Source organism: Chionomys nivalis, chromosome 8, assembly GCF_950005125.1.
Source record: "Chionomys nivalis chromosome 8, mChiNiv1.1, whole genome shotgun sequence".
NCBI lineage: Eukaryota > Metazoa > Chordata > Mammalia > Rodentia > Cricetidae > Chionomys > Chionomys nivalis.
The window spans coordinates 31,660,230-31,732,318 of record NC_080093.1 but is presented as its reverse complement, the minus strand read 5'-3'; positions in this window follow the sequence as shown (position 1 = coordinate 31,732,318).

Sequence of the window (72,089 nt, the reverse complement as noted above, 5' to 3'; positions counted from 1 at the left end):
TGTGGGCCCAAGGGAGGAGTGGATTTGCTTTTGAGCCAAAGCAGGGTCTAGGTGTCTGTTGCAGGCTGAGGAGACAGAAGAGGGCTTCTGAAGGGAAGTGGCTTTGATGACATCCTGATTAATGCAGAGCAGCTACAGCAGAAAGGCAACGGGATTTCCATGTGGGGGGTACTTCAGAAGACCCACGGTCAGAACACCCACCCTTCTGCCTCCACGAGTTGTGCCATCCAATGGTTAAAAGTTCAGCCTCTGGAAAGTTGCCAGATTCAAAGCCTAGCTCCACTGCTGGCCAGATGTGGGCCCTTATCTCAATTATACCACCTGTTTCACTGAGGCAGTGCCTAGGGACCTAGTCCATGAACTCATGGAAAGGACCAGTGAGTGCACACGTCAGATTCCTATTCCAGGTAAGCTGTTCTTAGTGCAGGAGCCCAGTTAGTTAGTTTCATTGGGGGACCCACTCCCCGATGGACTGCCAACAACTTCATGCAGATGGGCGGTATGAGTGCCAAGAGAATCTTTTCCTCTGTATTGTACAGCTGGGAAGAGGAAAGGCTAGGACTTAAACCGAGTTCTGCATGCCATCATCCTGTCTGTTTCCAAGTCCTGCCTGCCACCATCTCTCTACCAGCATCCTGTCTGTTTCCAAGTCCTGCCTGCCACCATCTCTCTACCAGCATCCTGTCTGTTTCCAAGTCCTGCCTGCCACCATCTCTCTACCAGCATCCTGTCTGTTTCCAAGTCCTGCCTGCCACCATCTCTCTACCAGCCTGCCACCTTCTTTGTGGTTAAAATGTGTGTGTTGTTCTGGATGCAATAGAGGCGCCACTATAGCTCCATTCTGTTTCCCACCCTCTGGCGGAAACAAGAAATTTCCCTGTAGAAAATCGTATTGCTGCGCTACCTGCTTGGATGCTGGCATGATGCCTCTCAATCATGCCCCCCTCCCCAGCAAGCAGGTTGAGAGTCAAGCAGATGCTAGTCTTGCTTGTTTTTCACAAGGACTTTTTCTACCTTCAAGGTGCTTACATTTCACCAATTCCTCAAGTAGTAGTAATCATAAAAAAAAAAAAAAAAGAAACCTCCCATCTTTTACTGAACACCTACAAGTATGCCGAACACCCTCCTGTGCACTAAGCAGGTTGTGGGCAGTACTTGATTGAATTTTCATAGCAAGAGATGCTAGCCTACTTCTACAGTAGTTGGAGCAAGGACAGAAGAAGGAATCTGCTTCTTCCGACTCTTACAACTGATCAATAGAGCGTTAGAACTCGACCCCAGGTCTATGTGAGTTCACTATCCTATTTTTCCCTAACTCATGACATTTGTTCCCTTAGAATGTTTGTGAAATAGGAGATTGTGGTGATTTGAAAGAAAATGACTCCCGAAGGGAGTGATTCTATTGAGGAGGTGTGGATTAGAGTGGCCTTGTTGGAGGCAGTGTGTTATGGGGAGGGTGGGATTTGGGGTCTCCTATGTTCAAACTACTCTTGGTGACACAGACCACTTCCTGTTGCCTTCAAGTTGAGCTGTAGGACTCTCAGCTCTGTCTCCAGCACCATGTCTGCCTGCACGCCACCATGATGTACTATGAAGATAACGGACTAAATTTCTGAAAAGGTAAGCAGCTCCGTTAAATATTTTTCCTTTATAAAAGTTGCTGTGGTCATGGTTTCTCTTCGCAACAATAGAAACCCTAACTAAAACAAAGATTAAGGATTTGCGTGTTGAAACCATCATTAAGACCTCAGAGTTCATTTCAAATTACAAGATTGTTTCTTAGAGTAGAATCTTATCTTTTTGAGAAAGACAAAAGGAGGCTGGTGAGATGGCTCAGAGGATAAGAGCACTGGCTGTTCTTCCAGAGGTCCTGAGTTCAATTCCCAGCAATCACATGGTGGCTCACAACCATCTGTAACGAGATCAGGTGTCCTCTTCTGGCCCACAGGGATACGTGCAGGCAGAATATTGTGTATAAAATAAATAAATAAATCTTTAAAAAAAGAGAGAGAGAGAAAAAGACAAAAGGACAGCACACGGTAGACTCTCAGTATCCATCTGAGTCACCAAAGGTCCCAAGTACTGCTTTCACCCTCCTGTATACACTTTTCATCTTCCCTCCTGACCACTGATGAGAAACTGAGGCATGAGTTAAGAAAATGTAAAATGCTTCTGACCCCAATCGACTCTTGATGAGTGATATTCAAATGTGTATAGAAATATATAATTCACACCTGTGTAAAAGCTTGCCACTGACATTGGTGTGATGTTACATGACCAACCAAAAGGGAAATTAAAGTATGTCAGGAGAAAAGGCGACACACTTAGGAGTTTAAGTGCTTTCTCTAAGACAGACGGTATATTCTACTGGGTAACAGTCTCATACATTATAGGGAAAGTGTGCCAGTGGCTAACAGTATAGGATTTTACGTTCTTTTTGATGCTCTGGATCATCCTCAACTCCACAATCTATGCTGACAGAGCAGGAGTTATCTAGAAGTTTCCTAGCTAGCTCAGTAAAAGGAAAGAGAGCTTCTGTGATCTCATACTATGGCTTAAATGCTGACCTAGAAGCACATATTTTTCCTAGAAACTCATTGGCCATAGAAAGCCATGTGGTTTCTCCCCTCCAAGAATGACAGGAAGTGCCTGAAGTAGAACACAGGAAGAAGCTAGTTGTGAAGGTTTGAAAGAAAATGACTCCATAAGCTCAGAGGGAGTGGCACTTTCAGAAGGTGTAGCTTTGCTGGAGTAGTGTGCCTGTGTTGGAGGAAGTGTGTCACTGGGGATGGGCTTTGAGGTCTCAGATGCTCAAGCCTGGGCAGTGTGTCATGGTCTCTTCCTGCTGCCTGTGGATCCAAATGTAGAAATCTCAGCTCCTGCTCCAACACCATGTCTGCCTGCATGCTGCCATGCTTCCCACTATGATGATAACGGACTAAACCCAAACTGTAAGCTGGCTCCAGTTAAATGTTTTCCTTTATAAGAGTTGCCATCATCATGGTGTCTCTTCCCAGCAATAAAGCCCCTGCTAAGATACTAGTGAAGAGTACTAAGGACCACTGGTTGCCTGGGTGCACTGCCCCATCACTGCTTGGATGTGTGAACCCTGAACTGAACCATAAAAGCTCATGTCCTAAAATTAAGTGAACAATGATGTCTAAAATACAGAGGACATTGAAGAAATCACAACCAGTGCTCATACTCAGGCAGCCCATGGCACATTATGCTTTGAACAGAATACCAGAGGTATGAAAACATTTCATTCACTGTTACATATTTTGCAGGGATTCAGACATATATCTGTATATTTTAATTACCTATTATAATTTACAGAGGAATTCATAGTCTTCCAGATAATTGAAAAGTCAAGTTGCCCTTGTGTCTGTTACTTGCACACTGGAGTTGTTTTTAGAGCCACAATGATTTGGGCCATGGCGGCGGATTCCTCAATCCATTCTAAGGGTACCCTGCTTATTTTATGATTTCTTGATGGGAACTGGAGAACTGAAATGAAATCTAGAACGTGAATAAACCAATGACGTGTGAAACTATGCTTTATCTTGACACCAGGCCTCCAATGAATTCGTTAAGGTTGGGCAAAACTTTGAGCAGCTGAAAAGACCAATTTCACATGCTGATGCCTCTGAACATTCATCTAAAAATGAAGAAATGATGAAAATATTTTTTTGCAGTAAGCATTGAGCTTTTCAAAAATTACCAGAATGGACACATTTGTGTCAATTTGAAATAGAAGAGTGAGTCAGGAAGTAGTGACTCATGTTTTTAATCCCAGTACTCATGAGGCAGAGACATGCAGATCTCTGTGAGTTTGAGGCCAGCCTGGTCTACAGAGCTCCAGGACAGCCAAAGGTACAAAGAGAAATCCTATCTAAAAAAAAAACAAAACAAAAAGAATGAAAGATTTCTCCCTACGTGGCTTTAATTTACAGGGCAACACAAGCAGTATGACCATAGTAGAATAGAGATCAGAATTCTCTGATGTGCCCTCAGCAACTCTATTCACTTCACTCAGTGGCAGCCTGAATGGTCTCCAGAATCATCTCCATATTTATTTGAAGCTCATTACTTCAATGGGAATATAAAAGGAAACCACTTAGAGATGCTGCTGCCAGACTATGAGACCCTTTAGGTAAGACTTTGCCTCGTTGAACTTTTATTATCTTAGCTTTTTGACTCCATTTTCTGCACACAGGAACACTTACTGTCAAATGAATATAGGAATGCAGAAGGAGGTAATCATGACACCATGGCCACCTCTGCACTGACAATGGGATGTGAAACTTGAGCAATCTGTGGTGCAGCATGTCTGGGGCTCTGGCGATGAATAGAAGCCAGAGACCAGTGCATGTGGAAAATACAGCCCCATGGACAGGAGAGAGTGTGGTCAGTGAAGACTTTGCCCCATGCACATATGACTGAGGCAAAGATCCCTTTCACCCCTACCTGCCCCAACACTTCAGTTAGTCCCTATCATGGCAGCCCTGTACACAAGCAACTTCTACCTGGATATCTTGACAGATGAATCAGGATCAGTCAATAGGGTTGGGTAATCACCTATTGATCCTACAAAGGTAGACTATGAAATATAATAGCTACTGACTACTGAATATTGACTAGTATACACTTTTACTCACTTCAGAGTTGAATCATGGATGTGACAATAGAAAGCTACTATGTATTCCTCAATACCCCACAACTCCATCTTTTAAAGTGAAATGCTTCCCAGTTTAAAATCCTGTATTTCAGCCTGACAGAATATTACTAACTGAAACAGGGGGTGAGGGCGGGAACTTGTGGTCATGCTGCACTTTGTTCCCATACTTAGGGTGTGTCCAAAATTTTACCTGAACATTCAAAAGCAATCTGTCATTTTTCCTCTTTATAGTTTTTTATATAGCTTTTGTTTTTATTTTTTATTTTTAGATGAGACAGGGTTTCTCTGTGTAGCCCTAGACATCCTGGAACTTGCTTTGTAGACTAGGCTGGCCTAGAACTCAGAGTTTTGCTTGCCTCTGCCTCCCAAGTGTTGGGATTAAAGGAGTGCACCATTATCTCCTGGATAAAGTTTTTTAAGTGTGTGTGTCCATGTGCAAGTGCATTTGCATGTGTGTATGTGTGTGTGTGTGCATATTCACTGAAGTGTTAACTTATTTAATCTTAATCAATAAAAACCAGGAGTCAGATAGTGGGGTAAAAACCTAGAAGATAAGAGAACCAGCAACAGTCACCAGTTGCTTCTTTCCTCTCTTGTGTTTAAGTCCAAAAAAGGACTGAACACCTGTCTACACCCCACCTTGTCACTTGATGTCCCACCTCCTAAATTCTGGGATTAAAAGCATGAGCCATGAGTGCTGGGATTAAAGGCATGAGCCACGAATGCTGGAGCTAAAGGTGTGTGCTACCACGGCTCAATTTCTATGACTAGCACTGCCCTCTGATCTCCAGGCAAGCTTTATTTGTCAGAACACAAACAAAATATCAAACAACATTCCCCCTTTTTGTCTAGATGAAAAGTGAAGTTTTCAACTCACATAGAAAAACTATATACAATAAGTACAATAACTATATAAAATTATACGCAGGCAGTAATCATTTTAACAATGTCTAGTCCATTTGCATTTAACAAATTCAGAGAAAATTCTTCACTATCTATGCTGTCTTGGTGAGTCCAAAATGTTTCTATCCTAACTTGTATTACCAACCCAAAACTATCTTTTATGTCTCTCAACATTATACAATTTACATCTCTTTTGTGAGTTTCTTTTCTCAATTTGTTAACAAGGAAAACTCTATCTAGTCTTCAACTCCATCAGATATCTGAGAAGGAAGTACTATTACCTGAGTAAGCAGGAAGTACAAGCAAGGAAATTCCAAATAAATGTGAGAAATGATTGTAGTGATATTTTGTTTAGGTTTTAACAAATAAAGCTTGCCTGAAGATGAAAGTGCAGGGTTAAACCACTAGAGCCCGGGAGTTGTGGCGCACACCTTTAATCCCAGGACTCAGGAGACAGAGGCAGAGGGATCTCTGTGAGTTCAAAGCCACCCTGGTCTACACAAGACTGAATCTGTCTAAAAGAGAAACAGCTCACACAAATGTGATCCCAGCACTTGGGGTCATATGTCTTTAATCCCAGCACTATGGAGGTGGAGACAGGAGTGATATGGATGGGTGGAGAGAGGAATATAAGGCAGAAAGAGACAGAAGCTGAGAGCAGTCTGAGGTTTGGTGGAGACAGATGGAGATGGAGTCTGGAGATGCAGTCTGAGTTCAGGATCATCCCTCTGAGCATTGGTAAAGGTAAAAAAAAAAAATCTCTAGTCGCTGGGCTCTCTGCTTCTCTTATTTTCAGCATTAATACCTATATCTGACTCTGGGTTTTTCTTATTAAGACCAACTAGATGTTACATCTGGCACCCAACTTTTGGGGTGTGAATTCACATAGGCCAGAGCTACACACAGTTGGAGTCACTATCCTACTAGTTAGGTTTTCCTTGCTTCTCTTCTGGTGGGCTTTGGACCCCTTCTCAGGCTCCTGCCAAACTAGGTAGCTGCATTGAAATCCAATTAGGCTTTAGCTGTTTTAGGCAGAAGCAGGCACTCTCACATCTTCAGCAGCAGCAGCAGCAGATTTGGTGAGAAAATTGAGAATTCTTAAGGAGAGGAATAAATTAAAAGAAATAGTTTTTTTCCCATGGTAAAAAATGGGAAATACTATTTTGATAAACTTAGGTCTCTGTATGATTACATAATGCTTGCTTTAAAATGGATCAATTAAATGAAGGTAGAGCCAGCAGGTCTAGGGTAGGTAAGCCTGGTGGTATCTGGAGCCCACCCAGGTATCTTTGGAGTTTGGGTGGCAGCTGGAGATTGCTGTAGAGAGGATGCATATGAAAAATCCCAAACTCATTCAGAGAATTTGGGGAAGAAATGGAAAGCCAGTCATCCATATTGTGACCCTGCCACGTACAGTTCTCACTGAGTGTAGCTCTGGCGGGTACCAGTGCATCTGCAGGATATTCAGAAAGCCAACAGTGGTTCCCTAACTCAAAGTGAACAAAAAGGGACTGTTTTAATTTTGTGCAAATCAACTATTTCATTTCAAGTTCTCTTTATGCCAATATAACATAGGCTGAATCATAGAGTATTTTGGGTAATTCATCATTTGGGGGGTTTTAAAAAGTGGAAGTATGAAAGGAAGGTGCATATTATCATCAGACTCTTTGCTTTAACATATGGGACTTGGTCTCCTTGTTGGTTTTTGGGGGACTCTGTGGATCTGGGCATAGCAACTTCAAAAACAAGGTTGGTTTTCTCAACTACACAGGATTTTCTTGATCACATGTAAGTAATTTACAAACCATGGTAGTGGTTTTATTCTTGCCTGTTGGGATTAACACTGATATGTCCACATTCTATGGCTGGCCCCTGGGAGTCTTAAGAGTAATATGAATAACAAAGGCCTTTGCAGAAGTGACTGAATCCAGCCCTGAGATAGAGAAGTTATCCCAGAACATCTAGGAGACCCACTGCTGTCAGCACAGCCCTTAGAATGGAAGACAGGAGGTGGACAGAGTCTGGAAATGGTGTAAGGACCAAAGCAGACATCATAATGGGTGGGGGTGGAGGGCACAAGCCAAGGAAAACCAAACAGCACCCAGCAGAACAGAGAAATACAGACTCCCCTTAAGAGTACCCAGCAAATGGCCCTGCTATAGCTTGATAAAGCCTTTAACCCTGCAGAACTGTATTCTAAAACTTTAGTCCTGTAAAAGCGTTTAATCTCCTGGGACTTGACTCTGTCAGTCATTCCAGACATGTGGCTTCTGGTATCCCAAAGACTTCTAGGATGGTACCTGTGCGGTAAGTAGACAGAGAGGCCACAGGAGATGATGTGTATTTTCTCACTCAAGACCATCCCAGCTCAGCAGATGAGAAGAACGGCAGAGCTGGCCGAACTTCAGTCTAGAAGCTGCACACACCACCCTGGGGTTGGTGAAGCAATAGTGAGTTTCTTGGCAAGGAAACATTTGCTATCTGCCTGCCTCTTAGGAGTACATGAGGGCAGCCAAGCTGTCTCTGAGGTAGAAAATATCTCATTGTATGGTAAACTTCCGATGAGGTGGAAAATATCACATTTAACCCTGACTCAGTAGGCTATTTTGAAACTGGCTGCACTTTGTTAGCTGAGTGGCTCAAAGCCAATTACTTGACCTTTGAGAAATGGAAAAAGATCAATGTCTACTTAAACGATATCCTAGTGATCCAGTGAGATAATGCAGGCCAAAGGCTCAACATACTATACAAGCCTTCACACCGGGTACATACACTTAGAGATACAAAAGAGACAGAGACTAGCTAAAGAATCTTAGTCATTTGCATTTCCCGCTTCCTCGGATTTCAGAGAAATGAGGGTTTACTGGAATCTGCCTCAGTTTGCTTTCGTCCCAGGCACTGGCCTCTGCCTCTCAGGTCCCTTCCAGCTCTGCCATCCTGTAATTCTCAATGTCAGCATGAACGATCTGACGATGGCACCATTAATTCTCTCGTGGCAGATAGATAGAGACTGCAGGCCCAGGAAGGCGGCTGGTGTTGATCAGGAATGAAGGATGGTGCGGGCTGCTCTAGACCTCTGTGGGAGGGTTTTCTTCATGTGCTCTTTATTCATTTATTCATTATGCATATAATCAGGTGAATATTGCCTGCGCCACGGGCTGGCGTAGACACTGGCAAAGAGGAGCAAAGGTGACTGAGGATAAAGAGAGTTATGAGGATGAATCAAACAAGTTTCGTGACGGCAGGGATTTTTCATCAGGTGGAAGTCCTAGACACACAACCAATCGCAGCCCTCATACCCCTCAGCCTCCCACTCCTGGAGTCTTTAGGGAGGGCATGGACATTTCTATCCACATCAAGAAACTGCTTCCCCAGAAAACATCTCCTTGCAAAACCATCCCACATCTTATTTGTGTGTGTGTGTGTGTGTGTGTGTGTGTGTGTGTGTGTGTGTGTGTGTAGGGGGCAGGGCTCATGTGAGAACATTCTATTATCTCTCCCTGCCATTCTAGGGCTACTGGCTTCTGCTCTCACCTGGAGGGACTCTGACAGCCTCCCTGGACACAGCTGGCAATTTGTGTGATAGGACTAGGAGGAAGACAGGTTAAAAGTGGAAGTCATTTGTAGAGATGCCCTTTCCCATCTCCTGGTTCCATGAACATCCTTTTCTCTCTCCCCTCTGCCCATGCCGCTCTGCAGGCAAACCCTTCCCCCCAGTCGTCCTAAACCCCAGCTTCCTGGGAACTTTAGTCCTCACCACAGGTGCCTTCCATGGTATTTTCCCAAAAAAGCATCCCAGAATCTATCTACACACAGATCCATATATGCATACGAAAATAATTAAGGTAAAAAGAGGCCATGAATCCGAAGGAGAGCGGGAGGGTCTACAGGAGGCTTTGGAGGGAGGAGAGGGAAGAAAAAACACTGCAATTAAATTATAATCTCAAAACCAAACGAAAATGGAAAAGAAAAAAAAAAAAGGAGGGGCTGGGTCTCACATGTGAAACTGTCAGTATAAAATAGAATAAACAAAGTCCATCAAACTCCTTCCACCTTATCCCCTAAAGCGCCAGCACACATCTGTCATCTCTTATGTGAGGACGCCGGGCAGACATCAGCCTCACGAGCCAGCAGTGTGGTGACAAGATGATGTCCTACTGCCAGTGCCAGCAGGTTGGGGGAGGGGCGGCACCTCCACTCTGGTAGCAACAAGCCGACCCTGCAGCAGCCACCCAGATTGAGCCAGAGCAAGTGCCCCCCACTCCTGTGTCAGGAGTCTCTGTTTCCGAACACCAGGCCTGTCCCAGCTGTCACTCCAGGAGGCTGTCCTGGAGACAGCCTGACAGAACACGGGGAGGCTCGGGTCGGCGCTCTTGAGATGTGGTAAGAGGGATCTGTGCAAACCTAGGTGGGTTTCCCCAGGAGCTACATAAACAGAAGAGAACAGTGGTGGTATGGGCTTGGTTGTGCTGCGACCTGGATGCCTATGATTGGCCTACAGTGGGTATAGGTGGGGTTCACACTTCTTTTGTAGTCTCTTGGGGGCTCCCAGGAGACTTCTAGAGCTTCTTAGTCTGCAGCTTCCTCTGAGCACATAGATATGTTTCTTAACGAGCTGGTTTCCCAGACAGCCCCCAGCCCCAAGTCACCTTCCGTAACCGTCTCCAAGTGTCTGCACTCCAAGCAGTTACAACCACTGTTTTCTTCGCCTGGGAAGTAAAGGGCTTCTAGTCATCTCCGACAAATGACAGCAGGGTATTTTGAGAGCTGTATGTCTTTAGGGCTGAGTCATGAATCAACCTATAGAACAGGTTGCAACTGACTACATACTTCACTATCCTGACAAAAACAAAGCAAATAAAGTTATACCAAAAAAAAAAAAAATACAAGTTTCTTTGTATGTTTAACTGATCTGATTGTCCTTCTTCCCACCATGTTTCCAAGCTCTGCTAGATAGCAAGGCAAGGCATAGGGAGCTGGACAAAACTTGACAGTTACCAGTGTCTCCACAAGAAAACAATTCTTTTTAATCTGTCTCCATAAGAAAATATTTCTTTTTTTAAAAAATTTAAACTCTTAAACAGACAACTGTCCAAGGCACCGGCAACTGTAGACCTGGCGTGAGTATCTATCTGTACTGATGTGCCCTCAGGATTGATGTCTTTGAGAACGACCCTGTTTGTCCTCATCATGGATGGTCTTTCTCCGTGACTTTCGCGCCCTTGGTGTGTTTCCAAGTGGGCTGGCCATCCTTTAAGATCCCCATGACGACTCACCAGCCTATGCAGCAAGCTTCTGAGTCTGGCCTCACCTTCAAGGGTCAGCAGAGTCAAGGGAGTTTCCCTTGGGCAACTTGTTCTCACAGTTTCTGTCTCCTAGGGCAGACCCATCTGCTGACAGGTGTCTCCTTGTGACCAGTCCTTACTGCTCACCAGGTCACTACTGAGGAAAGGGCCATTCTCAAAGAGCACAGCTGCAAACAGAGGTTCTAGTGAAGGCAGGGGAACACAACTTTAGTTCTGGGGTCACTCAAGATTCTCCCCAAAGATGAACATCAGCAACTCATCCATATCTTTAAAACTGGATTTCTCCTGGCCTCTAATTTTTTCCTATGTTTTTTAAACTTAAAGAGGTCAAATTTCTCCATCTTTCCTGTGTGACCAAGACTTCATCCACATCAACTCTTGAGTGGATTTTCCCACTCACAGTTCACAGAACTCCTAGGAACCAGGGAAATGCCCCAGATTCTAATATATTGCTAGGAGCTTAAGGAATTCAGAAATTCATTTTGTCTACCAAAGCCTGGCTTGACAAATTATTAATTTGCTAATGATACAAAAATCCTCTTATCTGGTGAAAGATGAGAAATAACTCTATTGATGGGATTGGGTTCCATCTCTTCCTGGAGTTCTTAAAGCCAGTGACCCAGGATGACAACCATTCTAGGAGATGTAATACTCCTGGAATTTATTTTAAATTATTCTCCCCACACGCACACATGTTGCAAATGAATTCAATTTTTAAAATAAATAATGATAATATTAGAGTCCTAGGGGATTGAAAAATAGACAGAAACTCACTTTATTACTCTGACACTGGATTTAATGTTTTCTTGAGTCTATTTCCCCTACACTTGTGGTTTTGACATTTTTTCTAAAGATAGGCTTTGTGTCACTGTTTCTCATATGAAGCTAATACACATTTTAAAATTTGCTACACTGTGGGTTTTCAGGTAAAGCAGCTCTACCGAGTCTCATAGCTACCCTTCAGGTGAGCACAATTAGCAGAAAGAATCTACACACTGGTCCTAGCTCCTGATGGAACAGCTATGTGACTTAGCAGGCACTCTGCCCTTACAGACTTCTGATTGCTACACTGGAAGTGTGATCCCCAACTGGGGTCTGCAGCCTGTGTGCTGACCTGAACGAGGTACTTGTGCGTGCACTGAACTCCTAGAGTCACCATCTTAGCTGACTGGAGTGTGTCATTCCCTGACTCCACTTCCAGGACACCTCCTGGAAATCTCACCGGTTCTCCTCGTTCCCCACCATCCTTGGCTCCTTCTGTCTCTGCTGACCTTCCTCCTGTTTCATACAGCCCTCTGCGTGCAACCAGCTGCCAACTTCCCACACAGCATAATAATGAACTCTTAGAAAAGACCGACTCTTTTTATGTCTCTATTCCCGAAACCTAGGACAGCATTTTGTGAGAGTAGAGATCCTAGTGTGTGTAAATTAGCTATTTTATGTAATCAGTGGTAGTCACTTTTTGTATACATGGAAGTCCTGAGTATGTAGCCCAGCATTCTGAGAGCAGGCAAGTATTTAAAACTTAATTCAAATATTCACCCAGAGAACACTGGGGCCTTTAAAAGTTCATGGCTCAAGGATGAAGGGGATTTTACATAAACTTCCTTTTCCAGAGAGAGTCAACCTTGCTTTGCCTAGACAAATACTCTATTTTTCACACTCAGTAGAACAGTGTGAGCCAAAATAAGCAACCAAGAGAAGGTCAGCTGATGGGTAAGACAGGATAACATCTCAGCCTCTCCAGGTTATTGGTCCAAAGTCTGAGAATAGTAAAAAGCAGGGAAGAACAGAAAACCCATGACGATGAGGCATCAGGAGGAAAGCAGAGGCGAAGGGAGGCAAGGGTAGCAGAGTCCGTGCATTTGTGAATAGAAAAGTAACCTGAGAAACTTCAAGCAGCCCAGAAACATATCGTCTCCTACCTCCCACTATTTTGCTTAGGAGGATGGCTATGAATGAGAAGCCAGTTGTAGCTCACACCGTAGGAGACTGGGGACTTTTCAGGGTTCGTAGCATCTTGAGTTATCACTTCACTGTAAACTGGCTGTGTATCTTAGCAACCTGGCCATCCACCACACATAATTACTAATAGAGCTGTCCTCAGGAGGACTCGACCCTGAGATCCTTAGAGACACAGTGATTTCCTTTCCCCTTCAGCAAACTATTGCTTCCAGAGCAAAGAATAACGGTGGGTTTATGCTTCATGGTTCAGAGTGTTTACTGTCCTCAGAGTGATAGATGGGAATGGCGAGAGCAGAACTGCATGCCTCTTTACCAGAGTGAGCCATAGTCAGGGCCTAGATCAGTGGTGCTCAAACTGTAATGTGCATATAACCATCCAGGAATCTTGCTAGGATCTGAGTCCTGACTCAGTAGGTTTGGGGCAGGGACCACAGTGATAAAATTGCAACAAGGTCCCAGGTAGTTCTTTTTTTTTTTTAAAAAAAATATATTTATTTATTTATTTATTTATTTATTTATTATACAATATTCTGTCTGCTTGTATGCCTGAGGGCCAGAAGAGGGCGCCAGACCTCATTACAGATGGTTGTGAGCCACCATGTGGTTGCTGGGAATTGAACTCAGGACCTTTGGAAGAGCAGGCAATGCTCTTAACCACTGAGCCATCTCTCCAGCCCTCCCAGGTAGTTCTTATGCTACTTGTTGGACCACGACCCATGAATGAGTGGTAAGACAACCATCCCTCCTCACAGGGGAAATGGGTGGCAATGTGACAGATATTGTGACTGCTTTGAGCCTAGCTGATGATGTCATGGTGTTCTTCTTATGTACAATTCAGTCTTCTGTCGACTTGGCCCGTCTTTCTTAACACAATTCAGTGAGACCAGGTTTGAGGAAATCTGTAAGCACAGTGTCTTCGGTCTCAGTGACACACGGAAGCCAAGACAGGTGCTGCTGAGAGTCACCCACATGGCGCACAGAATGGATGAGCTCACCAAGCAATCAAATTTCCAAAAGACTTTCCCTTATGGCCCAATTTATATCTCCATGAAGAGCAAGGGAAAGGAGTAACTTTCCTAGACTCAACCCTACTTCTTTGACGGATGAACTCTGGGAAAAAAAAGGGGGGGGGAGAAGCATGCAAAACTTGAGGATTTGTGCAAAGTTCACTTGACTAGCAGAGCAGATGCAAGCAAAAAGAATGTTTTAGAATGTTTATATTTAGGCTCTGCCCAAGGGGAGTTCTTTTTATCACCTGGATATGCCACTTCAATTTGATAAACAGCAGGAGATGAGAGACTGGCATTGAAAAATGCGTAAAACCCTGCACAATGCTTCAATTAACGGGCACAATGGATTGCTATAAAAACGGAGCTTTATTTTCAGCCCTATTGTGCTCATTTTACCCCATTCCACAAACACACACTTGAGTCTCTATTACACAGTAGCGCTGTGCTGGTTGCTGAGTGCGCACACAGTGCCATAAAATAGCACCTCTCCTTGGGAAGTATTCGGCGCATCTGGGAGACAGACAAGCACAGAGTTGGTGTCTGTGCAGCACAAACCAGGGAGGAAGGCGAGGTCACCTCACCCATCCTGGAATGGGGAACACAGAGCAGAAAAACACAGCTCACTCTAGAAGTTTGAGTGGGAATCAGTCAGTGTGTTTAGCTTCCCGGTGTTAGGGCAAAGCACCCAAGAGAGGCAATTTTGAAGGCAGAAAGGTTTGTTTTGCCCATAGTTTCAGTCCAGGGTCACTTAGTGCTATCATTAGGAGCCTGTTAGCAAGACAGATTGTCATGGGCAGGAGTGCATCAGATCAAGGATGCTCACACTCTGGCAGCTGGAAAGCAAACAGGAAGAGAGGAAAGATCCTGGGACAAAGCACACCCTTCAAGAGCCTACCCCAATAACCTACTTCTTCCAATTAAGCCTCGCTCTCTAGAGCTTCTACGACCTCTCGATAGCCCTCAAAACTAAGAATCTACACCCCCACCCCGATTAAGTCTGAGGCCCTGTGATCCTGCCATCTCCCAGAGACCACACCATCTTGTTTTTCTCTCTTCTAGACACATAATATAATTGTACCTTGTCAGGTTCGTTGATTTCACCTGTCATTCAGTAATTTGGTTACCTTATTCCATCTAAACCACTCTCACAGTGAACTGACCTCTCATATGCCCCTTTGGGGCCGCTGACCAAGGACAATCAGTCAGAGCATGTAGTTTCTACAGTCACTTCCATGGTCTGACGAAGTACATGACTGCAGAGTTTTCCAAGCCCATCCTGAAGAGGCCCAGAAGAAGGCTTTTGGAGCAATTTGGAGCCCTCACCCCCATCTTTCACTGTAATGGCACAAAGACCAGGTCGGATGAAGGAAGACAACAAGATTGAGTGACTGAGCCTGATGGGTAGCAAATCTCATCAGAGCTCATCGTGGACTACTGTCCAGGTGGCAGTGGGTCACCCTTGACAGTTTGTCATTCCTGTGCCGCAATGCTGCTTTCCGGTATTCTCACACCGTCCTGAATTCAAAGAAATATCAATACGTGGCCTTTGGAGTGTATTTTGTTTTCTGAGAAACTTGGGCTCCCATAATTGGTTTCTAAAGTGGTTCAAGAAAACAGACTTCCAATAGAATTTGCTTGCTTATTTATCAGAAGGCAAGAAGAGTATGATAGTTGTCAGTAACCATGGACATACCACAGGATCACAGGTAGTTGAGTTTTTACCTGTAGGCTGACTAAACAAAGCCACGCACAGAAGACAAGTTGTTTGGAGGTCAAATAGCTGATGTGTTTTATTAGTATACATTTCACTAAAATGGGTGTGAAAATAGGCCTGATACAGAAAGAGAGAAGCCTTGGAGAATAGAATGTGAACGTTCCTAGGTGTGGGCCTACAGGTGTTAACACACCTCACGTTTATTTGCCACTCCTTCATTTGCTAGAGAACAGCCTAACCTGCCTAGTTACACTATAATGATTCCATGCCTTAACATGATGGGCTTAAATGTCTTCAAAGATGGAGTTATTACTGTCAGTATCCTTCTCACTGCTTCAAGGCCAATAAATAGAGTCAGGAGTCAGCTCAGCTCGAGGAAGAAAGTACAAAGTCTTCTTAGGGTTAAAAGATAGTCCACATGCCAAAGAAATGACTGTGCCTGGCTGTTATTCAGAAGGCCCAAATGAACAGGAGGCACAAGAATAGATGCTGGAGGTCTTAGAGTATGGAGGGATGGGTGTCACCTGAAGCAACGTATGAAGGGAGACCCTCCCTCTGAGCAGAGCTGTCAGGAGCAGGCCCATCATCACAATGATGGAAAGGAATCTTGGAGGTAAAGATATGTAGATCTGATAGTTATGGGCAGGAAGAGACTGAAAAGAGCAAGACTGGAAATCAATGGTTAAGGGGACTCTGTAAAAGTATGTCATGGAGCTATAGGAAAGATCACAGATTATATTCATCTCTTGCTTTTATGTTAATGCCCATCAAAAATAAAAAAATAAACCAATGGAAATGAGCGGAGTGGAGGGATGGCTCAACAGCCAAGAATACACGATGATCTTACAGAACCTAGGTTTGATTTCCAGCACACGCGTCAACTAAAACAAACCTTTAATATGTATCAACTGAGAAATCTACCAACAGTCAGAATGGCATATGCTGTCCACGGCCATTAGCTTTTATGGGTTGTCCTGGTGTTTCTACTATGGATCAAGCAATACAGTGACATGTAGCAGAAATGGAAGCTTTACAAACGTACTATATGTTTACTCTCCCGCTAAGGATTATGTAGCTACTGCTGAAAGCCATCTGTGACCACACTGTGCCCTCAATATAGCACTACCCTTGGGAGATCACCCAGACACTCTGCAATAGCCTGGAGCCCTTTCACTTTGGAGAGGGTGATGACTTGGCCTGCTTATTCACAGTGTCTCTGCCATCTGTGCGTTGGGCATACAGAACGCTTCATCCACTGGCTTAATGCTCTGCATAACACTACCTTGGATCGATGTACATTATTTATGGCAAAAGAGATGAAAATTGATTCATAATTACAGGCTTCACTGCTTTCATCATGAACTCCATCATCCTGAACTTTTGGGAGTCCTTTGCCACTTCTCAATTTGGATGAATGTTATCCCATAAAACAGGAGTCAGCAAACTATGACCTGTGGTCCAGATTTAGCCTGCTGCATGTTTTGGAAGATGTAGTCTTACTGGAGCAGAGCCATGCACGATTATTTAAGCAAGGAGCATGTTTGCTTGGGTACTATCATGGTAGGTCTGAGCAGCTGTGAAGGAAACTATGACTCAGAAACCCTACATGTCACCAACATTGCCTTATGGAAAAACTGTCAGGGCCCTGATATAGGATATGGTCTCTTATTTGCCAAGGGTTTGCCAAGAGAACTGAGCAACACAATAAAAAGTCAAGATGGGTTCATCTCCAAGAGGGAAGAAATTGACCAATGAGATACAGGAAGTGAAGGGCGAGAAGTGGGGGAGCCAGGAGAGGGTAGAAAGAGGAGGGGAGAGAGAAAGAGAGGGTGGAAAGGGAAAAGAGAGAGAGAGAGAGAGAGAGAGAGAGAGAGAGAGAGAGAGAGAGAGAGAGAGCACTCCTGTCTGTTCTCCTTGGAACATGCTCTACTTTGTGGATTTCTTTTCTTAAAAAAAATGTTTTGTTGTTATTTTGTAGGACTGGGAATTGAACCCACAACCTCACAGATGTTTTGACAAACATCCTGCTGTATCTGTATCTTCTGCCCCCTAAATCAGTGATTTCATGAGAACAACTACAAGAGCTGCTTTAAAGCTTTTATCTGGGTCTTCTCTCATTGGGTCAACTTAGAACTGGCATCTGCCTTTTACTTGAGAATAACTTTACCTCGCCCTTTGTTTACTGAGTTTTTAAGATTTTTACTCAGAGTATTTTGTGTGTGAGCCTCATTTGCAGTGAAATCTGAGTCTTATTAAAATCTTCAAAAGCAGCTTTCTCTTTCTGTTTCTTGAGCAGGTCATGAGCCTGTCCTGCCATCTGAGCACAGGTTCGATGCGATCCAGCTTTCAGTCTTGGCTCTTTGGATGTGTGTCTCCTAGTAGGGCTTGGGAAGCAATATATGTGGCTGCTTCCATCTTAAGGCTGGTGCAGGTCATAGTGTGCTCTGCACATGCGCATTTGGAGTGAGTCTGGGAATTGTATTGAATCAGATAAGAATCTGGGAAATCTTTTTATTCTCTCTTCTGGGCGAATACCATTGGCTCCAGACAGCATCGTTCTCCATTCTTCTAGCCACAAGCATGGGCTTTCCATGTTGGCTTTCACAGAGAAACAAGGGATAAAAAGAGAAAGGAAAATGACCAGAATTTCCTCCATGTTCTATGTACAGCACGTGCCGATTTTTCTCATCCTTCTCCATTCAGAAAGATAGATTTATCTCAAGCTTTGTATATTCATTGCGCTGCAGAAGTGCCTCTGTAATTGACCTTGAAGCAGGTCCAAGGGGAAAAGAGAATGCAATTCTAACGACTAGTCCTCACCACATGTCTGCTGCCAGTCTGCTGCCAGAAAGCTGGAATTTTCCCTTGAGTTTTATAGCATATGCCTGCTGAAGTTTCCCCATGTGGCTTGGTCTTCAGTCAAAGTTCACAGATAGTTTGGGGAGACAGACAAAACTCTGAGAGACTCCATCATCCCTTAAGATGTCTCCTCTCAATCTGACTGTTAATATTTTCTTCTCAGAGTCAGAAAGACCCTCCCCCCTCAGTACCAGGAGGAAGGCACAGAAATCTAGCAGAACAATGCATAGACTGGCAAGGACAATCTAGAAACTCATTCAAGTCACTGAAGTAGGATTTCCAACTTAATTGGTGTCCACATGAAAGACTAGTGAGGACCTAAAACGGACAACCAAACTTCACTTGAAACAACCTTGTCGGAAGTACCAAGGGGTGACTGAGGGAAGAGATTCCCGAAGGCTGTCAGGTGAGCCTGGGGCGTGAAATTATGATCCTCGGCTATCATCAGAGACCGTAGATGGAGCGGTCATTTACAATGCCTGATGAGTAGATGCTCTCCTCCAACCACTAGCTCCTCCTTGGAAGATCTTGACTTCTTTATAAAAATGATTGTAATTATCTAGCTTATGTCTATGGATGTCTGTGGACCACATGTATGCCTGGTGCCTACAGGGGCCAGAGGATTGTATTAAATCCCTTTTGGATGGTTGTAAGCTGCCATGTGGGTGTTGGAAATCAAGTCCAGGTCCTCTGGAAGATCAGTCTATGCCCTTTACCACTGAGCCATCCCTCCAACTCCAAGTTTGAACTCTTTATCCAACTCTCTACCTGAGGAGGCCATGGCAAAAGGGAGGCTCTACTGCACTCAGGAACTGGTATTTGTGCCATAGCTGTGATTATGTCTGGCCTCAGCCTGTAGTCTCTTTAATGCCTATTGCAAAGGACAAGGGGAAATGAGGAGCCAGGGCAAAGAGGCAAAAGGCGTGTGCTCTGGAGGAAGAAGCCCTGGGCTGTGGTTGTTTACAGCTGAGGAAGACTTGGGTGTGCTCTGCCTGAGCCCTGACTGCATTGGCTGCAGAGCAGGAGAATGGCCCTGGTGGGGAAGGGTTCTGAGATGAATGAGGTCCGTGCATATATCATGCCGTGCATATATTGCGCCCTGTGCCTCCCCAAAGCCCTTCCCCCAGGCTCTAATGAGACTTCAATTATAGATTATCTTATTTGAAAGGGAGATTTATATCTGCAAATGTTAATTAAACTATGTTTATGAAGTATTGCCTAGTAAACATTCCTGATCTCCTATACTGAAGATAAGAGTGATTAACAACAGCATGCATTATTTATGAATAATGCAATGTGCATTTCAAAAAGTTTTGAAATTCACTCTTTACAAGTAGGCTTTCCTTCCCTGTCTCCACTTTATTATGTAAACTATTACTATAATCATCTTTTACATAGGAGTATTCTAAATGAAAAAGCCTGGAATTAATGTTTATTTTCATGCGGTTTTCTCTTCGTGTCGTTCAGCTTTTAAAGCCGTCATAACGTTGATTCATCTTTCTTCCTCCCGGGCACAGAGATAAACATAAACAGGTCCCTAGTAATTCTTGGCTGTACTAATTAATGGCGGATGACTCGTGAGTAATTATTTCTCTATTCAATTCCACTTCTAATGTAAGTAGGGGAGGAGAAGTTGAAGCAAGACATGCGCATTTCGTATGTCGTCTGAACTGCAGTCACGTAGAAGTCTTTGATTTCTAGGTAGAGCTGTTAATTCATGCTAAGATCTAACCACAGGAAAACTCAGCCACGATGATAACTCCACTGCCTTCCACTTCAGTAGCTGGAGGTTTACAATAGGGAGCGCGCAGCAGTGTGAGGCGGGTGAACAAGGGGTCGTTTATCATTATTTATAGCCTCCAGGTTTTCTTTCTTTTATGATGACATACTGTCAAGAAAGATATTTGTGAGAGTTTGCTGAGCAGACTGGGAACATTGGCCATCAATGAGGCTTCTCATTAGGTGGGCAATCCAGAGACGGGAGAAGCAGGAGCTCATGAATATTCATGAGTACCTTGGTACCTTATCTTGTATATTCCTGGCCATAGAACTCTGGGAGGGGCAGGCAGTAAGTGATGTCCATTGAGGGCTGAATTCGGGTCCAGAACTTTACATTCTCACAACGACCCATTAGGTTCAGCTACCTTACATTTTAGAAGTGAGGCTTCAGGGGTTCAGTGTCCTCCCCATGGCCACACAGCTACTCAAAGTAGAAACGGAATTGACAGGCACTTAGTCTAACTTCAAAACCTGAACTTGAATGTTTCCTTTGGTTTATATTTGAGTTTTTTTTCTTATGATAGAAATGAAAAAATGCTGATGGCAAAAAAGTAAATCAATGCAGAAAATTTTGCAAAACAAGTATTTATCTGTTTAATTTTTGAATAGGTAATATATTCCCATACCTCAAAAAGCAAAGTTGGCTTTTGAACGGTAACCATGGTTATTAATTTACCGTGACTCCCCCTGGAGGGCTTTTATACACACGAGGATTTATTTCTCCTTTTTATACTGATGCCAGCCAATCCACATCCCCTGACAGCTTGCTTTCCCCCATTTAACCATACGGTGGAAACCTTTGCAATCAGAGCCTCAAGAACTTTTCATTCATTTTAATACCTACATCGTATTTTATTTCATTAATTTCCAAGATCAAAATCTACAACTTATTGAATAGCTCTTGCTTGATAAAGATTTGGCTTGCTTTCAAATTTTGGCTCTTTGAGACAGGCTGGGTTAAGTCCTCCCGCAGACAGTGACTCTTTACCTCCAACAACCAGTACATCTGTGGGCTGTGTTGTTGAGCAGGAACCTGTGCCCTTAGCACATACAGCCCTTGGTCTCCATGGGCATGTGCCAGCTTTTTCTGTCATTGGCAAAGCTTGTGAACCCTTGTTTCTCTGGGTCTCTGCCAAATACATTTGGTTTGATTTTATTTTACCATACATTTGGAGTTTTGCCAATCTAATAATACATCGAAAGTCTGAGGTAGTTTGAATTACCTCTCTTTTTTTAAAAGAATGAAAGAGATTGGGCATCGTTTAATATGTATAAGAAACAGTCCTTTCCAGCACAGATCTGTTCACACCCTTTGTTCATTCCCCTTCCCGAACCAGGGAGCAAGATGGCTGTGATTTGACCTACACGTAGCCTTCTCTAGTTTGTCGCTTCTCTTGATATATCATGCTGTCCTCACAGATCTCTCTCTCCTCTCCTCTCCTCTCCTCTCCTCTCCTCTCCTCTCCTCTCCTCTCCTCTCCTCTCCTCTCCTCCCCTCCCCTCCCCTCCCCTCCCCTCCCCTCCCCTCCCCTCTCCTTTTCTCCCCTCCTCTATGTGTGTGTGTGTTTCTTCATCCAGTCCTCTGTAGATAAACATCCAGGCTGATTCATTTCCCAGCTACAGTGAAGAAAAGCAGGGATAAATATGATCTGCAAGTATCTCTGTGTTGGGTACAGAAACCTCTGAGCATATTTCCAAGAGTGGTATGGCAGGGTCATATGATTGTTCTGCTCGAGTTTATTAAGAATCTTCCATACTGATTTTCATAATGGGTGCCCAAGTTTACACTCTCACCAGCAGCAAGTAAGAGCTCCTCTTTCCCCAAGATCTTAGCACCATTTGGTGTCATTTGTATTCTTGATAACAGCCATTCTGACTGTGGCTATAAAAAATTTTAAAGTAGTTTTAACTTGCACTTCCCTTATATCTAAAGATGTAAAACACATTTTCCCCCAAAAACCAACTTTAATGAAAAAAACCTGTTATAATAGAATACTTATTAAAACTGTAAATGAGGTGGTGGGTGGTACACACCTTTAGTCCTAGCACTTGGGAGGCAGAGGCAGGCAGAGCTCTGTGAGTTCGAGGTCAGCCTGGTCTACAGAGTGAGTTCCAGGACAGCCAAGGCTACACAGTGAAACTCTGTCTCAAAACAAAAGTATATAAAGTTCTTTAATAGATCAAATTGATCTGTGTCAATAGAAGTTGGATATATTGCCTCTGGGTGATCCCTGCTAAAGAAGAGACAAGTAGGAGTCTGTGGGAGCACTGAAATATCCAAGAACTTGATCATGGGAATATTTATTAGACCTATTCACTGGGATAAACCCTTGAGAGTTGTACACATTACTTCAGATAAATTATACCTTTACAGACTATACAAACATTTCCTAGGATAAATATTTTGGGAACACATATCTTTGTGCACAGTTCTTCGCTAGTGTCTCTGCATATATAAATGAAAGACAGGACAGTATGGTGGGAAAGTGAGCTGATCCTCAGGTCAGGTTTCATTGACAAAAATTCTCGTTCTGAAAATTACAAGCTGTCCAAATGACATCCAGATCAACTCAAATTTTATTACTGCCAATCTCAACACCAAAATGGGAATGATAATAATATCTACCTAGTACGAATTAAAGAAATTTAACTGCCCTGATGTATGTAAAACACTGGGCAGTGTTGCCTGCATATTTTGAATTGATACATGTCATAAAAGCTCTTAATGGAAAGGTTATTTTAGCTTACATTTCAATTGTCAGTTTTTAGAGCACTTTAAAAATATTTACTGGCATTTGTGTTTCATCTTTTGAGAACTATGTGCTCAGTTCATTAGTCCATTTAGGAATAGACAGCTTTATTAGTTAGGTCTTTAAGTGTTACAGTTCTTTCTACATTTTAGTTATTACCCTCTTATCTGAAGTATTGTTATTCTCCCATTCCTAGGTCATATGTTCACTTTTTGGCTGGCTTCTTTTGCTACATAGAAAGAAACCTTTAAGTTCTGTGTCATCCCATTTGTCAATTCTTGAGGTTCTAGTCTGAGAGATGCTGTCTATGCCTACATCTTGGAGTTGTTTTGCTTTTCTCAAGTGGTTTCAATGTTTTGCATTTTAAATTGAGATCTGTGATCCATTTTAAATTGATGTTTGGGCAGAATGAGGGCTATAAATTGAATTTCACTCTCCTCTAACTGGCTATCTAATGTTGCCTTCATCATTTAATGAATAGGTTTACTCTGTGTGTACTTCTGACACTACGTGCGTTTATTTCTGTGCCTTCCATTATGTTCCATAGACTTCCATGTCCATTTGTGTGTCAGCACCATGCTGTTTTTGTCACTAGGGCTCTACAGTATACTTTGAGATCAAGTATTGCATTATCTTCATCAGTGTTCTTTCTGTTTGAGATTCCTCGCCTATTTCTGTCTTTTTTTCTTCCATCTGGGCTTTAGGCCTGTTTTCTCTAATTTTGTGAATAATTTCATTGAATATTTGATGGAGAATGTATTGAATCTTCAGATTATTTCTGGTAATATTTTCACAATATTGTTTGTGAGAATCCAGGAGTACAGCAGATCATTTTAATGTCCAAGGTGTCTTTCCATTTCTCCATTCAATATCTTACTGCTTTTATTGTAGAGGTCTTAACCTCCATGGTTAGGTTTATTCTAAGTTTTTTTTTTTAATGACTGTGAATGGCTTGTTTTTCCTAATTTCTTTCTTATTAAACTTATTATTGACATACAGAAAAACTGTTGGTTGCTGTACGTTGATTTTGTATTCCAAAATTTTCCCGAAAGTATTTATTAGATTTCAATGTTTTCTGATGGAATATGTAGAGTCTAATAAATATAGAATCTTGTCATCCACAAGCAAAGATGATTAAACTACTTTCTTACAGATATCCCTTTTCTATCTTTCTATTGTCCTGTTGCCCTAGCTAACATGTCAGACACTATATTGAGTAAGAGAGAGAAGGACATGTTTGTTTTATTCTAATTCTAGAGTAAATGCTCAAAATTTTTCTGTTTAGTATAATGCGACCATAAGTCTATCATAGATAGTCTTCATTCTATAGGGGCATGTGCCAACTATTCCTAATTTCTCTGAAATTTTATTATAAGGAAGGTTTTGAACTTTATCAAATGCCTTTTCTGCATCTATTAAGATGATCATCTGATTTATCCTAAGTCTATTTATTTGGTGTATTACATTTACTAATCTGTATCTGTTGAACCAAACTTGCATCTCTGGGATGCAGTTCACTTATCCCAGTTTATTATATTCTTAATGCACTCTTGAATTCATTTTTGCAAATATTTTTGTTGAGAGTTTTTACATCTATGTTCATCAAAAAAAATGATCCATAGTTTTATTTCTTTGTTGGAACTTGATCTGGTGTTTGGCACGAGGGGAATACTTGTTTCATTGAATGAATTTAGTGGTAATCATTTCCTTTTTATTTTATAGAAAATTTTGAGAAGTCTTGGTATTATGTTTTTAAAAGTTTCTAGAAATTAGTTGAATGTGGTGGTACACGCTTTTAATTCCAGTACTCAAGAGGCAGAGTCAGGCATAGTTCTGTGAGTTCAAGGCCAGTCTGGTCTACACAGTAAGTAGGTCAGTTAGAGACTCTGTCTCAAAGAAAGAAAGAAAGAAAGAAAGAAAGAAAGAAAGAAAGAAAGAAAGAAAGAAAGAAAGAGAGAGAGAGAAAGAGAGAGAAAGAGAGAAAGAAATAAAGAAAAGTTAAGTTTGCAGAAATTGATATTAGTTTGTGGAGAATCTATTCTTGCTTTAATTTTGGGGCCTGTTATGGGTCTGTTTAAATTGTTTAGATCTTTGGGGTTCAATTCTGATAGATCATGTGTATGATGGCTGGCTATTCTTGGTTGTCAATTTAACTACATCTAGAGTTAATTAAAATACAATTCCTGGCAGTTACTTCTCCTGTTCCCTGGTACGGCCACCACATCCATGGGTAGTGATCCTATTCCCTCTAGCCTTGGAGTTAGGACTTCTCTCTCTTTTTCTCCTGTCTTGGTTAGAACTTGTAGTGCAATATCAAATTTCATTTCTGGTTTTGCTTTGAAGATTTAGGGCTTCTCACTAAGAATATCACTAGTCTTGGGGGTGATGACTAAAGTATTTCATCTCATGATAAACCTTACCCAACAATATTTTACTGCCTTTTTTTTTTTAAAAAAAAAGTAATTTTAAAATTTTATTTTTGTTTCAAATTTTGAATTTTGTTTGCTGGTATTGTTCAACACCTTTTTGTGGTTATAGAATGTGAAACAAGGGACTTTGTCCTCAGCGTGTCCTCAGCATGTCCTCTCATGTCCTCAGTGTGTCCTCAGCGTGTTCTCATATGTCCTCAGCATGTCCTCAGCGTGTCCTCACATGTCCTCTCATGTCCTCAGTGTGTCCTCAGCATGTCCTCTCAAGTCCTCAGCGTGTCCTCAGCATGTCCTCTCAAGTCCTCAGCGTGTCCTCAGTATGTCCTCTCATGTCCTCAGCATGTCCTCTCATGTCCTCTGCGTGTCCTCAGTGTGTTCTCAGCATGTCTTCAGCATGCTTTGTGGAATTCTTCCAGCTATGTGATATGCATGGACCTCATAATTTTATTGGCTGTATAATACTTCATTATTTTCATGTAGCTAATTGGTTTATCTATTTTCCTATGACTGATATTCACTGTTTCCTCTTATCTCCCCCCACTATAGACAAATCTGTAGTAATCCTTCTGAAAAGTGCAGTTTTCTATGATTCGTCCTTTTATTTCCAAAAGCTGCATTCCCAGGGAAGGGAATGCTGAGTCAAAGGTTTTACGCGATTGTGTTTTAATAGCCACTTTACTAGAGTTCTCCATCTCAGAGCTGGAGCTGCGCCTCACAAGGGCTCTTTGACTCAAGCTAGTTAAACTGCAGCAGTGCTCAAATCACAACCAAAAATAAAGCAGACCATTTGGGCAGTAGTTTCAGAGCAAGACTCTGTCATGTCTTACCTCATGGACCAAGGCAAACAAGAAAGAGTCGTCACCACACAGGGTGCTGAGTCCCTGGGGCTTTAAGACTCAAGTAGATTGTAGTCCCGGCAGACTTGGAGAAGCTCTTTTGCCATTTTGTGCATCCATTTGTTCATCTTGGAAAGGGTGAGGAAACAAGGTGTCCAAGTCCAGAATGCTGGCAGCCCAAGGCGATGCTTCTGGAACCATGCATGTGAGCTTCCTTGACACTTCTATTTGACATTATCAAGCTACTGTGGTTTGGATATAAAATGATGTCAAAAGCTAATGTGTTGAAGGCTTGGCCCACAGCTGGCGGCACCATTGAAAAGCAACAAAACCCCAGAGCCTTGAGCTTCCTCATTAATGTATGGAGGAATTCTGAGTTAATGCATTGTCTGTTAGGAGGTGGGACCTGGCTGGAGGAAGCACGCCATTGGACACAAGGGCCTTTGAAGGATTGAGCTGGTCCCTAGAGTTTTATTCCTCTTCTTCTGAACCACACAGGATACGCAGCCTCCCCTGCTACCACTCCCACTGCCATGATGGTCTGCTTTTTCAGAGGCCCAACAGCAATGGAGCCAGCCAAACTGAACTCCTGGAACCATTAGCCAAAGTCAAGTTTCCATCTTTTATGTCGCTTTTTGTGGCGAACTCCCTGACCAGCAGGAAAAGACGACCACCAGACGAGGATTCTTCCCAAATCACGCTTTATTGGAGCCTCTTGGTTGAAGGGAGAGCGGAAGCGAGGGGCCCCGAGTGCCAAGCAGCGGCTGCTTATATAGGGGGTAAGGGAACGAGTCGTGCCTGGATTGGCCGATGCACACCTGCCAATGCTCCTGGCCACGGGATTGGCCCTAAGCACATCATCGTCACTGCACATGCAAGAGGCACGGTTCCACTGCATTGCCTAATATGGAGCTGTCCACCAAGCGAGGCCGGGGCCAAGTGCCATCTTGTAATGGCGGCCACTTGAATCGGCTCCCAGCAGCTCCCCCTTTTTATTTTTCTCTGTAGGCCAGTGAGAAGGTCTTACTCCCGTTCAGGTCCTCACCTCATGATGCGAGGACCGATCAAAGGAGGCCCAAAACTCCTGGTACTCCTTCTCCCGTGCAATGGAATAAACTCCTGGGAGGTGCAAAGGCAGTACTCAGAGTAAAAATGCATACCTTCCTCAGTGCAATTGAGAATTTCTCCCTGAGAGTGCAAAGGCTATGCAAGGAACAAACTTACTGGCCTTTTAACCATACTTGGGGTGAATCGCCATTCTCCAAAGCGGCTAACACTTGTAGAACCGCAACCTTATCTCGAGATGTTTGAGCTCGGAGGCGGCATATTAGCCAAAGGCAGACTATACATTCTCCTATGTAGCATGCAAAAAACATTCCTGATATCCGAAAACCTTTTGTTGCAGCCTCTAGTGAAATTAGCGGGGGCCCATTGAGGCCCAGAATAGCCTGTACCATTACTCACTTTGCACTTATTAGTGGTATTGGTAGCACAACTAAAGTTGCTCTGTCCAGCCTGCCCTCCCTGAAGTAACACAAAAAGAGGAGAGATCAGAGCAACTGCCATTAACCCTGCAGAGGAGCCATTTATTATAGGGTATTAGCAGATTTTAAGAAGGTTCCATTGAACCAAAAAGCCTGTAACATGGGGAGGCCCAAATCCTTGTTGGTAATAAAAAAGCGGGGGAAAACCACAGCATTGTGGTGAACAGGAATCGGCTTAGGGAAGGCAGACAGTATTCTCCATCTCTGCTCCGCCCGAATATGGATTGTCATCGCCACCATCATCAGGAACAGCAGCGGCGTCATCTTTTACCGGATCATGGCCTTCCTCCATTGGTTGGGGAGCAATCGAATCATCCTTAATGGTTCTTGTCAATCGGCACGGAACCCAGTGAGGCACCTCTTGACCCTGTGGGAAAACACAAATAGCTCCCCTGGATCTTTTGATGACAGGATCCGGGCCATACCATTTGTTATCCAACACATCCTTCCACATGACGGCCTCTCCTTTATCTTCAAGGGTCATTGCAGCATGCCGATCAGCAGCTGTCCTGCCCCGGCCGTCAACTATCAAAAAGGTAAAAGTAAAGAGTGCCAGTGCAACTCTGTTCCTGGGGTAAGCTATCTCCACTATTCCCCCTTTCTGTTTCTGTAGGAGTTTTTTTTAAGGCTTTTATTTGTTTTTTTTTAATAATTTTTTGGTCTTGGGGATTGTAGGGTATGTCAGTGGAATGTTTTACCTGAAGCTGTGTACAGAAGGCTCGGAAACCTTTTGAGGAATAAGTAGGGCCGTTGTCAGTTTTAAGGTGGGTGGGTTTGTTTTAAGCCACCCAGGCCTCTAGGCAGTGGGTTTTGACATGGGTGACCTTTTTGTTTGTCAATGGAGTGGCAAATATGATTCCCGAATAGGTATTGACAGAAACATGAAGATATTTAAGTTTTTTAAATTTAGGAATATGGGTTACATTTATTTGTCATAACGCATTTGGATGCAAGCCTCGGGGATTAACTCCTATGTGAGGAGGATGAAAGAAGGTGACACAAGAGGAACAGGCTTTTACAATGTCTCTTGCATTACTTCGAGACAGGGCAAATTTTTTGTGAAGGGTATCAGCAGGTACATGATAAAGATTATGAAACTTTTGAGCGAGCTGTAATGGGTCAGTTGTAATTAGAGCCATGGCTCTAGTAGCTTGATCAGCTTTGGCATTATTTTTTGACATAAAGCCAGGTAATAAGGTATGTGCCCTAATATGACCAATATAAAACGGATTATTTTTTTGTAAGATGTAATGTTGAATTTGTAGCAAAATATTAGATATTGGGCTTGCCTGGCGAACCGAGGCAACTATCTCAAGCAAAGAGACAGCATTAACCATATATTGAGAATCTGAGAACAAATTAAAAGGCTCCTGGAATCTCTTAAAAACTTTTAACATCATTAGACATTTTGTGGCCTGGGGGGTGTCGGGCTGGCAGTTGAAAACCTCCGGTGGTTGATTACCCATTACCATAGCATCTTTTTCTGATTTGGACCCATTAGTAAATATAGTCAAGGCTCCCGCTATTGGTCTTAGGGAGGTTATTTGCGGGAAATAGATCAAGTTATTTTTTTACAAAACTTAGGATGGGATGTTTAGGGAGATGATTATCTATGATATTTGGAAAAGCGTAGACCAAAAGGGCCCAATCGTCCATGGTGGCAGCCAAAGTTTCCACCTGATCCTTGGTATAGGGTATAATTAATTTGCCAGGAATTTTTGTGAAGGAGGACAAGCAAAACCTTATGTCATTTAGAGTCTGAACAGCCACCAAGTTGGGGTAATACTTAAGTGTTTTTGTCCCAATGGAATTGTCATGCAACCATTATAAGGGCCCTGTTTGTCATAGGACCCCTGTGGGTGAATTTCTCGTCTTTAAGATGTACAAGAGAATAGGTAAGGAGGGATCATATTGATGTAATTGAGCCTGGGATAGGGCTCTTGTAAGGAGTGTATGGCTGCAGGTGTCAAGGAGCGAGGGGAAGTTATTTTAGAATTACCCTCCAGGATGGAAAACAAAGGCAACAGCTTGGACCAAGGTATGTGAAGATACCCCCGGATCCAGTTAATATCCCCAAGCAATTGTTGAAAATCATTAAGAGTTTTTAAATGCTGAGTCCGTATAAGAACTTTCTGGGGACGAATGGCATCGGGAGAAATAATAGATTTTAAGAATTTTGTTGTTGTAGAACTTTGTACCTTGTTAGGGGCTATGGTTAACCCATATGTCTTTAAGGTTTGAACTGTTTTTTGAAAAGTATTTTTAAGCATCCGTTGGGACGCTGTTGTTAATAAGATATTATTCATGTAATGAATAATTTTAACAGAAGGGTATTGTTGTCTCATAGCCATCAAGGCAGAATCCACAAATAGCTGACACATAGTGGGACTATTGGCCATTTTTTGTGGGAGAATTCGCCATTGAAAACAGGCATCTGGTTGTTCATGATTGACAGAAGGTACAGTGAAAGCAAATCTTTCCCTATCTTGTGGGCATAGAGGAATGGAGAAAAAACAATCTTTAATATCCAGGACCATGATAGGCCAACCCCTTGGCAATGTTGATAGCAATGGGAGGTCTCTCTGGGTTGAGTCCATAATTTGTATCTGACTGTTAATGGCCCTCAAATCATAAAGTAATCTCCATTTTTTTGATGTTTTTTTTACAACAAAAATTGGGGTGTTTTATGGAGACATGGATGGTTTAATATGACCTAGTAATAACTGTTTTTGAATCAATTGTCTAGCGGCTTTTAGGTTTTTTTGGGAAAGGGGCCACTAGGGTACCCATATTGTCTTGTTTGTTATCCATGGTATGGGCAAGGATCTTATAATAGAAGCCGACATGTCCGTGGCCCCTAGGAAAAACCCAATCTTCTTTGATCGGTTTTGTTGGCTGGCGGAATTGGTTGGGGTATACCTTGAAGGCACCTCCCCAAACCTTGTGAGGGAACAAACCCCTGTTGTTGTATCATATCCTTGTTTTTTTTTTGAAAACTCATTGGTTAATCTGAGCTTGAGCTGTTGTTGGATGTCCCTCCCCCATAAGTTGATCGGGAGATCTACCATAAAAGGCTGGACCTTTTTTTGTTGGTCCTCCATCTTTTAGGTTAGTTTTTTGGAGCTTATGTATGGAGTCCGTGTATATCCCAGTCCCTGTAAGGACTGGGAGGATTGTTGCAAGGGCCATTGTTTTGGCCAGTCCTGGTTTTTGATAATGTTTTGGTCTGTCCCTGTATCTATCAGGCCTGAGAAAGTCTTTTTTTTAATTATCAATTGTAAAACAGGCCTATTGTCCAAGGCCATTGATAAACAGGCGAGATCAACTCCAGTAGAGCCTAGACCAGCATTCCCCCTTGATGCACCCATGAAGGGAAACTTCTCATGTTGAGAAGGCAAAATTAACAATTGTGTAAGTCGATCGCCAGGGGTGATAGAGATGACACCATTGAGAGAATAACAAAGGAGCTTGATCTGCCCCATATAATCAGGGTCAATAACTCCTGGAAGGACAATCAAACCTTTTATTGTGGATGAGGAACGCCCCAGGACAATCCCTACATGGCCCCGTGGCAAGGGGCCGGACATGTTAGTCCCCAATATCTGGACACCTATCTCCGGGGTCAGTACCATTCCGGAGGTGGCACAGAGGTCCATCCCTGTGGAACCGATGGTTGCCCTCCGGACTGGTGGGTTGATCCTACTGAATTTTGGGCTGGAACTGAAGTCTGAAATGTCCCAAATATTTTTGGGCCCCGGGGTTGAGGGCCCCTCATCCCGTTTTTTGACACAAGATTGGAAGTTTGTGGGATGGGATGGCTGTTAATGTCCTTAATTCAACGACATTTATTAGCCCAATGCTTTCCCTTTTTACAGCGGGGACAAGTACCAGGCATATGTGGGCCCAGTTTTACGGCTGTTCTTGGCGGCCCATTGCCGTTGGGGCAGTTTTGTTTAAGGTGCCCCAACTGGCCGCAGCGAAAACACCCTTTTCCTTTATTATCATGGGCTGACTTTGTGGCTGAAAGCATAGCGGCTGCAAGTCCTGCATTAGTCAAGGGACCCCCGGTCTCTCTACAAGCCTTTATCCAGGCATCCAGTCCCTTGTGCCTGACCGGTGCTATGGCTCTCTGACATTCCTTGGTACTTTGTTCAAAAATAATCTGCTGTATAAAGGGCAAGGTGTATTTAGAGCTGTCAAACATTTTATCTGTAACCTCGATCATCTTAGGCACAAAGTCTGAAAACGGCTCCATAGGCCCCTGAATAACTTTGGTTAGATTGTCAGCTATCTCCCCCTTATTGGGGAGTGCCTTCCAGGCCTTGTAGTGAATATCACTTATCTGCTGATAGACCTCTAGAGGGAATCCAACCTGGTTGTCAGCGAACTGTCCTTGTCCTAGAAGCATATCAGCTGTCCAATCATGATGACCATTTTGAGCATTAACTCTAGCCTGGGTATGGGCTCTATCGGCAACCAGAGACTTGAAATCCAGAAACTATCCCCGAGTCAAGCAGGCCCTAGCCATCTCTGTCCAATCTGTAGGCGTCAGGACCGAGGTGCAAAGTCTGTGCAGGAGGGCGATTGGATAATCTGCAGTAGCCCCAAAATCCTGAACTGCTGTTACCAGATCTTTTAGTTGTTTATATGGCATTGGCTCATACCACCTATGATGGGTGACGGGATCCTCCATCACGGGGTATGTTGAGGCTAAGCGTGCCCAAGTGCTCTGGCTAATATAATGGTAACCCCTTTCTGGTTTAGCCGCTTGTGCACCTAATGGCAGTGCCGAGGGGCGAGACATACCTTCCATCGGTGCGTGAGCACCGGGTGGGTTATAGGCTGGGGGACGGTGATAGTCCCGCTCATACCTTTTTTCCTTATACTTAGCAGCCTCCTCCTCTAGCTCCCCCTCTTCCTGTGAGCTGAGTTTATCGTCCGACAAATTTAAGTCAGTGAACTCTGTGAGGAGTAGGTAAAGCCGGTTTTTCTGCTTTTTATCCTCTTTCTCCCGTTGAGGGTCCTCTTGAGTTTTTTTTTTTTTTTTTAGGTATACCCTTTATCTTGTTATCCTTTTCCTTTTTACTATCCTTTTTTATCTTTATTCTTTTCTGTCTAGACCTGCCTAAGTCCCCCCCTTTTGAATCCGACTCTGATAGGCTGTCCTGGTGTGCTTGTAGTGCCCTCCTCCCTTCCCTGCGCAACCAAAAGCAGCACAGAAAAACAACAATCATGAGGGCCACAAAGATCAAGCAAAACACCTCAGGTGCAACCCCAGCAATCATCATACCTGGGAGACTCACCGATGTCGCCGCTCTGCGTGTCGAGTTCTGAATCCTCTTTGGCCCCTCACTCGGTACCAAAGCTTGTCCCAGCGTCCCGGGTTTCCAGCACCAGTTGCGACAAACTCCCTGACCAGCAGGAAAAGACGACCACCAGACGAGGATTCTTCCCAAATCACGCTTTATTAGAGCCTCTTGGTTAAAGGGAGAGCAGAAGCAAGGGGCCCCAAGCGCCAAGCAGCGGCTGCTTATATAGGGGGTAAGGGAACGAGTCGTGCCTGGATTGGCCGATGCGCACCTGCCGATGCTCCTGGCCACGGGATTGGCCCTAAGCACATCATCGTCACCGCACATGCGAAAGGCACGGTTCCACTGCATTGCCTAATATGGAGCTGTCCACCAAGCGAGGCCGGGGCCAAGTGCCATCTTGTAATGGCGGCCACTCAAATCGGCTCCCAACAGCTTTTCTCAGGTCCCTTCTCCCAACAGTGAAAATGACTGACCAGAGAACTAACACAAACCCTTTCTGGTGTTGCAAAGTTGTCCAGGCTGATAAGACATGTGGAACAGCCAGTCCACCCTTGCTTGGCACACAGACACTCTTTAGAACTGTGATGAGGGTCAGAACCACACAGTTCAGGGCAGCCTCTGCCAGTTCAGGCTTCATGAGCTCCTAGCTCTTGGAAAACCCTTGTGATTCCATTGGACCTCCATAAGTGACCAGGACCACGTCCTCAGCTCAATGTCTGAGCCTTTATTACATCTGTAAAGTTTCTTTGCCACTGAGGTCACAGCTTTGTCGGTGCTGGGAACTGGGATGTGGGCACCTCTGGAGAGACCCACTTCTTTGTCTACGTATAACCTGTGGCTATTCATGAAGGCTCGTTCTCACAAAGGACGCCTGTGTAGCACACCTATTTCTGCTTCCTTAAGAAGCTCCTTCCTTTCCTGCGCACAGATGCAGTGTCCTGCATGGATTCAGGCAGACTGTTTGGTACCTGTGGGAGCATTAACTGCTCAGACCAGGCTGCTGAATCTCTGTAACTGAAGGAATGGCACTGTGGTTAGCTGAGTCTGACTCCCACCTCCTGCAGGGCTGTCTCTAACCTTTTCCTGACGGCTCCTCAGTCGCTGGACCTGGGTCTTGTCCCTCTCCATTCCCATCTGTCTTTGGACTCACTGCCTCTGGTCTCTAGTCTCATGCTGACCTCAGTATCAGACTATTATGGCTTCTATAGAAACACACCACAACTGGGTGCCTTAAAGCACAGGATTTACTTTCTGCCAGTCTTAGAGGATGGAAGTCAAGGCTTAGTGCACTGGCAAATTCCCTTGGCTTGAAATCTGTTCTCAGTTTATAGGTCATCACTCCTTCTTGTGTCTTCCCATGGCTGTGGTTCTCTCTCTCCCTCTGTGTGTGTGCTTATCTTTTGTTTCTCATAAGGACATCCATAAGGTTGGATCAGGGATGATTTTAACTTGACTTTTTTTGAAGATGTAGTCTCCACATATATTTATATCATATGGCTTCAATATATGCATTTTAAAAAATAGACTTATTTATTTATTATAAATACAGTGTTCTGCCTGCATGGAGGGCTGCAGGCCGGAAAAGGGCATAAGAGCTCATTATGGATGGTTGTGAGCCATCATGTGGGAACCACACTCAGGGCCTCGGGAGAGCAGCCAGTGCTCCTAGCAACTGAGCCATCTCTCCAGGTCCTCAATACACAAATGTTAAAGGAAACTAACTCAGTGCATAAGCTCTGCCCACGCTTTTTCCCCTTTACTTCAACTCAGACCACATTCAGTGCATGCCCATCCCTGAGCTCTCCATCTACTTCTTCTTCCTGGTATACCCAATGGAAATGAAGATAGCCCAGCTTAGGCTAGCTGCAAAAACACCATCCTCTGCTAAAAACCAAGACAGGTGAACGCAGGAGACCAGGGCAAGCCATTTGTAGCTATAAAACAGTGATTCTCAACTTGTGGGTCACAGTCCCTTTGGTGGTTAAACAAACAGCCCTTTCACAGGGGTTGCCTAAGACCATCAGAAAACACAGATATTTGCATTTCTGATTCACAACAGTAGCAAAATTACAGTTATGAAGTAGCAATGAAAATAATTTTATGATTGAGGGTTGCCACAACATATTAAAGGTCACAGCATTAGGAAGGTTGAGAACCACTGACCTAAAATATTGTGATTTGGCATTCTAAGGGATGTTTTGAGTTTTGCAAAGTATTGGCTTCTTAGAATAAGAAAAAAAAAAGCAATGACAACAGGCAAAGCAAAGGGTCAGAAGATAGGAGGGAAAGAGTATAGGCAAGTTTCAGTAATTCATCTCCCAAAGAGGAGCCACATCAGGTTCAGGGGCCTCAGGACCCTTGGTTAGTGACATTCTACTGCTAAAAACATAGGAAGTAGGCCCAGGGGACGCGCTCATTGGTGAAGTGATTGTTGCATGAGCGTGAGGACCTGAGCTTCATCCCACCACCCATGAAAACATGTTGGCATGGTGGCACGTGTGTGTAATTTCAGTTAGGGAGCTAGAGACAGGAGAAACCCTGGGGGTCAATAGCCAGCCCATCTATCCCAATCACTGAGCCCCAGGTCCCAACGAGAGATGCCATCTCAAAAAATCAAGGTAGGATGAAGAGATACTTCAGTGGGTAGAGCATTTGTGTGGCAAGCATGGGCACGAGGACTGGAGTTCAGATCGTCAGTACCCATGGAAATGCCACATGGGCTCAGTGGCCCACCTGGAATCCCAGCTCTCAAGAGCTAGAGGCAGGGGATCTGTGGAGCAAGCTGGCTACCCAGACTAGCCAAATCAATGAGCTCTGGTTTAAGCGAGATATCTATAGTGCAGAATGATTCCTAACATCAAACACTAGCTTCCAGACATACCCTGCTCCCACCCCCAGCACCAAACAACTACCCCACGGTGGGCATTATTGAGTAATAATAACTGGAGCTCTAGTTCACATACACTCACACCTGCACACATACATGCATTGCACACACACACACACACACACACACATGCACGCACACACATGCACGCACATACCCACACCCCAGAACTTGTTTGAATTACAAGGTATCCATAAGAAAAACAGGAATGACCATGCTTAGATGAAAACATGAAGCAAAAACTCTTTCTAAGATCTTGAAGTCCAGACCAAATGCATAAACAGGAATTTCACTTATTGCTTCCCAGACTCCATCCTGTGTAAAACTGTGTCTCATAGTTTGCAGTGCTGAGAGCCTTGCTGCTGAAATATTAATGTGACCATTCTTAGCCCCTGGTGCTGGCCATGCATGTTAAGCCTGTGTCCTAGAGCACTTTTGTTTTCAACTTCCTAAAACAGAAAGATTAAGGAGTTAGGGGAAAAGAAGACAGAACTGAAACCACACTTTAAAATCATAGAAAAGAAAGCTTTGAAAATCACAAAATAAAACCAAGTGACTCTTAAAGATGCCTCTAGGAAGACAAGACAAGGCATAGATCTCATTGATTCTGCCTTGGGTGGTATTTGTGGTGAAAGCTAAGGGATGTCTCCCAAATGCAGTCCCATAGGCTGGAAGTTCAGGGGATGGGAAGGGAACACAGCTATTCTATGCTTCTGTAGATGACAAACAAGATAATCAGTTCCATAGGAGCCCTGCAGGCACCCTGAGGCAAGGATAGAGTTAGTGCCCAGGCCCAGGCCCATGCTCTCTCTTCACCCCAAGGTGGAGCACAGCTAGTAAAATGTTGGAAGAGACAGACAGACAGAGGTGGGGGGCAGAGATACAGAGAAATGAGAGAGACAAAAACTGAGAAAGAGATACAGAGAGAGACAACAAAGAAAGACAGACAGAGAGAGAGAGATCTTGATCCAACACATGGAAGAAAGAGAGAAAGAGACAGAGAGATCTTAATTAACCATACATTGAAAACATTTGATAGGCCCATTTTAATCAGAACATTCTCTCTTAAGAAAGGAATGAATACAATCTCCAAACACCCTTCCAAATGACTGCCTCTCTGTGAAGAACCTCCCAAAGGGTTTCCCTGCACTTACTGAAGACCAAGGACAGTCCCCATGTTTCTCTTTTCAGATGAAAGTTTTATCTCATTTTTTTCAGCCCCCTTTCCAAGACCCTTCACCAGACAGAGGAGAGTGTGCATTTGTACCTGTGTGCAAGATGTAAAGGGGACAGTAAGTGGCTTGCAGGGTAAGCTCTGGACAGAGGATGGAGAGTTGCATTTATACCATCCGGAAAAGACAGCTCTGGGGAGCAAGTTGAAGCCACAGTTGGTAGAAGTCATATAAACAAAGGGAGGGAACTACTCAAGACCTTAGAATGTGGCAGGGCAGAAGGGTTGTCCTCAAGCCAAGGCTGAAAGGGGAGTCACATGGATGACAAAGGAGGACGGTGAGGGTTTCAGAGGCAGGACTTGGCTCTGCCCCTACCATTCATGTCCAATGCCAATGAAAGACCCAGAAATACCATGGTTATCTGAATGGCTCTGCCTTCTGCTTCCCCACCCTCAGTCTCCTGTACTGCCATGAGCAGTGGGACCAGGGTCACACTTCCAGTGAAGGTAACTTTAAAATCTCCTCGGCAAACAGGGAGAGTATTACACTAAAGAAGTATGTTCCTATTAAAACTGTCCTGTTCTGAATTTTGATAAATAGGATCTATCTTAATGCTTGTGAAGTTCAGCCAACAAATGAGGACCCTTTTTACTCTGAGTATGATTGCATGGGCTTTTGATGGTCATTGTATGATGCTCAAAGCCACCATTAAGAACACTGTGCTGAGCCGGGAACAGAGGGCAAAAAAGCCCATAATCTACTTCTAATTCTGTCACTGTGTGAACATGAGTTGCTGACATGGGAACATGTTTGGAGCACTGCCCCACAGGCCATTTCATCACTGTTTGAACATCAGAGAATGTGCTTACATAAATCCAGATAGGGCAGGATGGCAACTGAGCCTCCTGATGCAATCAAGAGATGCAGTAAACACAAACTGTCTGAGGCCGCTGCAGCACTACAACGCCTAATAGTCTTACAGCACACATTTTATAAGCAAAGGGAATAATGTAGCAAAATATAATGAGCAGCGTTGTAATACATAAAGTGTTCCTCATCCTGAGAGCTTCATATAAGCTCCCCATAGCTGTATTGGCTGTGCTGGTTTTTATTACATTGCTTACTTATTTTGTGGGAGGACTCTCCTGTCCCAGGGTAGTTGTAGAGGTCAGAGGACAACTTGTGAGAGTCTTCTCTTTCCTGTCACCTTTTGGGTCCTAGAGAACTAAGGTCATTGGGCTCGACAGTAAGCGCCTTTGTACACTGAGCCATCTCACTGGCCCTATGCTATACTCTTGTTTAACTGGTAGTACAGGGCCATTTCCACCAGCCTCACCACAAATGTGTGGTGTGGTGTGTGTTTGTGCACTGACATCACTAGGCAATGATGTCAATTGGAGCCATGTCATTGATTCATCAGAATCTTCCTGGACTTTTGGGGAATGCATAATCTCTGACTGAACAAAGAAATCACCGTGTAGAACACTACCATATCAGTTATTTATAGCCAGGGAACAAATGCCCACAACCTCAGCAGCTTAAAACACAGTGCTATTATCTCAGGTTCAGAGAGCTAGCTAGAGTCTAGGCAAGGCTTTCTCCTTCACAGTTTATCCACAAAGCACTGAGATGCTAGCTTATGGTCCCTCATAAAGTGGTAACTGAGGTACTGGCTGAGACACAGTTCTCTCAAGACTTCCTTAAAGAAGAGTCTTCTTCTACATGCTCACAAAGGGTGCTGGCAAGAGTTGCTTCCTCATGGGCTGTTGCATAGAAGATCCAGTTTTCTTGATATAAACATTGGCCCGAGGTCATCATCAATTCTGATGGAGCTAAGTTCATCACTGTGGGCAAGCCAAGACAACAAGAGACCCAATGAGAGAGTCATACATAGTCTTTCATGGTGCTGTATGCTGTATATTGGAAGGAAGTCACATGCAACTCCCATAAATGGGCAGAGGTGGATAGCAGGAGGTGAGACCTATGGAAACTGGTTAGAAGGCTGCCCATCATAGCACTAGCCAGATAACAAACCTTAAAGGGAGGATGATAAATTCAGCTGCCCTCAGGGCCTGGTAGCTGCATTAACTTACAATGGATGACATGTGAGACAGTGAGCAGGGATGAGGCATAACCTTTAGGCTGGGTACACAGCTTTCAACATCAAATTCCTTAAAGCAGTGGCTCTCAACCTTCATAGTGCTGCAATCCTTTAATACAGTTCCTCGTGTTGTGGTGACCCCCAACCATAGCATAATTCCCATTGCTACCTCGTATCTGTAATTTTGCTACTGTTATGAACTGTAATACAAGTAAGTATCTGATATACAGGATATATGATATGTGATCCCTGTGAAATTGTCTCTCCCACTGGGGTTATAACAAATAGGTTGAGAACTGCTGCCTTGAAGAGACATGGGCCAACCAGCAAGAATCTCAGTCCAGGTTAGACCTACAGGTCACCAGTCTAATACTGCGCTGGAAAACATGGGGATGAGGACTATATCATTTTATTTCACGCCATTATTCTATAAATGCTATCACTTTGCATATGGCCAAAGCAAATAGTCTTGGCTGTTCTGAGAGCCATAGGTTACAATTCTATGAGCCATCAGATGACAGAATGACTGTAAGAGGAATGTCTCCTTAAGACTATTTTTCTGCCAAAAAAAAAAAAAAAAAAAAAAAGAACACTGGTTACTAGAGGGAAGGGAAGCTGGCCAATTTTCTTGGTCTACACCCAGCCTGACTGTGCTTCTCTCATCCAACTGAACAGAGGTGGATTTTCTAAAAGGAAGCCATGCTGAGTTGAGGAGATACTTTATGGTCCAAATCAAGCATCTCCTGTCAGGACACCCTGAATCTAAAATCTGAAACCTTTTAAGAGCTAACATGATATTCATGCAGCGTCTGATTTGGAGGTATTTGGGATGTGAACTTCTTTTCTTTTTTTTTTTTGGTTTTTCAAGACAGGGTTTCTCTGTATTTTTGGTGCCTGTCCTGGAACTAGCTCTTGTAGACCAGGCTGGCCTCGAACTCCCAGAGATCCGCCTGTCTCTGCTTCCCGAGTGCTGGGATTAAAGGCGTGCACCACCACCGCCCGGCAGGATGGGAACTTCTTCAGACTGGAAATGTTCAATTGGTGATAAAGACTGCAACTACTTCCAAATGTGAAAAATTTCAAAATCGGAATTCCAATCGTTGTGGAGCAAGTATGTTCTTCCTATAGTGGTGATGATGGTGGTGGTGATGATGATGGTGATGATGGTGGTGGTGATGATGATGGTGATGATGATGGTGGTGGTGGTGATGATGATGGTGATGATGATGATGGTGATGATGGTGATGATGATGGTGGTGATGATGGTGATGATGGTGATGATGATGATGGTGGTGATGATGGTGATGATGATGGTGGTGGTGATGATGATGATGATGATGATGGTGATGATGGTGGTGGTGGTGGTGATGATGATGATGGTGATGATGGTGGTGGTGGTGATGATGATGATGATGGTGGTGGTGGTGATGATGATGATGATGATGATGATGATGGTGATGATGATGGTGGTGGTGATGATGATGGTGATGATGATGATGGTGATGATGATGATGATGGTGATGATGATGATGATGATGGTGATGATGATGACTGACACCCTGTCATTTCCTCAACAAACATTTGCTGAGCTCCTACTTTTCCCAGAGTTAAATCAGCACTGGAAAGAGAAAAAGGAACTAGACACTGACTTTCAGGATATCCTGGCCTACAGAGGACACAGTGACACAGAGGACACAGTGACCATACAGTGTGATGGGTGCAGAGTGAAGATTGCCAAGGTTACATAACCACAGGGGAGGGGCTAGTGATGTTTGTGTCAGGTGATGGTTTCAGAGAAAGCCTTTTCACAGGGCAGAGTCTACTTTTGATGTCAAAATGTTTCATGATGGTATTATATCATTAATCCTCCTAACACCCTGGGATTGCAGGAAGAACACAGGTATTACTCTGCCTGGTAGAAAGATAGCCACGTGGAAATCCTATGACATAAAGCAGAAGCGCTGCTCACTACCCACACCAGCACCTAACGAGATCCCAAGGCAAGGCTGTAATCCCATCCTGGAAGCAACTGGATGTCCTGGCTCATCTGGGCTCAGAAGACAAGGGTAGGGGAAATCATGGCATTTGCATATTCTGGTCCAGAACAGACTGTGCTCTTGTCACTGATATGGCTGGCAATGACATAAACAATCACAATGGCACCACGCCCTAGAAGCTGAACTTAAATGTTTCTCTGAGAGCAGCACAGAGATCTGATTTAGAAACCAAAGGCATCATGCTCTTCCAAGTTTTGAAAAGCTTCAGTTACAAACACTCAGTTCAGGATAAGGCTAGGTACTTGCTTCAATATGGAATTAATATTAGATTGAAGAAGGTCCTATTTTTTTCTTTTCTTATGCTATTTGAGAAAAAAAAATCAATGCTGTCCTCTTTTGTTTTACCTACACTGTCCTTAAGGCAGTTTGTAATATTATTTTTTCAAAACAGCAGCTTGGTCATTATAGCCCTGGTAGCCCTCCCCACCCGAAAGCATTTGTGTATAGAAAACTCTATAGACACTGTCACGACTGTCACCTTACTCTGTGCTATGAGTGAGGTCCTGCTACGGGGCTTCTGTGACCACAGAGAAGGAAAAAGCTCCCTGTACCTATTCATCCAAGAGCTGTCCAATCAGTCACCCTCTACCAGCCCTGCAGAGTCTTTCAGACAACAGCTGTTCGGATGGGAGAGCAATTTGATAATTATCCAAAGCATTGGGAAGACAGCGTCAGGCTCAGAGGGGCATATGGATTGTAGCAGGAAAATGTAGCTGTTTAGAGAGCTTCCCTCACTCCTTTTTGTTAAGCCCTGCACTGCCAGTGACCTTCAATATCAACAGAGCCCCGGGCAGCTCTTTCAGGATGCACAGGGCCCCTGAGCACAGAGGGGACCCCTTGGGTTTGTAAACTCCAGAGGAGATTTTTTTTTTTTTTTTGCTTTATCTCCCCCACCCCGGCTGAGCAGTCAGGCCTTTTGAACTTGCAAAACTGAATAGGAACTGATGCATATGTCCTGACTGCCTGTGCAGAAGGAGGCTGCCCTTAGAACCATGCCAGCACTGTGGTCCTCTTGGCTGCTGATGTGGTCGTAACCTTCGGGATGCTAGGAGTGATAAATTCAAACCCTGATTGTGCATGGGTGAATTGTTTCTCCTTTGACTCACTTGCATTCTCTCCTGCCCTTGCCCAGAGAAGCACATTTAGGAAAACCAGAACAGCCCTTTCTGGAAATGAACGGAAGCCAGACTCCTCTACCTAGGCACCTGCTTGGGGATCTTCATGGGAGCCCCCACCCCCGACCTCAGCTAGCCATTATATTGCCACTGCGAGCATGTGACTGTCCTCCTGCCAGCAAGCCTCACGCAGTCACCCTTGCTAGACACACAAATGTTCAGCAAATGGCCTATTCAGAGCCGGTCTGGACTTCAGTCCTGTCTCAGAAATCTCTGAGGTGGCCCAGCACAAAAGGATGCAAATGACGACCGGTCAATGGCAGATGCTGTACAATGGGGGTGGGGGCAAAGAGCATTCAGGGCTCCGTGGGTTTTTGTGCCTTCCTCGAATGGTACCTCATTCTTCCCACGTCATTTTCAGTTTCAGCCAGTCCTAGTGTCATGCTCAAGGCATCTGGACTCATTTCCGCCGGAGGTTTGTCAGCCCTCGGGTTGAGGCAGGCCACTTCTGCTTTGTTTGCAGAGTGGTAACATGTGTCTACAGAGCTTGGTAACAACACCTGCCCCATCTGGCCCCGTGTCATCGAGACGGTTGTGCTTTCTTTTCTGCTTTTCTTTCCAGTGCACAGATGGGAGAATATATCTATATGCTGTAAACTCTGTGGAGCTTTAATCCGGAATGAAGAAGACATAAGCTCCCCAGAGTTGCTGCTGACTTAAACCTTGAATACAAAGCACTAGATATATATTTAATGAAAACCAGTTTGTTCAGAAACCAAGGGAGAAATGCAACCTGTTTGCGAATGTGTATCTGCATTTCCTGCATCTCCAAAGAAGAGGCAAAGCTGCTGGTAGGTCAGTGGTCACCATATCATCTGTGGGACAATTGGAGCGTGATGCAAGCATTTTTGATGGGAGCAGCAGATGCAGCAAGGCCGAAGTTAAGTTAACATTAATGTCAGTGCAGCGTTGTTCCTTTCACGTGTACTGATAACAATAAAAATAACAGCAAGGACAAAATAACATTTGCTTAATGATAACCATGTACCAGAGACTATTCTAAGGGAGGCAGATGTCCCAATGATCCTATTCTTGCGTGGAAAAAAAAATCAGCAGGCACGAGGAGCTTAAATAGATGGTTCAAGGACACAAGAGAAGTCTGTAGAGGCTGGGATGGAACTGGGAAGATTCTGGTTCCTACTCAGCTCAGGACCACAAATCTTTAAGTCCAGGACCACAGATCTTTAAGAGTGGTTCATTAACAGAGAACCAAGAACAACAGAAGAGAGCACACACAGGACTTCCTCTTTCTCTCCCTGGTTATAAAAGTTGCTTCCCAGAAGCAAGGCTAAAGCTGGCATGTCGATGCCCTATCACTGGGTTGGATTCATTCTTCTGTGCTGCCTTCCTTACAGAGGGACCAACCTTAAATCCTAAGTTCACTTAGTGTATGAAAAATATCTGTAGGATCTCATCAGCTATGGCTCATTCTGAGAAGCAAACAAGGATAGAGAAAGGGAAGTGGCCTTGCCCTGCTGTTTCTCCTTTAAGGGTTGGGCCTTGCTCCATCCCCCTGCATTCATCTCTAGCCCACTGGCTGGAACTTAATGATGAGACCATCGCCACCCGCAGGAGAGCCTGGGACATATGACTGTTAAGGAGAGTGTACCGCCATCCTGAATAAAATAGATTCCCATTTCAAAAGAAGAGGAGACTAGATAGTGGTGGGGAGCCAGCATGATCTAATAAGGTCCCAGGTGGGCTTAATTGGAGATATGACTCCCATAGATACTTGTCTACCACAGTTCTCATGGGAGACAAGGAGCCTTCTGGGAATATATCATATTCCTCTAGACTAGAACTTCAGACAGACAGTACCTAGTATGATCATTGGCCTGGGCAATGATGGTGGTGAGCCAGCATGATCTAATGAGGCCCTGGTGGGTTTAACTAGAAATATGACTGCAATAGAAGCTTGTCTACCACAGTTCTCGTGGGAGACAAGGAACTTTCTACAAATATTTCATTCCCATCTAAAACTGAGCTTCTGACAAATAACACCTAGCTTTTCATTGGCCTGGGCAAGGGTAGGTGTGGGGGATCTATAAAGGCTGACTGCGCCTCTCTCTCTCTCTCTCTCTCTCTCTCTCTCTCTCTCTCTCTCTCTCTCAAAAAGAGAGCCATTTCTGACTGTTATTCCATGAGTTGCCATTGAATCACAGAAGTGACTCAAGGATTAACTCCTGTCAACCAGAGAGTTCCAGAGGGATGCACACCTCACAGAGGTAGAGAAAGGAGATACTAGCGGATCCAAGGGACAGAGAGTAAGGCTAAATGATGTCATGGGTAACATGGTACAGGCAGAGCTTCTTTCCTTGGGACTGGAGATTCTGGATGTAGTGGTTTGGGTCTCAGAGTGAGGGGCTGTGACAGCTTGTGCTGTCAACACAATGTCATTTACTGATAGGCCTGCTGAAGCCAGAGCAAGCTGGAGGTGGGCTGAGTCACAGAGGTTCCTGTTGGTTGCTCTAACACCTGATCCTGGAAACACACATCAAGCGAGATGAGGTTAGTTTTCTCACTTTCCCCTCTGAAATTGCTCAGCTTCATTTCAGTGACACTCAAGTGGGTAGATGTTGACAGAGGAAACATAAGATGGAGAGAGAAAGGAAGAAAAGCAGGACAGTGAGGGGTGGGTGTGACAAGGACAGAAAGAGTGTGGCCACACAAGTCACAGTTCCGAAGGTTACAGTCCTCAGCGGGAACTGAAATGGGAAGGGTGACAATGGGGATCCGAAGAGAGCGCAGTATCATTTTTAGTTCCGTTAGTAAAGCTGGCGTATAGATTGGGCAGCCTGCTTTCAGACTCTTCATTCTGAGAACACAGTTATGTTCGGGTTATGTAGAAACTGAGCATTGTACTGAAGGGCACTAAATAGTGGGATAAATCTGTGGCCCTTAGGTCTCAGGTCTGTCTTCTAAAAACAGCATTAACTGCCCCTGACTTGCTCAGCTTGCTAGGCTGCTGTGAGTTAAATCAGAAGATGGTGGTTGAAGAGCTTTCTTCGCTTCAGAGTTTCATGAGGATGCGAGCTGTCTCGTTGAGCAGACGTTGAGGCTCAGGCTGAGTGCGATCTGAGCAGTATCCCTGGGGACTGAGGAGTCACCTGTAGGGCACTTGTGTGCTCTGCACACCCTGTGAGTGCCACTCCAACAAGGGACAGAACACAGGAGAAACACAGCGCCTGGGAGACAGAAGTAGCCCTTCGGATCTCAAGCCTGACCAAGGGGTCAAAAAATAACATCCTTAAGACAGTTTAGGATGTAACATCTCAAAGATTTAACCAAATTGTATGGAACATTTATATACAGACCCACAAACACAGACTCCCCCACAGAGAGAGAACACACAAACATACACACACAGACCACACACACACAGACCCCCTACAGAGAGATACCACACAAACACACACATACACACACACATACACATAAACTACACACACACACACAGAGACTACACTTACACAAGACCATACACAGAGACCACAATACACAGATAACACACACACATATACACACAGAGACCACATACACAAAGAGCACACATATACACACGTAGACCCACAAATACAGATAACACACATACATATAAACAGACACATATACACCTGTCACACACAGAGACCACACACATACATACACACACATACACAGACAAGCACAGATCACACATATACATACACATAGATACACATACAGATTATATATATACACACATACACAGATCACACATAGATCTGAGACCATGAAATTGTTTGTATCAAAACTTTAGGTAAGAAGAGCACAGCGCTGGGGAGATGGCTCTGTAGGTAAGAGCATTTACTCTGCAATCACACACACCTGAGTCTGAGTCCCCAGCAATCATGTAAAAACCTGGATGTGGCTACACATGTTTGCAACCTCAGTATTAAAAACAGCCAGGCAGATCCCAAGAGCTTCCTAACTAGACAATGTAATCAGATCTTCAAGTCATGTCTGTTTTTGAAGAAGGTGTATTTATTTATTCTATATATGTTCGTGTGTTCATATGCATACAAGTGCAAGTGCATGTATGTGCATGGAGATCAATGTCAGGCATCTTCCTCAGCTGGTCCCCATATTACCTTCTTTTCAGAGAGTCTCTCACTGAACATGGAGCTCACAGATTCAACTGGACTGACAGGTCAATAAGTCCCAGCAATCCTCCTGTCTCTGCCTCTCTACTGGTGGAATTAGACATGTGTGCTACTGTTCTTAGTTTTTTTATTCAGGTATTGAAGAGAGCACTCTGGCCAGGCAATGATGGTGCATGCCTATAATTCTAGTACTCAGGAGGCAGAGGCAGGCAGATCTCTGAGTTCAAGGCCAGCCTCATCTACAGACCTAGTTCTAGGACAGTCAGTGCTATGCAAAAGAAAAAAGAGGGGGAAGGGAGAGGGAAAGAAAGAGAGAGATTCATGTTAAGACTATAAATATTTCTGTAGGACAAAAAATATTAAAGGCAAAGAGAATGATATGCAGTCAAAAATAACCAAGCCTCTAAAAGAAGACATCATGAGTCACAAGGAGAGAGAACAAATGAATTAACAGCCTACAGAAGCTTCTGTAATTAGAAGGTATTGACTGTAATGTACTATTTACAATGTATAAATAAGAGACACTTCGAAACTTTACCCCAAAATGGTGATATATACAAAGTGACCCACCATGAATATAAAACATAAATAGCAAATAGACCTTCTATTCATAAAAGACAGTAAAGAAAATTAAAAGCTGAATGGATAGGTTTGGAGCTTGACATGGTTAATAAGAATGGTCAGGTGTCAAGGTTTTAACCCCTGGTCCCTGGACAGTGGTGCTGTGCACAGGGCCTGTGGAACCTTTTAGACACGGGGTCTAGCTGGCAGTTGCAGGACCACAGGGGTGGGATTGTGGGTTGGGCTGCCCTGGCTACTGTCTTCCACCACGGTGTGAAGAGCCATGGCCACCCTACAATTCCCACCATTGCAGATGGAGGAGCTCCGGTTGTCATGCCTACTCTGCCATGATGGATAGCACCCTCAGAATCCGCCAGCCTGAAGTAGAATTCATTGCCTCTGTCCTTACCTGGCTGCTGCCAAAATGAGAAAAAAAGCGAGTAGAGAGCTGATTAGAAAGAAATGACGAGAAAAAAAGGCTCCGCGTTGGTGATCTAGAAAGCAGTGTGGACAAGAAAAGGAATGGGAACCGTGGAGGAGAATGATAAAGCAAAACAAAGGATGCCAAAAAGAAAACCCAAAAGACTCTAGAAAGAGAAGAGGGAGATAAAGGGTTAGACGTCATATTTAGACTTCATGTTTAGACCTCAAGTGGCGAGGAACACCAACCCACACTTCTAAAAGTCTGCAGGTCTGAGAACAGTGTTGAGAAAAACTCACTGAGAGACTGCAGAGGACAGAGAGAAGCTCTCAAACCAGCGTCAGTAGGAAAAACAATCGGCCTGGAAGGAGCAGCTGTTGTGTGGACGGGAGACTCCCAGGGCCAGCAGCAGAGCCAAAGGTGAATGAGTGCTATCGCCAATGCTCAAAAGGCAAACACCTCCACCCTACAACACACGCAAACCTCTGAATGCCGAGTGAAGGCAACGCGGGCAGCTTTACACACCTGATACTCACTGATCTACTGATGGAAATTAAGAAACTTCTGGCAGAAGGAAAATAATACAAGTTTCAAAGTCCAAAATACAAGGGGACATAAGTCAATATATGGAGAACAAAGGAATCGTAAGCGCAGGGCTAAACGTACAAAGCACTTAGTGAGTCCTAAAACAAGCAAAGGGGACATAAAATGTGGACACATGAAACTGGAGGACTGATTTCGGTGCTCTAAGTTCTTCCGCCATTCTGAAAGCCAAATGACAATACAGAAGAGCCTCTGACTCTAAAACTATTTATCGTGCGATAGTTGCATTAACCACAAAGTAAAGAAACAAAACATACAGCTTACATTTTAGTAAATGGAAATGTATGTGAAATGAGAAAAAAAATAAAAATCAACAAAAGAAGAAAGGGCATGAGCTTGAAAACCAATCAAATACAGGGAGGAAGGAGGGCGGGAGGGAAAAATAGGTGGCGGTGGTATTACAAAATAGATGTAATAATTATATTAATGTGAATGGAAAAATATCCATCTATTAGTGAGTGGAGATTGGAATATAGATGGAAAGTAAAAGTAGCAATGTAATTTAATTATATGCCATTTATAAGATATAAGCCTAAAATATCAGAACCTGAAAAGTTAAAACATGTAACTTCAATATTAAACAAATTTTAAGACAAACTGTATCACTACAGGTATAGTTCTTCATAAGGGTACATGGTTCACATTATCAGAGAGCTATTTTATCTTCTCTTTTTTTTTATTCAGTGGGTCCATAATAATGGCACATATTTATGAATAGAGTGGTACATGATATTCTAATATATATATGTTGTATGGTAATCCAACCAGAGCCTCAGAGACATACCTCAGTGATTTTACATTGTCTTAAATGTCTTTACACAATAACTAATCTCTAAAAAAAAATTCAAAATTGGTATAGTTATAAAAAGGAAACATAAAATTAATAATTAGAGGAAGTAATACTGTTCTCTTAAAAATTGTTACGAGAAAGAGACCACAAAAAACCATTGTTCAGCTTAGGGTCACTATTGCTGCGATGAAACACCATGACCAAAAGCAAGTTGGGGAGGAAAGGGTTTATCTGGCTTACACTTCCACATCACTGTTCATCATTGAAGGGAGCCAGGAACCCAAGCAGGGCAGGAACTAAGAGATAGGAGCTGATGCAGAGGCCGTGGAGGGGTGCTGCTAGCCAGCTTACTCATCATGGTACTCAGCCTGTTTTCTGATAGAACACAGGACCACCTGTCCAAGGATGGCAGTCCTCACAACGGGCTGTACCTCCCCACTCAATCGTTAATTAAGAGAATGCTCAGCAGGCCTGCCTACAGCCCCGTCTTATGGTAGCCTTCTCTTTATTGGGCTCCCCTCTTCGCAGGTGACTCCAGTCTTTGTCAGGTTGACATCAAGCTACTCAGCACAGTCATGCTATAGGATATTTAAACCAAATGATTAGCTAATAATTTGACTGCCTGAACTTGTATGGACATGTTATAATCAATAAGTAGAAAATATATTCTCTTTTAAAGTACACAAAGGACATTAAAAAAAAAAATCCTGAACAGCAAAGCAAGATTCAACACATTTTAAAGGAGAGACATGAAAGATACTATGCTCTCTGGCATATTGCAAGTAATCTAAAGCCAATAGAAAACATAATTAGAAAACCATCATTGATTTAGAAATTAAGAAAGCCACCGTAACACAAGCTGTCAGTTGGAGAACAAATCATATGAAAAAATTAAAAAGCTAATCTGAAAAATGAAAATTACTCTTTGGTATCCATACAAGGGAAGACATTACAGTATTTGGAGATTTATAACTGCTGATAATTATATTTGAAACAACACCTGAAAAACAATGATGTAGGTATTCGCCTGGGAAATCAGAATAAAAACCAAATAAACTCAAAGAAAGAAAAGGGAAGTAAAAACAAAACCAGCAAGTAGCTTTAGAAAGGACACACAAAATAAAGACAACACACAAAGCCAGAAAAGTTGATCAAACCGAGAAACTTCAGGCCAAACTGCTGAGACTCAAAGGCCACATGATGAGTGTCATAAAAGAACGGATGGAGACTTAGCAAGTGCCACAGACATTTCAGAATGCCATTGGTGGATAAGTTAGTAACTTCGTGTGGACGAGAGGAGAAGAAAACGACTGTAAGGGAAAAGGCCTAGAGAGCTTACAAACCGTGAACACAATGTGTTCAGAAATCCTAAATCGGGGCTGGAGAGATGGCTCAGAGGTTAAGAGCATCGCCTGCTCTACCAAAGGTCCTGAATTCAAATTCCCAGCAACCACATGGTGGCGGTGGCTCACAACCATCTGTAATGAGGTGTCCTCTTCTGGCCTGCAGGCATACACACAGACAGAATATTGTATACATAATAAATAAATAAATAAATAAATAAATAAATAAATAAATAAATATTTTTTTAAAAAAGAAATCATAAGTCTGAGGAAAGCATTGGTGAGTTCTCCCTCAGCTCTAAGGAAGACTACTTCAGTTTCCCACAGATTCTACAAGAGAACAGAAAAAAAAAAAAAAAACAAAAAACAACAACAACAAAAAACTTCAAGTGTAGTGTGATGCGCGCTCTCTACACCGTGGAATCCCCCTGTCTAAATACAATGGCCCACGCAGGAAAACAAGGACAAGGTGCTGCCGCTCTTGTCTGACCCAGAATACATGTGAAGTGCTTTGTATTCGTATTCCTATCGGCTAAAAGAACGTCAAGGGGAACGAGGAAGTCCTCTCTTATATGGAAAGGAGGTAGAGAAAGTGCAACATAAACACAGACAGCATCCTTAGCAGATGCCAGTCCCACGTAATGAGTAAGCATAACTATCTTATTTAAACTTTATAAAGATCATAAGAAAACTATAAGCCAATCGACCTCATAAGCACAAAATTCCTAGATAAAGTGTTAGCAAACAATAAAGTAATATATAAAAAGATAACACAATCTGGACCTACTGGTTTTACTCTGAAAATGCAAGGTAATTAAAAGATTGGTTTAGAATTCCAGTTCGTGTAATTAGGCATATTAATACATCTGACATTTTCTTTTTTCTTTCTTTAAGTTTACTTGGTTTTTATTCTGACTTTTTTCCCAGATATGCAATAATCAAATAACATGTTACTATTTAAAGAAAAGGCTTATGACAAATCTAATTTATATATAGAAAACCAGGGATACAAGCTGGGCGGTAGTGACATACACTTTTAATCCCAGAGTCTAGTTGCTTCCTGTGCCAGTGCGTTCAAGGCTACCTTCCACTTTCTCTTCTATCAGGTTCAATGTAACTGGATTTATGCTGAGGTCCTTGATCCACTTGGACTTGAGTTTTTGTGCATGGTGATAGACACAGATCTATTTGCAATTTTCTACATGTTGACATCGAGCTATGCCAGCACCATTTGTTAAAGACACTTTCCTCTTTTCATTGTACCATTTTGGCTTCTTTGTCAAAAATTAGGAGTTCATAGGTGTGTAAATTAATGTCAGGGCCTTCAATTAGACTCCATTGGTAATACCAAGCTATTTTTATTAGTACAGCTAGATAGTAGAATTTGAAGTCAAGGATTGTGATGCCTCCAGAAGTTCCTTTATTCTACAAGATTGTTTTGGCTATCCTGGGTCTTTTGTTTTTCCATATGAAGTTGAGTATTCTTCTTTCAAGGTCTGTGAAGAATTGTGCTGGGATTTTGATGGGGATTTCATTGAATCTGTAGATTGCTTTTGGTAAGATTGCCATTTTTCTTATGTTGATCCTACCTACCCAAGAAGACAAAGGGTGATCTTTCCATTTTCTGGTATCTTCTTCAATTTCTTTCTTTATTGACTTAAAATTCTTGAAATACAGGTCTTTTGCCACATGATCATCTCATTAGATGCTGAAAAAGCCTTCAACAAAATCCAACACCCCTTCATGATAAAGGTCTTGGAGAGATCGGGGATACAAGAAACATATCCAAACATAATAAAGACAATATACAGCAAGCTGAGAGCCAACATCAAATTAAACAGAGAGAAACTCACTGCAATTTCACTAAAATCAGGAACAAGACAAGGCTGTCAACTGTCTCCATATCTATTCAATATAGTTCTCAAAGTTCTAGCTAGAGCAACAGGACAACAAAAGGAGATCAATGGGATTCAAATCAGAAAGGAAGAAGTCAAATTATTGCTGTCTGCAGATGATATGATAGTATATGTAAGTGACCCCAAAAAACTACCTGGGAACTCCTACAACAGATAAACATCTTCAGTATTGTGGCAGGATACAAGATTAACTCAGAAAATTGTATCCCTCCTTATACAAATAATAAATGGGCCAAGAAAGAAATCAGAGAAACATCACATTTTACAATAGTCATAAATATAAAATGTCTTTGGGTAATTCTAACTCTAGCCTGTTTTTTGAGGAAGGGCCTTATATAGTCCAGGATGGCATGAACTCAGTATATAGCTGAGCATGGTAAATTATCTTGGTAGCAATATGTTAAAAGGAAAGATTAGTATTTTATACAGTACTATACAGAAACTCATTCTCAATGCATAAGTAAACTGTGAGAGGAAATAGTTGCATGAATGGCTCAGGGAAGTGTCTTCAGGGAAGAACTAAGTTCTTCAGCACAAGAACACACTACGGAACACAACACAGAAAAGTTGACGTTACAAACCAAGAAATGACTTTCACTGAGAACAGCAGAAGCTCTGACCAGGAGAGTGGGGTGGTAGTTGATACATCAGATGAGCTGCAGGAGGCAGGGGATCGATAAAGAAGTGGAAATCAATGAGAAATGACGCATAGAAGCTGACACGGAAAGGGGCAGGAAATGCGAACAAGCATTTTGGGGAATAAGGGAATTCTGGTGGGCCACGCACAACAAGTCCCCAAGATCTATATTATGGAGATGCCGTTAAACCACAGTGAGATGTTTGCCTCCAGATACCCACAACAAACAGGCAAACAAAATCCCTACACATTCAGTAGTGCCCGTCTGCTGTACCAGCTGGTATAAACTCCTCAGGAAGTAACCTACGATGACCAATAAACCAAAGCAATAAGAAACCCATGTCCTGTGATTCTGTAGGCCTTTTTCTACACATAGACTCATCAGCCTGCATGTATGTGGCACACATGTGCATGTTAGCAGGTTCACAAACAACTCATCTGTTATTAAGATAATTTCTTGTAAAGTCAAAAAACAAGGCAAAACTGGACTCTATTATCTATCATTATTTAGGTTCTAAAACTGCTTTGATAAACCATTTTGTTTAGAAAAACAAAAAGTACAGTAGTGGTCACTGATGGGACAGAGAGCAGGTTGTGAGAGGGAATAACAGACTGAAGACCTGGCAGGCTGTGCGCAGGACTCTTGTGCGGCTGCAGTGAGAGCCAGGGCTCCTCAGAGGAACAGAACATGCATACACAGGAGGAGCACAGGGACACAGTGAGGGACTGACGTTAGGCCGTGGTGGCATCACGACCCTATGGTCTGACTTCTGTGAGCTGGTGGCAAGGGGAAGCTGATGGTGTAGATTCAGTCCTAGCTAGAGGGCCCAAGCTCTAGGGAAGCCTGTGTTAGAAATCTTAATCCAAGGACAATAGCTTGATGTCCTGTCTCAGGCAGGTAGGAGTGAAAAACAGGCATCAGATTTCTTTTTTTTTCCTGCTTCTTCATTCCATTCAGGCCTCAATGTCTCTGTCTCTGTCTCTCTTCTCTCTCTCTCACGCACACACACACAAACACACACACACATACCCTACCCACTTTCCACACTGCCCTGCCCCCCCTGCCCCCCCCCCACACTCTGAAGGATAAAGTGCCTTCCTGAGCCCACTGATTCCAAAGGCAATCTTGTCTGGAAACACCCTCACACACACCCAGAAATTCTGTTTAATCTGGGCACCTCGTGGCATCGCCAAGTTGACATAAACTGTTAGCTATCAGTAAACAAACTGGTTCTGTGGAAGGACAGATAGAAGCTATTTGAGCCTTCTAGGGCCACCTGGTTTCTATCCCAATTAGCCAACACTGCCGCCGTAGCTGGAAGCCAATACAGATAATATGCGACGGAATTGGCAGCTGTGTTCCAATAAGGACCTGATTAGGAGGGGTGTGTGTGTGTCGGGCTGCATTCCACCCCTGGGTCATGTTTGCCATTCTTTCTTCTAGGTAACAACTGTATATGTTTGCATTATATGCTGTGTATTTTTGTATGCATGCCATTTTTCACAAAAAGGAAAGAACTGAGGGCCAAGAAAGAAATTTAGGCCGTGCTGGGCTTCAGTGTTGCACAGCCGGGAACCCTGAGTGGGATTTGGGCCTTGCCCACTTGCAAAGTGCTGGGCCTTGGGCAACATAATGTCATCTGCACACAGGCCGCACCACACCTACCTTGTTGTTGTGCTGAGGGTTAGCTGAGGTGTTTGGCTTAGGTCCTGGCTAGAGCTTTCAGCTCAGTATTTTCTTCTTCTTTTTTTTTTTTCTCTGACAAGAATTGCTGACCGTTGAGTCATGTGAAGTTACCTTCACCAAGACTTTAAGGAAGCTCTCATTATTGTTGGCAGAAATGATGTCCCATGGAAGAAATGTATTGAAGGCTCAAAAAATACACATAATCTCCTCTATATGATGTGGAAACCCACGAGTAAACATACTTTATTGCCTACATGTGTTGCCTAGTATTTCTTGGAAAACACCTGGTTCCTGGCATACTTTGAGTGCTAAACAGGGGACTTGTGAAAATGCTTTACAGGCTCTCTGAATGGAAATGAGCAGAGGAAGAAAGAGTGTGAAGGGAAAAGTTCATTTCTCACTCCAAACTCAGAATGACTGTACTTTAGAACGAGACGATAAAACCCATATGTCTACGGAAAGGCAGATGGCTGTAGGTCCCCACAGCTGAACCCCCCCAAACTTTGACAGTGTTACCTTATATAACAAAACAGACTTTGCAGCTGTATTTGAAATCAGAATGCAGAATGGGGAGAATAACCTGGGTGTTCTCAATATAAATAAATGCAAGGGTCCTTCTAGACGAACAGAGAGGTAGGAAAATCGGAGTCAGGTATAGCACGAATTCTAATTTGTCTTAATAATAAAAACTTGGAGTCAGCTATCAAGGGTAAATGCTGAAGGACCAGAGAAACAGAGCAGACAATAGAGAATTCTTTCCTTTACTAATGCTGAGGCCAAAGGGGGCAGCAATTTGGTCTCTATGACGCCTCAGACTGAATCTCTCTCAACAAAACCTCAGATTGCATGCTGTCTCTCTGAAACCTCAGACTGCATCTCTTGATACCCTGCGCTCCTGTCTCCTGCTGCCTTACATTCCTCCCTCTTCCTAGCCATATCACTCCTGTCTCCACCTCCCTAATGCTGGGATTAAAGGCATGGGATTCCAAGTCCTGAGATCATCATTGTGTAAGCTCTGCTTCTCTTTTAGACAGATTCAGTCTCATGTAGCCCAGAGTGACCTTGAACTCACAAAGTTCTGTCTGCCTCTGTTCCCCCGAATGCTAGGATTAAAGATATGTACCACCACTGCCTGGCCTCTTTGGCTAACTAGTAGCTTAGCTCTGCACTCTGATCTTCAGGCAAGCTTTATTTGTTAAAACACAAACAAAATATCACTGCAGTCAGGGATGTTCAAAGATGTTATGCTGATAGCTTTAAGGATGGAGCAAGCGGTCCCAAGCTAAGAAGTATGGTGTTCTTTAGATGGTAGAGAAGGCAACATGTAGATTCTCTCCAGAATTTACCAAAGAGATGCAGCAGAATGAATGCCTTAATTTAGTAAGATTCATTCCAAACTTCTGACCTATAGGACTCAGGCAGATTTGTGTTGCTTGAGTTGATTAAGAGTGTGGTAATTTGCTATAATAACAATTACAAACTAATAAAACTGTCTAATCTTGTCCACTTGGACTAAGCACGACTCTTGAAAACTTTCCTGGGACACTTTGTGATGCATTTTGAAAATGTATCTACAAGATGCTTACTAATGACCTCCTGGGTACCAGGTTACAAGGGTGTTATGTGACTTCAGTCCCTAAAAGCTTAGAGTAGTACTCCAGGCCCACCAACTGTCTCACGGTTCTACCCCTCCTGTAGACAGAGGCTCTGACAGTCTTTATTCAAGACTTTTTCACAGTGATGTCTATCTGGATGATGAACAGCATGCGTGGCAGAAGAAGTTCCTCCCACCAGAGCAGAGTACCTGCACATCACAATTTAGTGAAGTGTCTGCCTTTCTGAGCTCCTTTCCTTCTTGGCAGGCACTGTGTATGAATGCATCGTCTCATCCTCATGGTGACATCTGATGGGATCTGGGGTTGGAAAATCATCTCCAGAAAATGCTGTTCCTATGGCTACTGCCATGGCAATACTAATAGACAAGCCGGGTCCTGACTGGATGCTGCATGTCATCAGTGGTTATCTGTGACACGGGCAGGTTGGCTTGTTAGCTTACACATTTCAGTACAGATACCTTAGACCCTTCACAGTTTCTGATAAATAAAAGATACTACACCTCCAAGAACATGGTGGATGGGGGCCTGCAAAAGTGTTTACAACAGAAATAAAAAGGAAAGAGATGCTGTCTCTACCAGGTACTTCATAAATATCCTCAAGTTTTACAACACTCTCTAAGATATCTAAGATAGATTATCTCCCATTGTAGTAGCCATCAGATGCCAAGTAAGATTAGCTGATCACTTACCACTCAGTCAAAAAAAAACAAAACAAAACAAAAACTTTTTTTTTATTAATTTATTTATTAAAGATTTCTGTCTCTTCCCCACCACCGCCTCCCATATCCCACCCCGTTCCCCAATCAACTCCCCCTCTCTCATCCGCCCTAAGAGCAGTCAGGGTTCCCTGCCCTGTGGGGAGTCCAAGGACCTCCCACCTCCTTCCAGGTCTGTTAAGGTGAACATCCAAACAGCCTAGGCTCCCACAAAGCCAGTATGTGCAGTAGGAACAAAACCCAGTGCCATTGTTCTTGACTTCTCAGCAGTCCTCAATGTCCACTATGTTCAGTGAGTCCGGTATTATCCCATGCTTTTTCAGACCCAGTCCACCCGGCCTTGGTGAGTTCCCGAAAGAACATCCCCATTGTCTCAGTATGTGGGTGCACCCCTCGCAGTCCTGAGTTCCTTGCTCGTGCTCTCTCTCCTTCTGCTCCTGGTTTGGACCTTGGGGTTGTAGTCTGGTGCTCCAATGTGGGACTCTGTCTCTGTCTCCTTTCATCGCCTGATGAAGGTTAATATCCAGGAGGATGTCTATATGTTTTTCTTTGGGTTCACCTTCTTATTTAGCTTCTCTAGGATCACGAATTATAGGGTCAATGTCCTTTATTTATGGCTAGAAACCAAATATGAGTGAGTACATCCCATGTTCCTCTTTTTGGGTCTGGCTTACCTCACTCAGGATAGTGAACAAACCAAAAACTTAAAGGGACTAGTTTCCTCCATTTGACAGTGACAGCAGATATTTTTGGTGACAACAGCTTGGGATAGAGCTGGAACAGCATTCAGTGGTTAGAGATCCAGAGTTTGCAACTCTCCTACAGTTAATATCACAGTCCCACAAAGAAACAGTCAATCTGAAGGACTAGGAACGCCAGGGCCTACAGACCCTGCCTAGTGTTGAGCATCCCTGAGTTCCAGCCGTCATGACTAATTTTTCTTTGTTCTTTGTCTGTGAACATCTTTGTCTTACCTTGGCATGCGTTTAGAAACCCATCCCTCTCACCCTAAAATTATCGCCACCTATGCCTATTCCACACATTCTATAAGCCATAACATTTTGTAAAAAAATAAAAATAAAAATAAAATAACTTAGTCTGAGATAAATAGTTTTTAAAAATTGCACAACAGCAAAAACAAAACAACAACAGAAACCAAGTCACCTCGGAAAAAGCCCCACCCTCAAAGCCTTTTGTCACTTCTGGCCCGGGGCTTACTTGCTGCCTCCACCACTTTGTTCTTTTGCTTTTCTGCAACTCTATCTTTGTACAACCTCCTCCTAGACCTTACAGGTACTCTATCTTTCTCTCACTATCTTCAGAGATCACTGATTAGCTAACCCCTCTTCTCAGCCCAGTTCTAGGCCTTCCTTTACCAAGACCAGGGTCTTCACACGTGAGTGTGCATCTGTCACGTGGGGGTTTTGATATGTCAGTTTTATAGGTTTTGATTTTCTAGGCATGCTTGAGAATTTACATTTATTATAAGATCCCCTATGATCTGAGTCTATTGATGTGGGGGGAGTATATTAAAACCGTAATACCAACACTAGTAAGAACCATCCACAAACCTAGCTAAACAGGAGAACCACCATATCTGCAGCAGAACTACCAAACTATAGAGACCGTGAATGAAGACCTTTCTCTTACCTTGATTCATCTGCTTCAAAAGACAGCAGGTTCTGTACAGAATTATCTACTTGTGTGGGAAGTGGAAATTCAGAGAGGTTCAGTAATGAAAACATTGCACCTCGGAGCCTGGATCTACAAGATGCACAGGTCTTTCCTATGTAAACGGAGTTAGATGTAATGAAACTCCCATTTTGGCCATGCATATCTTATTTAACAGTATGAGGTAGCCTTGCTGGGTAGAACTCACACGCATCGCTCAGGACTGCATTCAATAGTAGTTCAAATGCCAGCAACAGAGGTGGGAACTGTCATGGTTCACCATTAATAGCTCCCTAGGGGAAGCAGGATGACCATACTGGCGTAGGGAAGCAGTTGATGGAGTCTGGAGAGTTCCTCTATGACAGCTAGGAAAGGTGTGGGTGCTCAAAACAAGCCTGGCCTGACCTGACTGTTGCATTCATAAAGTTTTTGAGAACTGAGGCATACATAACCTTCATAATGAAGACTGAGCCCATTGAAAGATGTTAGAACATCACACATAATATTCAGAGAAAATGGCCTACCAATGAATCTTCCTCTTAGTCCTTAAAGAAGAAAGGTCACGTTTATCATTTGGAGAATGGCAGGGGGCTGTAGCACAGCTGAGTCCTGGCTTAGGAATTCGATTTTGTGATGCACATTGCTAACCTGGCCACAGCACTTCCTGGAAAGTGCTGGGTTTTGGATTGTTGTGGGTCGTTTCATCTATAATCTTTATAGGTTGTATGTCAAAATGATTTTATACGTGATTATGATTAAGATAAAAATCAATCTGCATGATCAGGAGAATGTCTTTTTGCTGGGTAGCAGTAAGACAGAAAGCCCGGGTTGCCACAGATAATGCCTGACAGGAGTTCATTGGTTTTGAGCCCAGAATCTAGCTCCTTTTGACCCGGATGACACTCTGCATATGCGTACCCAGTTTTCAATTCGGAGCCACTTGCCAGGTGAGGCTTGGAATGTGCACTGTCCACTCCCCAGAGTTAAAGCTATGGACATGGAGTAGACACATTAGGTTGGGCAAAGCCTGAAACAAACTGTTCTGAGTCACCATGACAAGTCTGAGTGTCTCTTCTCTAGATTCTTTGGCTCTAACGAATGCACTGATGAGACAATGGAGTCCGGAACAAAGGAGAGAAGTTAAAGGAGTAAGGAAGGCCAGATACAGAAAGCCAAGGAAAGACGCCTAGAATTAGAGAGACTGGGAAAGCCAGAGATAGCTGGCAAAAACAAGGTAATATGAACCAAAAAATGAGGCAAGAGAAATTTATTGTCTCAGAGTTAAGAAGCCGGAGGTCCAAATAGAGGTGTTGCCAGCGGTCCAGGATCCCTCTGGTATGTGTGAGGAAGAAATCTTTGCTGCCTTTGCCCACCAGGCATCCCTTGGCTGCAATGGAATTCCCTGTGTCTTCATAGTGTGCTTCCTTTGTGTTCACATACCCTCTTTCTTCAGGACACTGGCTGCACTGAATAAGACAGCAGAATAAAGACCTTATCATGAGCTGGACTGGTGGAACTTAGGATCCAATACTTAGGGGGTTGTGGCAGGAGGATTAAGAGTGTAAGACCAGCTTGGGGTATATGAGAAGACTGCCCAAAAGGAAGAAAAGAAAATGAAAAAGACATTACATTATTACATTACATTATATCATTACAGCTTCATTATAGGAAAGACTTTATCTGCAAATAAGGTCACATGGAAGACTACAGGCTAGAACCCCAGTCAAAGTCTGTCTCTGTTTCTCTCTCTGACCCTCACTGCTGCAGGGAACCTTGTTCCAATCTCTATACCCATTAGTTAGCATTCCCTCACAACAGAGCCAACATTGCAGAAGCTGTACCTCTATGTAGTGCCTGTACAATTGAACAGTGTAACTCTCCTCAAAACAGTTCTATTAACTACACTTCCCCGTTTGCTTAAAAGTCAAAATTCTCTATCTAGAAAGCCAACATAATAAGTAAAAATGCCACAGGGAATTTGGTAGGGGCATGGATTGGAAAACTATCGAGCTCTGTGGATTTGGATTCTGCTCTGTGTCTATGAGCAAGGGGAAAAATTTAAATGAGAAGGACAGTGTGATTTGCCTGACAGATTGCTTCCAAAAGCAAGAGCTTAGCTAAAGCTCTGGCATTTTAATATTCACGGGTTATCATGATAGGCACGATGAAAATAAAGTTAGGATTACAAATGTATCTACTCTCTGCCCTTCAGCTACCCTGAAAAAATGAGGGGACTTCTACAGAAAATGAAATGAAAATGCATTTGAGGGCTTGCAAGATGGCTCATAAGGAAAAGGAATTTGCTACCAACCTTGACAACCAGAACTTGATTTTTAAGAACCACATGGTAGAAGGATAAATTGACTCTTGCAAGGTGTCTCATGACCCCACATACATGTGTGTACTCATACATAATACACACATACATACATACATACATACATACATACATACATACATATATCTATACATATATGCACACATACACACAAAATACAGGACGTTTTTTTTTAAAGGAAATATATTTGAGTTTGTTTAAAGGACTATAAGCCTCAGTGGAAGCCCAGGCCGGAACAGTTGTGCTACAGGCCTGGAAGTTATTTCTAATCACTCTCAAAGCCTGTGTGAAGAAGGCACCGAATCTAGAGAATACAGGGCAGGGTTTGTGTATTCTTCTGCGTTTCCCCTAATTTATTGAAAGTACTGTTATCATCTGGAGAACAGCTTCCATCCTCCACCCCCAGCCCATCTTCAGGCTGAAGACACTGCCCTGGGTCAGCACACTCGCTCCGTCCCCAGCCAATCTTCAGGTTGACAACATTGCCCTGGGTCAGCACACTCCCGTCTGAACACATTTCTCACACACTGTCCATGAGTACAGTTTTATCTTTACAATGTCAACACGTGCTTTGATGCATTGCTTTCCATGGCCATATAAGAAAGCCTGGCAAAGCTCAGGGAACAGAAGTAGAAACCTGATGACCCCTCACCCCGTGCCCCGAAGGCAACCACTGGGCATGTGGGCACACTTCCTTCTAGTCTCTCCTCTTACATTCTTCTGTTGGGCTTAATTCTTATTGCCTAATATGATCTTTCCTTTTGGTTGCTGTCAGAGAATTTGTTCATGTTAAAAAACAAAATTCAAAATCGGGATCCATGCAAGAGCAAAAGAAAACAGTTATCTAAGAATCCCCCTCTCTTAAAGGCAGTACTACTATTCATGTTCCAGGGCTCACTAGAAAGGAACTCTGTTCTTCAACCATAAAGGACAAACACCACGGGGAAATTCTGGTAACGTCCTTACGACCTCAATTCAGCTTGATGTACTTCTATGAGACGTCTACAGGTGGCTTTTGTTTTTGTTTTATGGGAAGGAAAACGGTCATTTTTCAGTCCTGTTATCTCAGAATCAGTATTTGGCAAACTTTCCCTTCTCACTCCGGGGTTCTCATCCCCAGCTCTATCTACCACCCAAGAGGATGTTGGCTAGCTTTTCTTTTCTCCTCTTTGACTTTGCTGTTGGCATGTATTTTGTTAGCTTCTTTTCATCAGATAAAAGCGATGTGAATCCAGCCACACTTAGAGACCACAAGTGGAATCTCTGGTTTGTTTGCACTGACATTTAAAAGCCAGAGCTCTGCTTTAACCCACAGAAGTAAATATCAAATGTTTTATGCCTTTCATACAATGGCAGGGTGTATGACTGAGACGGGGTGGGTTATAGTTTGGATTTGGTTTTAGTGCCTCCTGTACTCCAAGGGATCATATATCTAGAAGCTTGGTCCTCAGCATGCTGTTATGGAGGGGGGGGGCTTTAGAGTGTGGGGGATGAGTGCTAATTATGGCCAAGGCTAGTTCCCTGTGGGCACTGACCTCAGGGAGAGTTAACAGTTGCCATAGGCCCCAGTTGCTTCCTGAAGAACTAGTCTTTACAAAAGAGTCAGACTGTCAGGGCTCCTTCCACTCTCTGGGGTACTATCCTGGCAGGTGCAGGCTCTGAGAAGCACTCCTGCCATCATGACCCTGTCTACCATGAGACCTTCGCCAAGAACCAAACAAAGGGTCCCACCCGATCTTAGAATTTTAGTCCCTAAAACTATGAATATCCTTTTCTTTATAAAATACTTGACTTCTGATATTTTGTTATATAGCAATGGAAAAATGTACTTAAAATATGTATGCTATACTACTTGATTGGTAGCTTATTTTTTAAAAGAATATTTTTCTTGATATAAGCCTTGATTATTTAAATTGGGAAAATCATAAGAAAGAAAATGAAATTTGCCCATATTCCTACGCCTTCAAGATAAGCCCTGGTAGTCGATTTTTAATACATTCTTAAGCGGCTCCTCTGCATTTCCATGTTTTACTGACTCGTGCATACGTAGGAATGTTTGTGATAGATATGGGGGTCCATTGGGACCACCTAACGACTAAAAGCAATGCATAATGAGGGCCAACATGCAGGGTAGGAAGCATGGAGAGCCAAGTTAGCTAATCTCACAATCCTGTTCTAAAGGCTGACAAATAAGAGGAGACTAGACCCACAGAACTTTAGCTCTGTTTACTAAGTTTCTCTGTGGAGTGACTATGGAAATGACAAACAGCAAGCCTGGCCCCACCCTGAAACTGGAGACAGAGGCAGAGTGCGGGTCCTGTCGCTCACTCATGCCCCACCACAGAGGTCACTCCTGCCTGGCATGTACACATACCCATACTATGAGTCCCCTTCTGATCCACACAAGGTCCCCTGGTGGGACGTTGTCATTTAGGCAACATTTAGCTGCTCAAAGTCTTGGTTCTGTGAAAACCAAAATGTCAGGAAATTGAGAATTATGAACCGGGGTGAAAGCCACAACAGGAGGGAAACTAAAATGGGATGCCCTTGTGAAATAATCCTGTGGCTTCTTCCCCATGAGAGTTTTGTTTGTTAAGCATTCCTGTAAACCTGAATGGAACACAGACACAGATTCAATCCATGAGTATTGGCAGCATTCATTAAAAAATCTACCAAGGTATCTTTACAATGATGGCAAAAACCATGAATTTCACAACTGCAGGCCCCAGATCTTTTAAAAACTCAGAATTCAACTTGCATGAAAACCAAGAGTACAAAAAGAGCAAGGTCAGAACAGAACTCTCAAACAGCATCTGGTTAGTTCCGTAGAACACATTGTTATGCCAGTTTAAAAGTGGAGATGCCGGGTGCCACACTTTGTTTGGCCTGCTTTCACTGTCAGAATAATATCATGTCAATATAGGTGGACAAAGCAAGAAAGCAAACAAAAAAATGGAAGAAAAGGAACCCTAAAATTTTCTAGATGCACATGTGCATGTGTGTTAATTAACATAGCACTGACAGAAGCACATGAAGACATTTATTAAAAGTACCTTGGTCTGGCCTCATAGAGATCACTTTAGAGGCTCTAACTTCAAAAATTCAAACTTAATCACCTCGTTTCCCAAGTTAATCTTCTAAGAAGCATCAAAGAACCTGGATTTATGTTGAAATTCTTAGCGTGTTGCATCATTTATAGTCTACTATGTAGCTTTGTCGCCTAGGCAACACCACACACAGACCCTCACTGCCTTTCTTTTCCTCACACCTGGTACTTCCTCCAGAAACTACACACACACACACACACACACACACACACACACACACACAAACACATCTCTACTTTGGGCCTAGTGTCTCTGCCTCATTCCCAGAACCTCCCTCTTACTGTCTCCATGTCAGTCTTCCTTAAACAGTCTGACCCTCAAGAATGTAGATATGCTCTTACTATCTCTGAGACTTTCCAACATGGCCCCACATAGGTGGAAAGAATCACTTGCTCGAGTGAACAGAATTGCATATACTATATTACTATATGCTATATACTATATTACTATATGCTGATGGCTAAGAGTTGCCCAACTAGAGGGGAAGCTGAGATGATTCTTCTGACCCTGGACAAGTCACCGCTTGAGCGGGTTACCTGCTGGCACAATGCCTCCCTTCCTTAGCTGAATCAAAGGATGGAGCAGAGGGCAAAGACAAAAGCAGAGCTCCTAGACTTCCATCTGCTAGTTTCCCTTGTGTTTGGTCCTGTCATCTCTCCCTGCTGCCCTAGCCATGTGACTTCTCAGCACTGTTGCAAAGCAGACCTACGGCAGCAAAATGATCAATTACCCAGCATACTCCTAGCTGGAGTGTGGGAAGGCCCTCAAGAGTGAGGGTCTCACAGGGCACTTGCTTTGGATGAAGGGTGTGGGTTTAGGTGCTTTGGAGAGCCAAACAGCAGTTCTAAGTATGCAAAGAGCATTAAAATTTGGGTATTTTCAAAACTAGTTTACTGATGGAGGAAGGTCATTGGTTAAAAAATAAAGAAACTGCTTGGCCCTCATAGGTTAGAACACAGGTGGGTGAAGTAAACAGAACAGAATGCTGGGAGGAAGAGGAAGTGAGCTCAGATGCAGGGTAGCTCCTCTCAGAGCCAGACACAGTGCCGCTCTGCTCTGGGGCAGATGCGATGAAGCTCCGACCCAGGATGGACGTAGGCTAGAATCTTCCCGGTAAGCATACCTTGGGGTGCTACACACATTATTAGAAATGGGCTAGTCCAGGTGTGAGAGCTAGCCGAGAAGAGGCTAGATATAATGGGCCAAGCAGTGTTTAAAAGAATACAGTTTCCGTGTAATTATTTCGGATATAAAGCTAACCATGTGGGAGCCGGGCGCGCAGCTCCCCACTACAACAAGTTTACTAACCACCAAAACATCACTGACTTCCACATTCTACTGCCTTGTTAATTTGCAACCTCTGACTTAGAATCTTGATGAAACCCTGAAAGAGTGTCTCGGGAACCCCATGAATAGGAATTCAAATCACTTAGATGAAGCTTCTTCGAGAATGCACTAAAATAAAATACTGATGCCAGCATGGTTGGACAAACCAGCTTCCCACAGGCAGGAAGAGGTTAGATAATGCTGGTGACACAGCATATCCACCAAGGGACAACATATCAGAGGTTAAGGACTCTGGCTTGTAGTATTTGGAGCTCCAACTGCATTGGTTCTTGTTTGTTTGTTTTTATTTTATTCTTTACTCTATAAATGGGCCACCTTTTATAACCAGACAAGAGTTGGGTATTGGGATGGAGAAATAAACACGATTGCTTCCTTTAAAGACTTAGTGGAACAGGAAGGGAAGACAGACATGTGTATTGAGAAGCATGCTGAAATGTTACAGTCTTTAGGCTCTACAGGAGGAAGTAGTCTTTACAACTGAGATACGCCAGCTGTTGTTCCTCCCAGGGTGAAAACCTATGTGTAGGCACAGACAGGAATCTCTGCAGATGAACACACAGGTATTCCTACCAGGAGACCCAGGCACAGATAGGGAGGCTAAAAGCAGCTATTTTGCCCTGAGTGTCTCAGAAGAACGTGGAGAAGCATTATTAGGACTTTTGCAGGTCCGGGAGCTATAGAAGGATACAACTAGCAGACTCTAGATAAAGGAGGCCTCAAATGTCGGGCTAAATAGTCTGAATTAGTACTCTGCTTAGAAAAACAAGTACTTGAAGGTGTGGCACAAGGATTTATTGTGATCATTAATTTGTGTTTCTTATTTATTCCTATGCAGTTAGTCCTTTACTTGCTATCTGAAAAAAGGAAAATGAACTATCAAAATGCTATTTTTTCTTTTTTTTAAAAAAGAAAACAAACTATATTTTTTCATTATACATACCAATCCAAGTTCCCACTCCCTCCCCTTCTCCCATTCCTTCCACACCCCCTCCACCCCAGCCCCACCCACTCCACAGAGAGGGTAAGGCACATTGCTTTGGGGAAGGTCCAAGGCTCTCTCTACTATATCTAGGCTAAGCAAGATATCCATCCAAAGAGAATAGGTTCCCAAAAAAAGCCAGTACAAGCAGTAGTGATAAATCCTGGTGCCACTTCCAGTGGCCCCTCAGTCTGTCCCAGCCATGCAACTGTCAACCACATTCAGAGGGACTACTTGGGACCTATGCTTGTTCCTTCCCTGTCCAGCTGGAGTTGGTGAGCTCCCATTAGCTCAGGTAGACTGTTTCAGAATGACAGAGATAAGAGCAAGGAAAGAGATATCTTGATTGAGGGAGCCATTATGGGGCTAGTAAGAAACCTGGCTCTAGAGAAATTCCCAGGAATCCACAAGAATGACCCCAGCTAAGACCCTAAGCAATAGAGTAGAGGGTACCCAAACTGGCCTTGCCCTGTAGTCAGACTGATGACGATCTTAAATATCACCATAGGACCTTCATCCAGCAACTGATGGAAACAGAGGCAGAGGTCCTCATCTGAGCAGTGGACTGAGCTCCCAAAGTCCAGCTGAAGAGTGGGATGAGTGAGAATGTGAGCAAAGAGGTCAAGATGGGTACACAGAAATGCTATTTTTCTTAAGGTATTATTTGCTGAACATGAATGGAACATCATTATATTCCATACACTCTAAGACCTACCTTAGACAACTCTAGTAAGTTATCAGAAAAAAATATATATGTAAACATTCCCATTGTACATAAGCATAAGGGCTGCAACAGGTTCATGCATTTTCTGCGGAGTGTCTGCTTCCACATGTCCATTCCTCTGAGGCTTTTCTTTCTCCCCTTTGCATTGACCTTGACATACATGATTTTGAAGCAAAAATGCAGCATTCTAGTTTTCATTTATCATATCTGATATATATCTAAATGAAAGGGTAGTCGATTAAATTATTTCTTTGGAGAATTTGAAAATATGTCTGAGACATAGTCTGAGTTTCTCAGGTCAAAGTTTCATTAAATTATTTCTATGAATTTTGTCAAAACTTTCTAAATTATTCACAAAGTAAGTCAAAACAACTTACCTTTTTAATAACTACTCTGTCTCTAATGGTGGCTTTATTTTCATTACTAACCTTGGAGATTTGTGCTTTTCCTTGGTAATGCAAGAGTCTTATCGATTCTGTTAGCTTTCCTGCAAACAAACAAGATTTGGTTTTGTAAACTCTTTTCATGTTTGCTTTTATTTCATTAAAATCTGCTCTTATCTTTATGATCCCCTCCTGTTTGGGAGGGTTACTATCTAGTTCTTTCTCTGAGGTTTTATGATTGCTTCTTGGCTCATTAATTTTTAACCCATCTTTAACTCTTATTGCAAGCATTCCAGACTATATATTGTAAGTACTGTTGAAATTACATCCTATATGGTCTTGAAACTTTTTTGTTGGTGATATTTTGCCAGCACATCTGATTTTATTTGGTTGTGGGCATTGACCAGAGCCAGCACTCTACTATCTGAGCCATAACCTCCAGCTCGGAAAGAAACTATTTTGTGATAATTAAGGTAAAAATGATTCTGATTTCCATTACGATTCCCACTGACTCTTGGGCTATTTGGAAAGGAATTTCTTAATTGTCCAATCTACAGTACACTCCCTAGGTGTTCAAGCATGCTACTATAGACTTTCTGTTTTATTGTGCCTGGTGAGAGAAAAGATTTTCGTAACCCGCTTTTCAGTTCATTCACTCTTTGCACATGTATTTCTTTATGGTTGCAGCAGCAGTAAGTCAGGATTTCTTTCTCTACATCCTCATGAGTTCTCACCATATTGATGATTGTCATTTCGATTGAGATGAAATATTAAAACAGTTGGGCTTTCATTCCTATGGTGGTTGGGATGTAGAGTATTTTTTCATTTATTTATTTGCCATCTGCATTTCTGCTTTTCAGAATTGCCCAGTTTGTTGGTCCATTACTGATTGGAAGAGTTGAAGTGTGGGTCTTTAATTTGGAAGTTGTTTTATGCTGGTCCCTTGTCTGAACTATAACGAGCAGACTTCTTCCCATTCAGTTGCCTGTTCTGCACGTTGCTGATTGCTTCCCTTGCTGTGCAGAAACTTTTAAATTTCATGTCATCCTATTTGTCAGATTTTGAGATCATTTCCTGCATGATTAGAATCTTTTCCTGAAGGCTATTGCCTGTGCCCATATCTTGTTAGTTTCCAAAAATCTGTTTTCCTTAGGATATTCTCTAATAGTTCCAGCTTTTTCAGGCTTTGTGCTATAGTCTTTGGTCCAATTTTAATTTGTTTTTGTGCAGAGTAAAAAATATGGGTCTAATTTCAATTTTCTCCATGTGGGTATCCAATTTTCTCAGCATCATTTTTTAAGAGACTATATTTTTTTTCTCCAATGTTTATTTTCTGGTGTTTATTTCATCAAAAATCAGGTTGCTGTGGTGATGCATGTATGTTTCTGCATTCTCTGTTCTATTTCATTAGTTGGCGTGTCTGTTTTTGTGCTAGTATCATGCTATTTTTGTCACTATGGTTCTGTAATATAATTTGAAGTCAGGTACTACGATAGCTCCAACAATGTTCATTCTTTGACCACTTGTGATGTTTTATATTTCTATGTGTGTTTTAGAATTGTTTTTCTAATTATTTAAAAAATGTCATTGTTGTTTATTCCATTGAATCTGTGCACCCTTTTAATAGTATAGGTCAGTGTTTGGTGTCTTCCTCAGTTGCTCTCAATCTTACATATTGAAGCAGAGTTTCTCACTTGAACCCAAGGTTTACTGATCCTACTAATATAGCTAATCACCTTGTTCCTGGAATCTCCCGCATCTACGTCCTGAGTACTAAATTATAGATGGGCTATAGTGATATTTCATTTGTATTTTAATGAATAAAGCTTGCCTAAATATCAGAGAGTAAAACAGCTGCCCTGGTCAGCCTTACAGACCTAGCAGTAGTGACGCACACCTTTAATCCCAGTAGCTACACTAGTTTGCTATAGAAACAGGGTGGTAGTGGTACATGCCTTTAATCCTAGCACTAGAGATCCAAACTCTGGTCCTGTTGCTTACATAGAAGTGACTGATCCACTAAGCCATCTCCCCAGCCCATTTGTATTTTGGACATTTTGACTATGGTATAACATGGAGAAATTCTTTTATGATCATGTCTATTGTAGAATGTAAATGCCTCTTGTGTTTATGTATCCATTTTTTTCCTCTAAGGTTGAGAAATGTTCTTTTCTCTCTCTCTTTTTAAAGATTCATTTATTTATTTATTGTGTATAGTGTTCTGTCTGCATGTATGCTACCAGACCAGAAGAGGGCACCAGATCTCATTATGGATGGTTGTGAGCCACCATGTGGTTGCTGGGAATTGAACTCAGGACCTCTGGAAGAGCAGGCAGTGCTCCTAACCTCTGAGCCATCTCTCCAGCCCAAAATGTTCTTCTCTTTTCACTGAATAATTGTCCAAGATGTTATCGCATGTTTTCTACCACATGACTTCTTAGGTTCTGCTTCTTGAACTTATTATCCCAGAGCATTTGAAAATTTGGGTCATGTCCATTAATATTTTTCTTACTTGCAACTGGATGTAACATTTCTTTAACTCTGTCCAACATCCATAAAATCATTTCTTCTGTTTAGTTTTGCCTGTTTATGATGCTTTCATTTTGTTTTTATATTTGCTTCATTCTGCTGGGCTTTTTTTAAACATCTCAATTTTCTGGCTAAATTTTTATTTTGCATTCTAAATTTTTCTCTGCATGTTATTATCATCTGCTTTGATAACCTTCTTATATAGGTACTGAATTAATTTTCTTTACTTCATTCATCTACTTATTTGAACTTTATTTATGGTCATTGATGAGTTTTTTTTTAGATGGTAAGAGTTTATAATCTTTTTCTGGCACATAAACTATCTCATTGTCTTAGATTTCTGAATTGTTGCCTCACGTTTGTTGTATGTTCCCTTTTATATTTTTTATTTTTTAGAATAGATCTATCTACAAGTTGTATCTTATTTTTTTCACCTCTCTTTGCTATTTTTGGTGGTTTTGTTTTATGTAAGTCCTCCTGGTGAGCTGCTTCTACTTGGTCTTATCCCCAGGCAGAAAGCTGACTGTATAACTATAGTAGCTTGGCAGCAGTTTGTGTGACTGCAGAGGAGACACCTGTGTGCATCATCTGTGTCACCTTTAAGGCTGACAGTTTGTGACACCAGGGTAGTTAGTAGGGAAACTGCAATCTATAGATTTCTGAGCTAAGGTTGTCAAATCTTAGTGATGAGGGCATGGAAGGGGGAAGAGTGAGTAAAGAGGGAATGAGAAGTTAGGATTAAAGGGAGAAGAACTGGGGATATATTATAATTAAGGCTAGAAAAAGAAAGGACAGCTTTAAAACCTGTTTAGTGAAACCCCTGTTAAAAGAGCAGCCATTCAATTCAAGTACAAAAGTGTGAAAAAAAAAAAGAAAAGTACAAAATAAAATTTTGTATTTTATTCAAAAAATAAGAAATAAAGCAAAAGGGGTTACCATCTTGCCTTCGCTGGAGTCTTTCCTGCTTGGTCATATACCGTTCCGTGTCCTTGTGTCCTGTCTTTGTAGAATCAGTCTGACCAGATGGGGAGGTGTGGGAGTCTTTATAATTCAAATAAGCAATGACAATCTTGCTGTGTTTGCCATTGGGGCCACTAGCATACTGGGCCACATAATACTGCACACTTCCTGTGGGAGTGGAAGGATGAGACCACCTGAGAAAGCACTGGCTTCGGAGTGCCATGCCACACTTCTGTTGCTGTCTGTCTCAATCTTTGTTGCTTCTATTAGAATTCTGCACCAAGTTCTGCTTCATAATTTTCAGGTTCCCAATACAGTGCAGCTTGCACAGACATTGTCAAGGATGGGGAGGGGTGACTTGTGCATCTCTAAGCTTCAGATTCCTGCACTTATCTTCTAGTGCTTTGCCCATTGGGCTCTGGTACCCTGTCTAAGCATTCTGAATCCAGCCTTCCAATTGAGTGTCCATACTGTCTCTCCCCAGCTTTCTGACACCCAGGATTCTTGACCTCACTTCCCAGAGAACTCAGCTCAGTAAGAGCAACTAGTGCAATGTGGGGATGGAAGGAAGCAGCTTACTTCTCTCTGGAGATAATTTCACCTAATCATATTTTTGCTTTCTGTAATTTTTTTTTCTCTGATGATGGTTTTCAATCTTGACTTTCTTCCTCTGATCTTAAAGATGTAGCTTCTTATCTGTCATTTTAGACTTAGTCCTTTAAATATTCAGAGACTTATGAAATAGCAGCCATGGAAAACAGCCTATAATGCTACCTAGCCAGACATGATTACTATTCCCAGTTATATTCCCAGTTAATAGCTCCATCTTGTTATACTGGTCAACCAGTGAACTCAGCAGACCAAAGTGCATAGCCAGAAATTCTACTCAACCTCAATGCAGAGGCAGCATCTAGCTCAAACAGAGGTCCTGACAGACAGTTCTGCCTATCCAGAATTTCTGGTAGCTAGAAATCCATTCAGAGTTGGAGCTAAATAATAAAGTTCTGTGACCACCAAAGAATGCCTGAAGAAACCAGAAAGGGCAACTCCATCAAACATGTGTACACCAACAAAAGGACACAAGATTTACAAAGAACCAGGGGAATATGACACTTCAGGAAGTCAGTAGTGGCCCACAAATAAACGAAGCTCCTGTGAAATGA